This window comes from Coenobita brevimanus, chromosome 86, assembly GCF_032717465.1.
Source record: "Coenobita brevimanus isolate Jiangsu-jjx chromosome 86, ASM3271746v2, whole genome shotgun sequence".
Lineage (NCBI taxonomy): Eukaryota > Metazoa > Arthropoda > Malacostraca > Decapoda > Coenobitidae > Coenobita > Coenobita brevimanus.
In genome coordinates this window covers 31,843,960-31,916,048 of record NC_137039.1, presented here as the reverse complement: position 1 = coordinate 31,916,048, position 72,089 = coordinate 31,843,960, and the positions used below count along the sequence as shown (strand labels likewise).

Here is a 72,089-nt window from a genome sequence, read left to right as displayed (position 1 = left end):
AAATGAAATATGGGGGAGAGAGAAGAAAATGACGATTGATTAAACAAAAGACTTAACGATGACAAGGTAGTAAAAGAAAATCATATAAGACAAAGAATGAAAAGAGAAGAAAGAGAGATAATGAGAAGAAACTGCGGCCAGTTAGACAAAAGTAGAGGGAAAAGAAATGTGTAACTAATGTTTTAAATGTAGTAACCCTCAATACGGGGATGGTAGGAAGAAAAGAGCGATAAGATGAATGAATGGGAAAACTGGAAGGTAAAAGAGTGGGAGTATAAAGCTGACGGGAAAGCTGAAGTGAAGAGCAAGTAGGTTGTAAGTGATCTGAGAATACGGGGCAAGAGAAAGCTGAGAAAAGGCACCGTATAGAAAGGAAGAAGGAGAAATAAGAGCAAAGACTGAGAAACGAAAGCAGTGAGAGAAAAAAGAAATGAGAGGACAAGGAAGAGAGAATGGGAAGAATGAAGGAGGGGTCACAGGTGAGTGAAATCCCCCTCCTAATGCCGTGACGTCATTCCCCCTCGGGGCACGAGCCTCTCACACAAAGCTACGTACCTATCAATATTTACATTATTTGTTTACCTAATATACTATGTGTCACATTCTCTTCTCTACATATAATTATTTGTAATTATACTCTCATTTTGTAGTACCTATAGCAGATAGGAGAAGTGTAAAGGAACTGTAATAAATAGCTACTGTATGGGACGACCTGGCATCTTTGGAGATGAAGATGGCAACTTGGGGGAGATGGCGACAGGTTGATGCACAATAAGATTGTCGTTTTCCTCTTAATATTGATTGTAAGGTCTATTAACACCATATTTTGAAAACAAGTATCACTTGTTGCTGTCAGTGAGGTCGTGGTGACAGGAAGAAAAGTGTGGGACCAGAAATGGAAGCGTGGGAGGGGGAAGGGAAGGGAACAGCGAGACAGCAGCAGGTTCACTTCTTCCCTTTGTCAGTGTTGCCTACTCATGTTACAGCCTCTTAATTAATCCTTTACATATCATTTTCCCGCTCTAGATTACCCACTAACTCTTATTCTACGGGTCCGATGAGGCGAATGGATGTTGGGATGAGCTGAAGAGAGAGGAGAAAATCCCCCCGAGAAGAGCTGCTTTTGAAATGTGAACAGGTACGCCCGCTCACCTGAGGCAATGACGAGCCGAAGGTCCCCCACACAAACGCACACACACAGCCCGTCCCTCACACCCCTCGCGGCCCCTCAACCTGCCCTCGTAACCAAACTGAGGAAAGGTAGAGGCCGATGGGACATTATCTGCTAATTGGTGACCGGTACTTCCCGTGTAATTATTACGTGGCTGTGTTTAGTGTCGGGAAAGAAATTTGTGGATATTTTTATTAAGTCAAGTGAGGTACTTTTGTCTCAGGTGTAACGTAGAAGCAGTCTGAGGAAAAAGTTTTATTATCACCACACCTGTTAAGTATCCAAGTCAAGACAATTAAACCTGGCTCCTTTCACACCAGTTATCCCAGTTTCATCAAGTAACGGAAGCTTATTCATCGTTGCAGCGAGTTCACAAGACAGTCTCATACACAGAAGCTCTGTTCTAAGCTAGAAAGGTAATTAACAATGGATTGGCAGCAAAAAGAAGGTAAAGAAAACCTGAAGGGGAGGGGGCTGCCGTCAGGTGTCCGGACGCCCACCAATGAGCAATGGCTGTGCCACACTTCTCAGCTTGGAAGAAGATGGCTTGTGAGGATCACCAAATAATTATAAACCATGATCAGCTGAATCTTGCTGCGCTGAAAACTATCCCTATATGGATTATCGTTAATTAAGCTCCTGTGAAGAAGTATATTTTTCGGAAAATGCCGGAAGATAGAAGTGGACCTTTGAAAGTAAAAGTGAAATTTGTCATTAGATGTAGTAATTTTATCTTAAGATTTTTTCATATGTACAATAATGATACGATTATAAGCACGTGAACATCTTACCAGCTAATCTGAAACGTATTTAAAGAATGACTGAAGTTGTCTTCGAGATACTATGACGCAGCCCGACGCCTCTGATGTAAACAACCTTGAAGGTGAGTCTGGTTGGGGTCACTTTTGCAACGTTTGTGGTCTTTTCTAGTTTTAAATATGCAATACGATGCATCTTTTTACATAATATATACGCATGATATGATCTTAATGGTGTTTAATGTAGAGTCCTAGCTTGATAAGGCGTGAGAGTATGTTGATCAGGTGGGTGGTATTTAACTCGCTCAGCTGATGTTTAAAGGGCTCATCATTGTTATGTTTATAAAGTGAGTTACGAGTTTGAGAGCAGGTGACCTTCAGGTGTTTTTGTTTTCTTGTGGGATTGTGGCCTTGTATAGCGCCCCACTCATGATTGGAAGTGCATATGCTGTAATGGTTCACATTGCTTTCGATAGGTTAATAAAAATAGCCTATGTAATATTAACCAAACCAGACGATACAGAGTTAACACATCTTCCCAATGTAGATGCCGACAAAGAACTATGATAGACTCATCCAGTTTACCTTGTATGTTGGCATTGTTTTGACTGTTATGGCATATATGAATACCAAAATGAGTTTAGTCGACCAAAGTTCTGTACTCAGCAAAACCCCACACCATATAACAGTGCAGAAACAGCTGACAGGTGAAGCAGGGCAGATTCAGGTATATAGCACAATGGACATCAACCATCTCTGCTGTCATACAAAACAGACTAGTTACGGTAGCCTATGCTATAGATGGCACAGTTCTGTATCGTAATGCCCGCAAGATTATTTTGCGGTTTGACCATTTTGTGGGTGGGGGGGTTACCATCTTTGTGACTTCTTGTTAAAAAAATTCTTTGTGAAGTACTGAAACTTAGAAAATAGGGAGAGGAGGACTGCTTCTACAACTCCAAACTCCATCTGCAATCACGTGTCAAAATCAGGTTAGGTTAGGTTTGGATAATTTAGGTAAGATTATGATGCTGATTTAGCTCATTTTAACATACATGCAAAAGTTGATGGAGTTAGAAGCTGGAGAAGCAGACATCCCCTTTTCTTTTTCTGAAGCAGCTACTAAATAAAGCATTGGTGATGGAAGTCATGGAGAAATCACCCTAATTTGTTCTTACTATGTAAAGAGCATGAGAAAAATTGTGTGCTTGATGTTTCAGTTTTTAGCTTCACACAGCCTCTCAGTTTGGTATTCAGAGCACCCTGGCAGGATTGGTTTACTCTCACCATGCCTCAGGTTCTTTCAATTACCACAGATCCAAAAGTTGCCTGATAACAACAATATGCCGGCTATTTCAACCTAATAATGACTTGGAAAATAGTACAGTTTTTTAAAACCAAAGCACACCTACGGTATATAATTACTTCTTTACCATCAAAGTAGAGTTTTCATGATGATAGAGAGGGACCTGCTGGAGTACAGTATGAAAATGTGTATCCTGAGTGGTTCAGTATCAGTGCTACAGTAAAGCAAAGCCTTGTGCTGTCCTTATGGTTGTAAGTATTTGGTATGGCACCACAAAGCCTGTCATTTTGGTGACCATTGTTAATGTGGCCCGTGGCTCATCTGGATGTTAACCCAGTGGACTGTACACTGGTTGCCTCTCTGCAGTCCACCAACTTTCAGGAGATACCCGGTAGGGATGGAATTGAGGGACATATATATAACTGAATAGTGGAGCAGCCTAGTTATGGTGCCCCCACATGAAGGGAGTCCTTCTCTAGCACCATTATGATGCACATGGTTATAATAAATGAATTAATATAAGCCAGTATTGAATACTGTATAAAATGAGCATTCATAGGCTGTCATATTGCTGAACTGTATTGTACCTGGATATTTTGCAATAATGAAATTTTTGTATAATTTTGATTTTTAGAGTATGTTTGTTTTGGGATGTCTTCCTTATATTGTTTTGCTTTTTTCCAGAAAATCAGGGAACTCTTTACAAGCCTGGGCAAGCGTCACACAGAACAGTAAGAAGTAAGGCCAGTGTCTGGTATGTGTTACAGAGAGTGCTTGTTTGAAAAGTTTGCATTTTGCTTTGCATGACCCTTAATCAATGTCTCCCTCCACTTGATAATATTTTCCTTGACTGTACAGTGCCAGTAGCTATTACAGTATCAACCATCTGTGCCTATGCCTTCATCAATGAAGCCATCAATTATGGACAAAATCAGGATCCTTCGATCAAATCGGAGGAAGACGACATACACTGAGAAGAAGGTTGTTAAACCCACGCCTCCTGCTGATGCAGTAGCCACCCCAACTTCTCATGCCCAGCCAGTTATTGCTGAAGCCACACAGCAGTGGGTGCCAGTCTTGGTGCTGGATATTTCTCAAAGCCAGAATCCAGTAACCAAGACCATCCCAGTAACACTTGCCAGTTCCACAGGAAAAAATATTGGTATAAAAAAAAGCATCCTTGTTAAAAAGGCAGTATCAGTAGTTAATGTGGGACAGCACTTGCCACTTCCCACTGAAAATACAGGTAGTATGATAAGTAACAGCACAACTGAGAATACTCAGATCATATCAGTAAATTCTGAAAAGATTGTTGGTGGGGTAGATTCACAAGTGCCCACAGATCCTACTAATACTGTAGATTCCTCAGAAACTCAAGATGTTGCTAGTGATATCTCAGGGAAACCAGTGAAATGTGTATTCTGTGATAAAAGTTTTCCAACATTGAAGGACATGCAAGTTCACTATCTTAACTCCCATAAGTCTCGGAGAGGAAAGGATAGTCGCAAGAGGAAGACTAACCCAGACAGTGTTGGTACCAAGGCAGATACCAGCCCAGAAGCAGATATGATAGAAGGAGACCAAGAAAAGGGTGACTTGGACATACCTGTCTCTGAAAATGAAAAATCAGACCCCAAATGTCCTGTCTGTTACATAGAATTCAAGACAAGCAAAGAAGTTATGATCCATATGAAAGAAGTCCATGCGTATGTTTGTTCTGAGTGCAATGAAACTTTCTACAATCTTATGCAATTTACCAGTCACAAATGCACGAAGGGTACAAAGAAAGTCAAGCGAACCAGAAAGAAATCAAGTGGCAGTACGAAAACAGACAATAGCAAACCAAGAAGCAATGCAAAGACAAATAGGAAGCAGAATAATAAGAGAACTAAAGACCCACCAGAACCCATACTGAAGCCGGAAGTTGCAAAGATAATGAATCGCTTTGTGCAGATTCAACCAAAGACAAAAAAGGTAAGTAAGAAGGTTGAGGTCGAAAATACTTCACCACCACCTCCCGTACAGCGAGCCATGGGCCCTGGACTATCCATTGTAAGTGAGAACGGCTTCGACCAGAATCAGTCATCTGAGGCAGGGGCTGGGAAGGAAGATACAGTCAGTACAGTAATTGCAAATGATCCTACTGTTATTCCAGTTAATGATGTGCCTGCAGTTAGCAACCTGACTGGAAGCAGAGATGACAAGAAAACTGATGACACACATTTCCAGCCAGCCATTGAAACAGCATACACTTTGAAGTCACAACAAGAGATGACCTCCACCACCACCACTGTGTCATACAGTGAAGCTAAAGAGAAGAAAGAGAATCAACCTGTCAAAGTCATAGAAACGAACAACATTGACCAGGCCAAGAAATTGGTCCAGAGTATGGAATTGGGCAAGGAAGATAAATTCCTCGGTAAAGATCATATACGGGAGAAGATTGCTGAGTTACGGAGGAATCCCAATGTCAGTGTATCATGGCGTCCAACATTAAGGACTCGGAATTTCCAAGATGATGAAGAGTTCGTCTGTGGTCGCTGCAATGTTTTATGTGATGATATGGAGGACTATATGGACCATCTCCATGACTGCCTCACAATGTCCTCTGTGAGCCTGGAGCCTATTGTGGCACCCGCTCGTAGGCTTCTGAGACTTCATCATGAAATAGCCTCGTTTGGCTCTTGTGATGAGGGAGGCAGATGTGGGATAAACAAGAACCTTTTGAGCAAGCTAAAGGAGTACCTGCCCCAGACAGGAACTAACCACACACACCTACAAGGACAGTCTTCACAGGAAGGCAGGGTAACATCAAACCAGCAGCATTTTTCACCCACATCATCCTCTTCACACACCTTTAAAGAACTCCTTGATGATGACTTGAGCTGTGAATCACAAGAACTAGAAACACAAATCCTTGGTCCTTGCTCGCCCCATAGTTCTGTAGCTCAAGAAACTGAGGGGCAGGCAACAGACGTGTTGATGGATCATGTTCGAGGTGGCATGGTGCATTTACCCACGAAACAGAGATTAAACACTGGCAGTTCCACAGGTGCCCGGCCAATGGTGATGATTCCAGTTAGTCCCAGGGAGAAGGTGAAGATCACCGTCATCCCAGAGCAGGTGTTAAAGAAGCCACAGCATCACAGTTCAGCAGAGAACAGACAGGAAGTGACCAGTGATAGGGAAGCACTTTCAGCAAGTCCCTCGCCTGCCACCTCCCCACTTGATCTGTTGTTGGACCAAGATGAGATCAAGATGGAAGTGGAGGAGGAGTTGGTGGAGGATCATTATGAGGTAAGCTCAAACTCAGCTGTACCGTATCAAAAGTGCAGGTAGTTAGAGGTTATAAAATTGTTGAACTGGGTTATTGTGATGTTGATGAGAGAATTGTAGGGTACTGTATCGGTTATGGTGTACTTTTTTGCGGGGGTCATTCATGTTAGATTGTCACTGTCACATTTTCCAGTTTACCAGTACTGTAGCTATATTCACAGATTGAGTAATGTTTTTGTTGAATCTTCCCATTGATGTAACAAACTCAGAGTACAGTACAGTATATTAAATTTGTGGCATACAGATTTGTATCATGTCATGAATTACTTTCACATCAGATACAGTATATTGGTATCTTAATCTAGTACTAACATTTTATGGGATATGCCATATTAAATTTCTCACTGGTTATGCCATAACTGTATGTTGTACCACAGTAATGAATGGGCTTGGAAGATGCCTAAACTTTTCATTGTCATATGATTCATAACCCAGATAAGATCAGAGAAACATGCTATTTATACTGCCATCCAGTAAATAGCCTAGTAATTGCACTTTGGGACAAAGATAGAATGATGATGTAAAATTTTTTACTACATTAGCATGTTTTTTTGTGTATGGTAGCCAGTAAAACCAAAAACATTACACTTATGCCATCAAATGGAGCACAGTGCAGTGTGACCCCTTCATTGAGGTTCTCTTTTAGTTTTCATTATTTAAGCAGGTACTATTCCCAAATTATCTATGACATTGATGTGTGCTGTATTTAAGTATAATGTAAATATGGATATACAAGCACTGAGTCATACCTACCAAGAATCAGAGAAAGATATTCATTATCTTATCCGTTATTCCAAAATTTTTGTTTTTGTATTATAACTGTTCTGTAGCCCACTTAGGAATGAATGGGTTTTACTGTACCAGGTACCAGTACTGCATTGAACAAATTCAAAAGGAGATAGACTGTACCTTCTGATACATTGTGCTCAGATTTGCTTAAAAGATATCATATTCTTTCATCCTATGTGGTATTGGTTCTAGACATCTTTGGAGAGGTATGTCACTTTTGTAAACTTGCAGCTGTTAATTTGTGCCTCCTAAATGTGCTTTCCAGTTTTCTTTTTTGTGTGTAGCTTGCCTGAGTTTGTGAGAAACTGTTCTGCTTGCACCTGTTGTTTGTTCTATATATTTGTTTTACTTCTGTTCACAGCTTGTGTACAGTACATTCTGTGCCCTTTTTCTTTGGTATCTTCCATATTTTGTTTGTGTGTGTGAAGTTCTTATATATGGTAGCTGGTAACTTCTTTGGATTATCTTGCTTCCATTCTGCATTCTACTGCCATTTCATTATTAAATTTAATAGCTCATCATAAAACTGTAGTACTGTACTGGTAAAGATGTCTAGTTGTCTGTTCGAACTTTAGATTGCTCTATCCTAGAATGCTTTTAGTGTTGTAAACTTTTAAGTGTTTGTACTTATTCTGGCAGTTTCTGCTTATGACATAGTGTTTAAAATGTGAGACTGAACTGTTGGGTTTTCATCTCCACTATACAACTCTCCATTACTGAGATATTTAAAAAATTTTGCTGATTTCCTGTCTTTTGTTTTGATTCTTATTGTAATAATAAGGAGTCCAAGTTAGTGAGTTATAATTGAATGTCAGCAGCACCACTATTATCCATACCATTAACCCTAACAACCAATGAACATCATTAATTTTTTTATTCCTGTTGCTGCCACATTATTGTGTTTCAACCAGAGTATGAGAGTTGGCTGGTAGCAGTGGGTTTAACAAAGGTTGTTTAAACTCTTCATTTTAAGTAGTTTCCCCCAAGTTGAATGATGTTAGTAGTAGCAGGAATAAAATATGAAAATGTCCTTGGGTTTAAGGGGTGAAGAGCAGTCCTGTGCATTGCCAGTGCAGCTGTGTAAAATCTGATGGATTTTTTTTTTTTTTTTTTTTTTTTTTTTTTTTTCCCACATTGAGCATTTTAGTGCTAAATATTTCATGACCTCTTGATTGTCATAATTTGAGGCATTCTCGTTCATATTTCAGGATCAGGCCCACCTCATGTATTAAAAAGGTAGTGGGTAACTATTTTGAAGAAGTACATTAATAAAAAAAAGTAGCATATTTACATAATCTGTAAAGTTTTTCAAACAGTTACATATACACTAATGGTATTGAAGGTAACTGAATATCAAACGACAAGGGTTTTATTGGACGTAATTTTGATATTTTTAAGTTTGTTTGGTAAATGTCCACGACCCATTTCAATTTTATTTTTTCAGGAGTCATGACAGGAATGTGGGTGGAAAATGGAGGAGGCCTTCCTTAAAGATACCTTACCCATTAGTTGTAATCATCAGCACAAAGCAAGGTTGTGAATATATTGGTGCCAGTGTTTTCATAGTTATAGATGAGAAGACAGTTTGTATAACAGTTGTGTAGGTTAGACAGTGTGAAAAAAATACAGAAAAGACAGTTTAAGCAGAATTTGAGTACCTGTAAATAATTACATATGTTCAATGAAGTCATTAGATTATGATAATCTGTGTTTATTGTGGAATTTTTATATGATACTGAACTACCATCATGTTGTGTATGAAAGGAATGAAAAGATTAAGAGTGTTTGATTCGCCGGAGATGCAGCTGAAGATATAATACTCATGCCTTACTCTCAGTAACCCAGTACAGACCTAACTCAGAAAAGAGAAACATCAGGAAGACCCATCAGACAAGAAACATACAAAACTTGTTGTTATGGCAAGCCTCCATTTAGTAAGTTAGAGCACGTTACTGATTGAAAGGTCAAGTGTTTGGTAATAACCAAGGACCATAGGTTGACATCAGGAAGGGCATCCAGTTGCAAAGTGCTACACACTTTAATAAAAGTCTTCTAAATAAGGGCAATGCCTTAGCCTCTCACCAATAGCAAAGTAGTTGGTGTAAAAACTCGATAAAAGTTGTTGTTGTTATGTCCACTTTAATTACCAACATTGCTGTTGGTATCCAGCTCAGACCTCCACACTGTAAGCAAAACAAAAATCTTGAGAGAAATCATTAGTGCATTTTAAATTCCAGGTTCACTATATTGTACATACAAGCTAGCCAAAAAGTTTGTAGATTTCACTGAGGACAGTATTTTTTTGAATTTGAGTAACTGTTATATATCAAATGCTCAACTATCTAGCAGCTTAAAATTATTCTTAATAGTGATAGATGACAGAAGACTCTAAATTACTGTATGAAAGACTGAACCAGTTTACCAAATCCTTTCCACCGAGAATAGATTAAATATTTGTGTATGGTGCATTATTGAGGACTCAGGGATAGAAGATACAAGACCAAGATGAAAAGGAAACAGAAGATGTAGAAAATAATGACATCAAGAGGAAAAAAGGGAAACAGAAGAGGAAGAGAATGAAATAGGAAAGTGAAACAGCAGGATAACAAGATACAGAATAGAAGAGAAAGAAAGGGAACAAAAGAGAATGAAAAGTCATAGCTCATTCCAGAGAGAGAGGTGAAATATCGTAAAGCATCATCAGTATCATCACCAATAGCTTGCTCCCTTTTGGAAATGCCTCAGCAGATGGTCATGACTGAATTATCTCTGAGGTATTTTGGTCTGGCATGAAGCAGCAGGAAGAAAACAAGAGGAGAGAAATAAGTAATAGAAGAGAAGGGAGAGCGCAAGAATATGGAGGGTGAGACTTTGCCATCAGTTGAAGTGCACATCAAAGAAGAACCAGAAATTAAGTTGGAGGTATGTTTACTTGCTTTTTTTTTTTTTAGAAGCGTGGTAAGCTTGATTTTGGAAATCCTCTAGGTTTTAAATCAAATTAAACTCTTATCTGTTTGAGGAAAGCCAGTGAGTTCTTCCTACAGTAACTATGTTGCAAGGTCATTATGCATTGAGTCAGGATATCATATGTGCACCTGGACATCATAAAGACAACTCATGGTTACAGTACCCTTCTAACTTTTATTATTGGCAGTGGAATACAGTACATTGGGTCAGTGACTTGTGAATGAAATAAAGAGTTGCTTCTTTAACCTGTACCATGCCAGGGGGGGGGGGGAATGCACCTCTATGCCGGCCAATTTTGGATTTTTTTTTTTTCCTGGCTAAATGGGCTTAATACATCAATATAAGACCCCTGGCACTAATAAAAGCAATTACCAAAGCCAGAATATTGATTGAATCAAGTCAGGTTGGTGCCACTCGACCTCTGAAATCTTCAAGGTTGCCGAGAGAGCAGAGTGGCTGTGAGCCTGTGAAGACTGTCATTTGCCTCCTGCGCCCCTAAATCAGTGTTGTAAGCGTAGCAGAGAAATGTCTGAAGTTAGCGAGATACATTATCACCTTCCATTTTCCTTCGGTTGCTTGTAATGACCTTTCAGTGTTGCAGGACATAGAGCTACAACACTGGCGTATTAGAAGGGGATGTAGATCTATGTCACTGGCGTTTTAGAGGGGGACATGATCTACGTCCCTTGTGTTTTAGAGGAGGACCTAGAGTGACAAAATGTTCTGATTGTCAAAACCTGTCTTTTTTTTTTTTGTTACCTGGTATGGTATCCTATTCTAATACAATGCTGCCCATGGTAGTTTGTGTGCAGTTATCATTAATTTTTGTGAGGGAAAAAATGGGAACAAACTTCATTATGTAGCTGTCCATACCAGTGTCTAGAGCTTTTTATTGCTGATGTTACTTTTTAGCATAATTTTGAATACAATATTGATTCCTATTGTTATGATAGTATGATGTGTATAGTTATTACATACTTATGTAGCTGCCTTGTGAGTGAGACATATGGAAGTAACAAATATAAGCCAGTAAATGATAATACTTTCATGAACCTGTTGCCATAAATTGAACTGATGGCATGTTCTGCCTTGCCCTTCCACACAGATAAAGGAAGAGAGAGATGATGATGAAGTGGCAAGGAGGGAGAAAGAGAGTGCTGCTGCAGAGACGCAAGGGAATGAAGGTGCTGCCAGTGAGGAGAGAGAGGAGGAGGAAAATGGAAGACCTACAGGAGATGAAGATGGAATGCAGGTAATATATTGTTGTGTAAAGAAGAAAGCTTTTAGACCAGATAATGAAGGTAAATGAGAGAGTTCTAGTAGGTATGATTAGAAAAAAAGTGAATGTAGATGAGATGCAGTTTGGGTTTATGCCAAGCAAAGGGACCACTGATGCCATATTCATTGTTCAACAGCTTCAGGAAAAATATACACTATAGGAAAGGAAAGGGAATTGTACTTTGTTTTTGTTGACTTGGAGAAGGCCTCTGACAGAGTCTCTAGAGAGGTGGTGAAGTGGGCAATGAGAAAACTTGGGATCAAGGAGTGGCTGGTTAGGGTCGTCGTGGTCATGTATGTGGGTGCTCGCACCCAGGTAAAGGTGAATGGAGATTTGAGTGATGATTTTTCTGTGAATGTTGGTGTGCACCAGTGGTCAGTTTTGAGCCCCTTGTTGTTTATCATGGTACCCGAAGCCCTCTCATGTGACCTCAGAAATGGACTTAGTAGGAGATATTGTATGCCGATGATTTGGTGTTGATTGCATCGAATAAAAGGGAGGTGGAGGAAAGATTTAGGTAGTGGTATGGGGCACAAGGGCTTAAGTGTAAGTGCAGATAAAACAAGTGAGATAGCTAGGACTGGGGGCGGTACTGTCAACAAGGAGGGAGAGTGGCCATGTGCAATTTGCCACAAGGGTGTAGGAAGTAATTCCATCTTGTGCAGTGTGTGTGATAAGTGGTGCATAAGAGATGTAGTGGTATTAGAGGTAGACTGCGAGGTAATGCTTGTGTGTGCAGTGTGTCGGGGAGAGCAGGTGGAGATTGTCAGGCATGAAAGGAATGAACTTGCTGGTGAATCTCTTGAGTGTTTGGAAGAGTTTTGTTGTCTGGAAGACATGTTATGTGGTGGAGTTGGGTCTGAAGGTAGCTCTGTGGCTAGAGTGAGGAGTGCTTGGAAGAAGTTCAGGGAGCTGTTGCCTCTCCTGACATTGAGAGGGCTCTCCCCACGTGCAAAGGGATCTTTGTATGCAGCATGTGTTTGGAGTGTAATGCTGTATGGTAGTAAGACCTAGGAAGTAAAGCAAGAGGATATTCACAGGCTCAAATGTCCAGAAATGACAGTGATTGGGTGGATGTGCAGTGCATCCCTGAGTGTGAGACCTGGGGGTGCTAGATTTACAATGGAAGAGTTGAGGGGTAGGATGGGACTGGAGTGTATTGGTGTTGTGATGAGGAGAGGTAGATTGAGATGATTTGGGCATGTGGAGAGGATAGGGGGTGATAATTGGATGCAGAAAGTGAGAAGTGTTAATGTTAGGGGTAGGGTTGCGAGAGATATACTGTACTGAAAAAGACCTAGGACGAGGTTATTGAGTGTGACCTTGGGGATAAGGGACTGAATAGGGAAGCTGCCAGAGTTCGAGCAGCATGGAGAGCCACTATTAAATGACCAAGGCCAACGTATGTAAACATGTTGGAGCTTTCAAAAACGAATGAACAAACAAATGAAAGTGTACGATTATGACAATGGGAGGCTCATGTTTTGTTGCAGTACAGTATTTGGATAGTTTTCATGTTAGCCAGAACTTAGAATTGAAGAGACATACATACATACAGTACATAAATACATACATGCATTATCTAGTCCTGTGTTGTCCCATGAGGAGTGTAGGAGCCCAGGGTTAAGCAAGTCGGTCCTGACATTTAAGATGAGAGTGACCAGCCTCATTCTTCCCTTGGATATAAACCTACACAGGCTCAGTCTGGCTGGAGCTCCCTAATTACCCACGTAATAATGAGTAAAATGCTTGTGTGGCCCATCTCACTGGCCGCCCTTTTCATAGTTTTATTAGTTCGCTTCCCTTTTAATATATGATGATGATGATGATGAACCTTACTCTGCTTCATTTACAACACTTCATAATTTCATTTGACAGCTAGTATGTACAGTACATATAAGTTCTGCGTAACCCCATTGCTTCAGTTACCTTAATAGTGCTAGCTTATTCTGTAAGTTATGCTTGTGGTTTAGCTGTGACAGGAAGTATGAACTGCTGGAATGAAGAGAAGTTACTTAAACCCTTTGAGTGTGAATAAGGAACGGAATAGAGAGAATGTTAGCGTTCAAGCAGGATAGAGTGATGCCATTATTGCCCAAGGCCAGTGCATGCAGATATGTTAGAGCCTTTATAAACAAAATTAAAATCTTTTTATTATATTGTTTCCACTACCAAGTGGTTTTATTTGACTTGGGGAGAAACATTTGACTGTGAAATGGCTTTTGGAGACTGTTTCTAACCCCATCACCACAAAAGAGCTTCCAGATCTGAACAGAATTGTCTGGAGGTAGCTGGTAGAGAATGGAAAGAGACATCATCATAAGGTTTAATTGCAATGAAGACTGTAAGCTCTGCATGAGTAATATGTCTTTTCATTTTATTTGAGTTAACCTCAGATAGTTTTATTCAGCTCATGAGAGACTTATTGAGAACCCCTTTACAGCCAAGACATTCTGCCTAAGTTGAATAAAATTGTCAGGTGGTTGGTAGAAATAATATAAAACACTGTAAATTAACGGTATCTTCCTGCTAATGCCAGAATGGGTTGGAGTGTGGATTATGTGGGCGGCGATATAGTAGTCTAGCCTCCCTACGTGGACACCTGAGCCGACAGCACCGTGTGGGGTCGGGCTACACATGCGAGCTGTGTGGGGCTGTGGGGGGCACCAAGGCAGCCTTCAAGCGACACCTACTGAGGACACATGGACCCCACACTCTTGCACCTCACCACTTCCTCACCAAGGTTATCATTGATGTTGTGTGTGTGTGTGTGTGTGTGCGCACATGCATGTGCATGCACATACATTAACTTTGCATTTCCATACTACTGTACTTCATCTATCCATTTCAGTCATTCATAATTTCATTTGGTTTATCAACTTCTTATGATATCTCAAGCATCCATTCACATGCTTAACATACCTTCATCCTCTCATCTTGCCATGCCTTCTCCAACCCTGATGTCAGCAGATTATTTTGTTTCTTCATACCACCACTTATATATTTTATTAGCCCATTAACTACAAGGTCTCTCCTAAATTGACAGAAATTGTCTGTAGGCCCTGTAGCAAAAGTAGAATAAAAAAGTCAGTAGACGGAATCACTAACTAATAGGTGACCAGCGTACTCTGCTTAATGATACAGTATTATATGTTCAGAAAACCACCAGTCACCTCTTGGCTCAGATAATTTTCTTTACCTATCTCTATCTCCCCATGCAGTGCCGTCATTGTGGTGAGGGTGTGGCAACTCTACCACTGCTGTACCAACACATCAGACACTGCCACGAGGACGTCCTCAGCCAGTACCACTGCTGCAACCACTGCCCTGTCCTTTTCACTACACGGCAAGGGCTCTCCAGGCATTACAAGTGAGATCTCATATACTCTACATGATTGTTGTTTAATCATCCGCACGTTTTTCTCATCTTTTTAGTTACTTGTTTGTATTCCCTAAGTGCCTCTTTCATTTATCCTTCTTATATAAAAGCATTGAAGGAACCCCATTCTAAGATATGATAGAATGGTGCCAGCCACAGAAATCTTATGTAATTTTACTTGCAGCCTTCCAAAGCACAAATAGACCAATATATCTCCCAGGGAACACAGATTAAAAGAAAAAGGAGACCCCAGTTGCATTCACTTTCTTCCATTACTATGAGAAAGATGTTCACCAAAAAAACATCTAAACCCATATGTTTGATGAAATTTAGGCTTGAGCTGTATTTTGTCATTGTTTCAGTATGTTCATTTCCACCCACTTCAAGTGTTATGTGTGAATTTTTAAATTTTATCCTTGTTTTAATGTTATTCTTGCCATATGGCTGCAGTGACCCATGACATTACATTGCCAAGATTAGATAATATAATCAGTCAGTCCAGCATTCCTATCTTTCTAATGAAACATTCCCACCTTTTCCCAGACGTCGGCACAAAACTGAAACTCCCCCTCCTATCCCTCCCCTGCTGTGCCGTGACTGTGGTGCAGAGTTGCCATCCCCTGCAGCCCTGAGAGACCACCGCCGCAGTCTGCACCCCACCTCCCCATCTGACCTCTCTGGCAACCCTTCCTCGGTCTCCACTGGCTTTACATGTGACCAATGTCTGACTGTCTTCGCATGTAGATCCTACCTTGCTAAGCATATCAAAGTAAATGTTTTCTTTGTTTTCAAGTTTTTTTTATATATGATTTATTTTTCTGTCTGATGAACATGTATGTGAAAAAGAAAGGTGTGGAAGTACAGTACTACATCAAGTATGGAAAAAAGGACCTGGATTATATAATATTGAGAAAGAGGTATTTTGTGACAGCTGGCTCCTATAAAAAGTGCAGAACAAAAGTACTTTCTTATTTGTGTTTCTGTCCAACCAGAAGGTGCACCAGAGTTGTCCACGTCCCCAAAGCTACCGTTGCGGGGAGTGTGGACGTGAGTACCGGCACAAGGCACGGCTACAACGACACATCACCACTCACCACCCAGCGCCTGGTCACCGTGTTCACTACTCCTGCCCCACCTGTGCTAAGACCTTCACATCCTACGAGAAAAGGTCAGTTAACTGTAGGAAAGTTTAAAAGTATGATCAGATTTCTGGGGGCTTAAATGGTGATTGAATGAATATGTGACCCATTTAATTGGGCAGACTTTTGCTAGTTCTCCTTCTGTCATATTTCTTTCTCACTTAATCCTACCTCTCACTACATCCCTAAGTAGGAAAAGAAGTTTGGATTGATTATGTATGATAATAATTCAATGTATTTAGTTCAATCTGAGATCGGTAAGGTCATGTCAGGTTGCTCTCTTTGTTCCTACCACATTTTATGAATCCTCTTACTGCTTGCTCTCCGCTATGTTTTCCCAGCATCTAGTAATCCTCTATTCCCTGTCACATTTTTTGACTTACTGCCTTCCTACTCTCCACTCCACTACCTTATTTCAGTCTCTAGTAGCTGTTCTTTATCTAGTTTCTCTGACTCCCCTACTCTGTTATTTGGTTATTTGAATTTATTGATCTTTCACAGACATACAAACATGTTAATAAAAATACTCTCCCACTAATACCAATATGCCAGTCCTTAGTGAAACAGCCCTAGCTTGTATTCAGTAAAGGCAGTGTATTGTACTAAAGTGGGACATGTGAAGGTGTGATGATTGTAGAAGTGCTGTGCATCAGGGATTGGACAGCCAAGTCTATGCACACACACACACACACACACACACACACACACACACACACACACACACACACACACACACACACACACACACACACACACACACACACACACACACACACACACACACACACACACACACACACACACACACACACACACACACACACACACACACACACACACACACACACACACACACACACACACACACACACACACACACACACACACACACACACACACACACACACACACACACACACACACACACACACACACACACACACACACACACACACACACACACACACACACACACACACACACACACACACACACACACACACACACACACACACACACACACACACACACACACACACACACACACACACACACACACACACACACACACACACACACACACACACACACACACACACACACACACACACACACACACACACACACACACACACACACACACACACACACACACACACACACACACACACACACACACACACACACACACACACACACACACACACACACACACACACACACACACACACACACACACACACACACACACACACACACACACACACACACACACACACACACACACACACACACACACACACACACACACACACACACACACACACACACACACACACACACACACACACACACACACACACACACACACACACACACACACACACACACACACACACACACACACACACACACACACACGAGTTCCTTAATATCTCGTGTTATGTGCAGGAAGAGTCACCAGCGTCGAGCCCACAGAGACCGTTCTCTGTGGCAGTGTGGGGAGTGTCACCGTGGCTTCCTTTCATCTGCTGAGCTGGACCTGCACCGCCATGCCCGTCATAAGGGTTCCTGTCATGTGTGTGGCAAAGTATTCCTGGTGAGTGCATCTTCAAGGGGTGAAGTATTGTGAATAGCACTGTAAATATTTTGTGGTGGTTTGGCCTTATGGAAAGGATGGAGAGTGAGAGACTGATGAGGAGAGTGTATGTGAGTGAAGTGGAGGGGGGGGGAGAGAGAGGGGGAGGCCAAGGATGAGATGGAGGGATGGAGTGGAGAGGTAGAGTATATGAGGGAGGGGGGTGTGAGCTGGGAACAGGGCAGTGAAAAGGTGGGGGACAGGGTGACATGGAGGCAATTTGTTAGTGGCCACCCCTTATGGGATTAAGGCATCTGGCAATAGATAGATAGAATATTGTGTAAATATACTGGTACATACATTTGACTGTTGGATATTGAGTTAGATATGTATACTGGTAGGCTAAGATGGTTTAGCATCTGGAAAGAATGAGTGTGAGTAATTGGGTAAAATATTGTGTTTATCTGAACGAGGGTGTGAGATTTCCCTTCAGCTGACCAGGGAGAATATAAGGTGAGAATTTGAGATAGTAACTACCCAGCATGGTGAACTTGACAGGCAGTATTTGGGAGTCTGTTCAGTCGGAAAAATGGCCTTCAGGAGAACAAAGCCAACCCTTTCTAAATGTATTAATGTACAGTTTTCCTAAATGTTTATAGTATAGAATAAAGGTTCTTATTCAGATTTTTTTTTTTTTTCTGGTATTCTTAATCTCTATCCATGCAGCACAGTTTATCACAAGACTTATGTTCCTTTGTCATACATTCTATAATTTTTCCCACTTTAACTTTTCAGTTATTTCCATAATTTTGTATCATATTCCCTGTTGCTTAGTAACAAAATAAGACAGATATTTGGCTATACTGTACATCCTTTGCAACTTATGACTCTTATCATATTCTAGTGTTAATCTCTTGTTATAGCTTAGCATTCAAGATGGTGAGATGACATTTTTAGGCAAAGTTAAACCAGAGTATAGGGTGAAAGACTGACGAAGAGAGTGTATGTGAGTGAGGTGGAGGGGGGAAGAGGGAGGGGGAGGCCGAGAATGAGATGGAGGGATGGGGTGGAGAGGTATATGAGAGAGGGGGGTGTGAGTTGGGAGCAGGGCAGTGAAATGGCGGGGGACAGGGCGACTTGGAGGCGATTTGTTTGTGGCCACCCCAAACGGGATTGAGGCGTCTGGCGATAGATAGATAGGTCTTATGTATTCTTAATCTCATGTTACTGCACAGCATTCAAGATGGAGTGATGGTAGTTTTAGGCCAGGTGAAGGTGGGCATAGTATAATACCATATTGAAGTGTTATTGTAATTTCATGATATAATTCAGCATTCAGGAGGGGAAGATAGTAATTTTTGGCCAAGTTAAATGGTCAAAGTATTGTTCTGAAAGATGGCAGTTTTAGACCAAGTTAGAGTGGTCAGAGTATTGTCCTAAGAGATCGCAGTTTCAGGCCAACTTAAACTGGGCGTAGTATTGTCTCCATACTATCTCAAGTTCTTTCCTTTCCCAGCGGCGCGATTCACTGCGAGAGCACCTGCTGATCCACAACGGTCCTCGGCTACCGTGCTCATACTGTCCCAAGACCTTCACTCAGGCGTCCAACCTCAAACGACACATACGCATCCACACTGGTTTGTGCCTTCTCCCCACCTTTTATATTTAGTTGAATTCATGTTTTTACTGTATTAATTTTTCTGGTAGCTGATTGAATGGAGCTGGTGAGGGACACCTTTATGTGGTGGCACTGATATGGCCCACCAATGGAGATGCCTATTTATACAAACGTCCCCCTCCCCTCCCTGTCCATCAAAAAGAGAATAATGGACTGTGCAAGAAGACCAACTTTGGCCTGCAGTCTATTGTAGATTCACATTCAGATGAGCCTGGGGTTTTACCAATTATTACTGCTAGCCTGTTGATTCTGGGTAATGTGTTTTTAATTTAGTATTACAACATCCAGACTGTTTTATTTAACTTTGAAAAATACTTATATTGAAAAGGTTAATGAAGGCTGTCCAACCTCACCAGTTTGAAAAATTTATCCTAAAGCTGACTAAAATCATCTGGAGACAGCAAAAATAAGCTAAGAATTATGTCACCCAGATTCAAGGAATTAAAGGTTTAACCATCCACTCACTCGGTGTAGTGCTGCTCTCGGGTGTCTGGCCCTACCTCTCCTCTTCCGTCTTTCTTTACTTTATTCTTTCCTGGTCCTTCTGCCTGTGGGTGACTTTAGACTCCCTCTTTTATCTTTCTTTCCTTCATTCTTTCTTCTTCTTCTGGCTGTGGGTTACTCTGCACGGAGTGACAAGCCAAATGGTTTCCTGTACACCAGGAAACCATTTACTGTGCTGGGTGGTAACCATATAACCAAATTATGGCACCTGGTGGTTTAGTGGGTAATTGCAGCACTCCAGTCAGATTGAGCTGGTGAAGGTTTATATCCAAGGGGTGATTGGGGTTATTGCTCATGTAATGCCACTCAGGGATGAGTGAGGCTGGTCACTCTCTTAAATGTCAGGACCAACATGCCTAGCCCCGGGCTTCTATGCGTCTCATGGGGCAAGGTAGGATTGGATGATGGATGGATGGATGAAGTCGGACACATGGTTGGGGTATAGTGCTTATGTAATGCCACTCAGGGGATAAATAAGTAATCACTTTTGCTTTAAAAGTCTGGTCTTCAGTAGCCTAGCCCTAGACCCTTATTACCCTGTTATGCCAGCAGAGGGTAGCATGGTGGATGGATTGTGTGTATCTAGTTCTCTTATTCACCTTGGAGGAGGAAAGCCGTACCAGTGGCTATGTAGCACTACCTGGAGAATAATATTGTGGAAAAAATTTGATGCCTAATCTTCCTAACTTCCCAATAGTCATCCTGCTTAAGAGAAACCGTATCACTGTATGTATAATTCATTTCATTTCATTAATTCTGACTTTATCAGTCAAGCTACTCTTATTTACCCTGCAGGAGAAAAACCATACCTTAAGGTTAATTTCATTGGATTAATGTTGAATTCATAACCTTCTAGTTATCCTTACCTTCCCTGCAGGAGAGAAGCCTTACCAGTGTACATACTGTGGCAAACCGTTTGGTGACCGTTCAGCTTGTAAGAGTCACATGTTGGTTCACACGGGTGCTGGCCGCTGCTCATGTCCTACCTGTGGTGCCACATTCTCCAAGCGGCAGAAACTAAATTACCACATGCGGCTTCACACGGGTGATGGCTTGCTGCATTGTCCTCTCTGCTCACGCCCAGCCACCAATACATACGACCTGAAGAAGCACTTGGAGACCCATCAGGTGGCGCTGCTCACGGCATTGCGAGGATCTTTCTTGTATTCGGATGTTGATGATCTGCCTGACTTGGCCCTCAAAGCATTGCATAATCTGGTTTGGGTTGCCATCCAGAATAGCCAGAGGGGAAAGGCTGAAGTGGAGAAGAATGATCCAAGTGACCCCAAGGAAGGGGAGATAGAATCAACAAAATTAAGGAAGAAAGTGAGTAATGGGATGGAGAGGACAGATTGGTCATGTGTGGGTGTTGTAATGAAAAATGAAAGCCAAAATGGCAGCTGCAGTGACACAAGAGAATCAGTGATACTGGCTAATGGCTGGAATAAAAAGGAGAATGGAAAACGGAAGCAGAGTATGAAGCGTAAGAGTGATTCAGAGACACCAGGTAACTCACTGAATACTAAAGACCTAGTAGGTATGAAGCGAGAAGAAAATACACCAAACATGACTAAAATCAGTGAGATGGAGAATGAAAGCAGCAAAAAAATCATGGACGATTGTTATGAATTTGATTCAGACAAGGAACAAACCCAAGACTGTCTTGCGGAGAACCCAGAAAGCCAGTCGAAGAAAGTAAGACGGCCAAGAAAGATGCGCCACCCCAAGAAATCTGTAAAAAATTGTTTTTCATGGGAAAGAAAAGAAGATATTGGAGAGAGCTTGAGTAGTATGGGCTTGCAAAACTTAGAAGATTCTGAGAATGTAGTGCAGGAATTGACAGAATATAAATATATTAAACAAGGGAGTAAAGCAAAGAATGGAGGGAATTTGAGTAACTGTAGCTTGCAATACACAACAGAACATGAGAATGTAGAACAAGAATCAGCAGGGTTAAGCTGTATTAGTCAGGAAAATATATTCAAGAACAGTGAACATTTGAGTAACACTGGCATGCAATATGCAAATGACACCAAGAATCTGGTAAAAGACGTGGCAGATAAAAATGTAGGTAGGGTGAATAAAATGCACACCAAAAAATTAATGAAAGGCAAGGCAGATAACATAAAAAGGATAAGTCAAAAGCAAACCTTAGCACCCCTAGCTGTGTTAACTCAGGTGATCCAGTTTATCTTGGGGTCACTCTCAGCTCCACGCAACACCACCCCTACTACCCCCAGCACCACACCCACCTTTGGTGACCAGCTAGTGGAGCGGTGTTTGGAAGTAATTATGAAAGATGGCGATGATGATGGGAGTGAAAATCAGGAGGGAAGTAGTAATAATGAGGTGATTATGAGAGAAGAAAATGATGACGATGATGATGGCAGTGGAAATCAGGAACGAAGTAATAGCAGTGAGGTAATTATGAAAGAAGGTGCTGAAAATCATGAGGAAAGCACTACAAATGAAGTGATAATGAGAGATGGAGAATTTGATGGTGATGATGAAAGTCAGGAGGGAAGTAAAGAAATTGATGTAATTATGAGAAATGGTGATAGTCATAATAATCAAGAGGAGAGTACCATGAGTAAGGATACTGATAAAGTGATGAAGAGATACTGGGGGGATGATGATGATGATGAAAGTCAGAAGGGAAGTATCAAAAATAGGAGCAGAAATGAAGTTATTTTAAGAGATGATTATGATAATGAAAATGAGGAAGAAAGTAACAGATCTGGGAATAGGAGTGAAGTAATAATGAGAGACAGGGATGGTGTTGGCTGTGATCAGGAGGAAAGTAACAACATTAGAAATAGAAATAAAGCAATTTTGGGAGATGAGAAAAGCACTCTTCATGAACATCAGGAGGAACGTTACAGAAGTGGAAGTGATGTTGATAATGTTAGCTTAGAAGAAACTGTTAGCATAGTAGAGAAGGGAGAAATGAGAGCAGGAAATATGTTTAAAAATGACAGTGATGGGTATAAGGAACATGGTATTGAGACAGTGGATGGCTTGAAGGAATATGCTAGTGAGGTAGAGGAAGAAGATTGCACGGAAGGAATTATGAAAGATAATTGCAGAGACAGTGGGAGGAGCAGCAGCACTAAAGATAATGTAGTTGAAAACACCAATAAAATAGAGGATTTGGATGCTGAACTTAACCAGTCTTTAACAGAGCAGAACCAAGGACAATCACTAAAACATGGTATTTTGAAGGATACCAGTACTTTTGCACAGGGTCAGGACTTGGAGGAACATAACAATAGTGAGTCATTAGATGAAAACTATATACCGGTACATAATAAACAGAATAATGAAAGTGATATAGAGTTAACAGATACTCCCAGTAAGTTAGTCAAAGCAGAAGAATTACCGTACCTGCAGAATATTATTACAGTGGCAAATCATTAGCTGGAAATTGGGTTTTCAGTAGTTTGAATACTGTAGCATAGTGGTACAGAGTTGACAGTCTGCAAAAAAAAGAACATCTTTCTGGAAATCAGAATCTGAAGTCACAGAGAAAGATTTCAGTATAGAATGCTTCAGGATGATAATATAAAAGAGAAATGATTGTTGTATGATGCGTTGGTTGTAAGTGTCAGTGAGTTTATAGTCGACTGAAAGATTTTAATAGGAATCAAACCCAGTGTCAAGACTATACCACTTGAACAATGTGGATATTTGAAACTGGTAAGAGATGGTACTGTACTGTAATCTGACATGGAAGTGGTAGCTCTAAAAATTATTGCAAAAGTAAATCCAGTTACTGTTCAGTCAGTTACAGTGTATCTCTTGCATTTTAGCAAGTAGCTAGAGACATTATTAAATTATGCTGGAATAGCATGGTATTCTTGTCATAAATTCAGCCAATGTGTGTAAGGTTGGAGACTGTGTGAATGTAACACACGATGCTGCTGTTAGCATGTGATTTTTCTTTTTTTCTTTTTTCTGATGTATCCTGGGAACCAAATGTATGAAGGAGTATGAAATACTCTGTCATTTATAGTACAGATAATATTCTGTACTTTTAGGAGTTTGTACGTACAAATATTATGGTACAGTACTGTAGTATGATAGTAGCACAATTATAAGCTTATTGCAGTAAATACTGGCAGCTGAAACCTAAGCTACTTTGGAAATATTGGATTGATGGAAAGAGATCAATAGCTTTATGATGTGTCCTAAATTTTTCAAAGCACTAATTTTTATTCAAAAATTAACCATATTGATGAATTTTCATGTATCCTTATTAACAACTTGTAGAAGTAATTGTGAAGGTGAGGATTTGTTTTTGTATTTGTTATTTTGTAACAACCTGTCAGTTCAAAATAGTTGTCATTTGCCTTTTTTTTTTTTTTTTTTTTTTCCCCATAACTTGGAGGGGAGTTCTGTACTTTTGCATCTTATATCCCTTAGCTTGATGGCATAATAAGATAGTACTGTTGTTCTGTGTCCTGTACACAGAACTATTTTTTTTTCTTTTCATTTGTGTGTGTGTGTGTGTGTGTGTGTGTGTGTGTGTGTGTGTGTGTGTGTGTGTGTGTGTGTGTGTGTGTGTGTGTGTGGAGTCTGCTGTCATATCTATATGTTATTAGTAGAAAGGTTAAGCAGTACTGGGTAAATGTCAGGACATTCTGTATAGTTCAGGAAATTCTGAGAGTTGTTGCAGGGTACCATCACATGTGTATTGATTTCCCCACTATCAAAAGTCCATATTGTATGATGCCTTTGTGTGTGTGTGTGTGTGTGTGTGTGTGTGTGTGTGTGTGTGTGTGTGTGTGTGTGTGTTCATTTTTGCTATGGATCACAGTGCATTCATTAAACAGTGTCCATTAACCTCCATTGTTACTTATAGAGCTGATTAGGCAGTTTCCCCCAGTTTACAGTATCAGATGTAAGGAGAAAATGATGATATTCTGGAGAATTCACCTGACTTACAATAAGGAATTACTGTAGTACAATACATTTTCACTGTATTCTTGAAATGCTACAAAAGAGAGCAGATCGTTACAGCAGAATGCACATGGCATATGTTTGGTAACACTGTCTTTGGGTGGCCACATTTCCTTCAGCCAAACTAATAGGTAAAACTTTCCACTAGTTACTATGCAGTGAAAGATGCATATATTGTTTTTGCTGCTTTTCCCAAAGCCTCCAGCCCAAGCTGGCAGGAAAAAAGTGAGGAGAACCACAGTGCATATTGTAGAAAAACTGCCATGGATATTTCATGAAAAATTGAGAGGAGAAACTATATTCTGCACTTTCTATAAGGGAAAAGTGCTGTAGCATTAATCTCATGATATTGGGATGTTGCTGTATTATCCATGATCTGAAGGAGAGGATTCAAACAGTCAAGATTTCCTGTTATACAGCTGTCAGTGTGATTAGTTGGGGATTCAAAACTAGATACTTATGCAGCTGACTTTTAAATTTTGTTGCTGTACTTGATTTTATTCTTTTACAGGATATACTGGAACTATCTGCTCTCTTGCTACAATTTCTGGAGACATCTATGCATTGCATTTAATAGCAGGCAGTAAGGATGATGATGATGTGTTTGTTAGAAGAACTATCAGACAACATGGCAGTCATATACAGTAAAAGTCCTCCAATCCGGCCACCAATAATCTGAAAATCCCAATACTCCGAAATTGTCAAGGCAAAATTTTTTTAATTCTGGGCTTTTTTCTAATTTTTCTGGGCTTTAAGGATTTATCTGGTTTGGACATGCCTTGGACTTGGATGTACCTGCCTGTACCTGTTCATCTACACTTCTATACATTTCTGGCAAGTAAAACAATAACCCATATCACTTTATTTAATGATCATGTACATATTTCTAATGCTTTCAAAGGGCCCTCTCAATACCTGTAGTCCAAAAAAACCAATAGTCCGAAAGATCCTCAGCCCCCTACAGTTCGGATTACAAGACTTTTACTGTAATACATTTTAGAGAATAGACACCTGGTGGTCAAGTGGGTTAAGATGCTAATGTAGGCATAATATGTTATGACCTAATACTGTATGTAACTACGATATAGCTATAAGGTAACAATATGTGAAACAGGTAGTTACGTGTAGTATTGTGTCATAACTTATTATGCCGACATATACTACAATACTATACTAAAACTAGATGTGATCCATGACAGATTAAGGCCAAGGGTTGGATGGGGTTTATTGGTCACAGTGATGCCACTGAAGGGCAAGTAACTGGTCACTCGCTCCTTAAATGCCTGGTATATTACCCTAGTCCTAGTCCTGTATGCTTCTGCTGGGGCAAAGAAAGAACCAGATGTTTGATGAATGGATGAAAAGTATTGTTCACATATTGTCTTAAAATATATTGTAATATTACCAAGGAATGCTGATGCTGAAAGGTTCACATAGGAATAGTCTGCAAGCCCAGTGTGATTGAAGTATGAGCTTCAACCATTTTTTGTACCAGCCAGTATGCTAGAAATACTGAACTAGTACTAGTACAAGTACTGTACTGTTAGTGATTCATCTCATGGCAAATGCTGTAAGATTCTGCAACAGACAATCTTCCATAATCACAGCATGGCAATGGTTATGTTATTTTTTGCATTGCCATGTACTTAACCCTGTGAATCAGATGATGCACCCTATTTTATTGGACTATTTTTTGCTATCTACAGACAGTTTTATTCAAATCATAATTGGTGTTTTGGACCAGAAGATTGTATATAGTTTTCTTTATGCCCTGGAATGTGAGAGATTTTTCCTAAGCTGAATTAAATCATCCAGAGGTACCAAGAATACAGTGAAAAAGATGTCCATAAGCTGATGAGATTAATAGTTGTATAGCACTCCAAGTCAGAGCAGCTTATAGACAAATAGCCTATGTCTGTCTGTCTGTAATGTGATTTATTATTGCCTGGATGGGGTGGCCAAGAACAGATTGCCTCCATGTTACTCCACCCGTCACCATCAGGCTACCCTCCCTCCATCACACACCATCCTTGCACGTATTCCTCTGCACCCCTTCCCACCACCTCATCCACAGTATCCTTCTTCAGTATTATCAGTTATTTCAGTTGATTTGTTCATTACAGTATCATCAATAATTTGATTACCTTTAAAAAAATTGATTGAATCACACACCCTTTTATTATACTGTTAATTCATTCAGTCATTAGAAAAGCTGTCATTCTTTCTTGATACTGTTTAGATTAAATATAGGAAGTATTTTGCTTCAGTATTGTCGGAAAATACAGGCATTTGTGTGGGAATACCTGATTGTAGTATCATGATCTTGAATAATATGACAATCTCATCACTTAAAAGTCATATGGGCTTTTTTTTTTTTTTTTTTTTTTTTTTTTTTCCCGACCATAAATGTGCAATGTAGCCAAAGGGTTATGTCTGAAGAAAAGGTCAAGATGATAATGATAGTGATGATGATGATGATATGATGATGATGATCTAATAATTAGCAGGGATTTTATTGTTGTTGTCTTTGTTTTGTTACTGTTTTATTATTTAAAATAGAGTATTACATGTATCCATTTTATTTGTTATAAGTTGATGGTTGTTATTCATCGTTTTTCTTTCTCTGGAATCTGTTTTCCTTACTTTCCATTTTACCTGATATCTGTGTTGTTGTGTTTGGTGTAATTAATATTATGCAAGTTAGATGTTTCTGTTGTTTTGATGCATAGTAGTCTAGTGGATTAAGGCACTTCAGCCCTGACCCAGCAAGGTCTTAAGCCAGAGCAATGGTAGAGGTTCATTGCTCGCATAATGCCAGCGAGGGGACTGTGGCTGGTCTCTCACATTAAATATCTAGAATGAGTAGCTTATATTCATGCCCTTGTGCTCCTGATGGAGAAATGAAGAGTGACTGGGTGGATGGATATTGACAGTGAATTGGATGTTGATGGATGGATGGATGTCCAAATATCTATTGCCAGATGCCTCAATCCCATACAGGGTGGCCACAAACAAATCACCTCCACGTCACCCTGTCCCCTGCCATTTCACTGCCCTGCTCCCAACTCACACACCCCTCTCTCATATACCTCTCCACTCCATCCCTCCATCTCATCCTTGGCTTCCCCCTCCACCTCACTCACATGCACTCTCCTCATCAGTCTCTCACTCTCCATCCTCTCCACATGGCCAAACCACCTCATTGTGTTTCTCCTAACGCTTCATATCACATCCACACCACAATGCTCCTTCACATCTTCATTTGTCAGTCTCTCTCTCCATGTGATTTCACATGCTCCTCTCAAATAACTCATTTCCACAGCTCTCACTCATGACTTGTGTCCCTCCAACAACGCCCAAGCTTCACTCCATACGTTAGAGATGGTATCACAGTACTGGCATGCAGTAACTTTTTCACTTCCATGCTCACTTCCCTGTTTCTTATCACTGCTTTCAAGGAACCAGCCACCCTTCTTCCTTGCTGTACCCTTTCAAGCACTTCACCCTCCAAACATCCATCCTTACTCATCACACTACCCAAGTACTTAAACGTACTCACATTTTCCATTTCCTCATCATCCAACCTCACTGTACATTCACTGACTTCACTTCTCTCGAAGACCATAACTTTACTCTTCCTGACATTCACCTGTAGATTCTGTTTCTTACACACTTTCCCAAACCCATCCACCAAGCCTTGCAGCTCCCCTTCGTCTTCACTTAACAACACAGTATCATCTGCAAACAACAGTACAGGGAGTTTCCAATCACTGCCCTTCTCTCATTAGGGCCACTCCAACATCCACTGCTCTACCTTGTATCTCTTTTATAACTCCATCCATGTACAGATGGCTCTTATTAAAAGATCGCATGTTGATGGATGGATAGATATTATAAAAGGACTGGATGGTGATAGATGGATGGATATGAATGAAAGTTTGATAATGTTTAAGCTGAAGATGATTTTTTAGTTCACAGAGATTGTTAGCATAATGTTGATATGTACTGAATGTTTGCTAATGTTCAAAGCATTTCTTTATAATGTTTAAGGTATACAAAGATATCTAATAAAGTGTGTATGTGTGTCTATGCATATGTGTGTATAGAAGGTTGTTACTTTATTTGGACCAGAGTTGAAGAGGCAGCCCAGTAAAAGTGTGGAAGAGGAAGAATATTGAAATTACATTACACTGTACAGTGCAGAATATTATTAACCATAGGCAGCCAGTGTTGTATCTGCCAGATCATCTTGGTCTGAATCTTTGAATACTGGATATAATTTGAAGTAATATATTTTACTATTAAATTACAGTGAAGTGTCTTTACTAAACCAAAATTAAGAAGTAATCAATAGTGTTCAGTAGCATTCACCCAACTGATTATGAGAATAAGCTATAAAAGACTGTACTGAATGGGTCACTAGCATTCACATAAGAAGTTATGTGCAGAACACATCCATAGCATGATATGAGGCATTGCCTGCAAGAAGGGTGAGCACACCATTTCCTTGATTTCTTATTTTCTGTGTATTTAAGTAACGAGTATGTTGAATTTTTATGTTCAAGTGGGTGGAACTACGTCCAGAGTTGCATGAGAATGTTGGAGATCACTCAGGTGCTTCTTTTTCAAAACTATAAAAATGCATGGTTGCCGTAAATGCAGGCAATTGCCAAGGTTGAAATACTGAAAGGTTGGAGTGTTAAAAGGCCATAATTTAGTATGAGTGTGTAAATGGTTGATGCCTGATGGTCCAACAAGGTCATGTGCTCCAACTGGATGAGGTTCATATGAGTGTATATCTAAGGGTTGGTTGGGGTTCATTGCTCACATAATGCCGTTCAAGGACAGTCGAGGCTGGTCACCCTCATCTTAAAAGCTAGGACTGAGTAGCATAGCCCAGGGCTACTGCAGTTCAGATGGTGCAAAAAGAAGATTGATTGATTGATGATTATGATGATGCTTGAATAGGTTGTTACTCCTGTTTGTGTCTAGGTGCTAAAGAGTAGTGCAATACAGTACTGTAGAGAAGAGTGAAGTTAAAACTTTGTAACTCATGTGTTCTGAATACAAGAGCAAAGTTGAGTATGTTACTGATTAATCAATCTCATTACAATGACGTATACTGTATATAGATGCTGTATATTCATAGTTTCTGTAATGCTATATTCATGTCAAATGCCATTCTACATTCCAGTTGCAGCTTTAGATATGGACTTTTTTCTTTTTTCTTTCCATTCTACAGTTTGTGTGATAAACAATTTGTGTATCCTTATTTCAGTGATGCAGACAAGTTGTGTATCTTACTTTCAGTGATACTCAGCTCATTTTTTCTTCCATAATTATAAACCATCACAGTGAAATAGTTGCTCAGTCCTCCATCAGATATGTGGATTGAATCTGAGAGAGGTGCAAGAATAATATGGAATTTCTTCTCAGCTGTTATATGCGTAAGTGAAGTATGAGAAAGATGCTGTGTCCAGTAAGGTATTATCAGCATTTTGAATTCAGTGACTAAAAGTATGGTTTATTAATACATTACCGTATATTGAGACTTCTTAATGTTGATTTTGTGTTGTCCATTATACAGTATATACTTTACTGTGACTTTAATGGCTGTAATCTAAAGCAAATAGTTTATGCAAATATATTGATACATACAAAATTGCTTTTTTATGTATGTATTATTGTTCCCGCATAACACTCAGGTTGCTTTACTCACTCAGCTGAATGAAATTATCTGGCATTAGCTGGAATAGAAAAGAGTTTCCCCAGACATGAGAGGGTTAATAGGAAAAGAAATACCAGGTAACGCTTAGGCTCACCTGCTTGCTTACTGCTGAACAAGTATATTTTGGCACTGGCTGGAATAGTACTCTGAGAGGATTTTTGATAACGGTATGAAGAGATTTTACAAACTGGAGAAGTTAGATGATTATAGCCTTCATTAACACCTTCATTACTAAGGTGCCCTCTTAAACTGAGTTGTGGCTTAGCCTCAATCTATCTGGCTGAGTAGACCCTTCAAGCACAGGTATGCAACTGCTTCTGTGGAGCTGTCCTACAGATACAATATACTTTATACCAGGAGGAAACTGATACCCCATTGTGGTAAACCGTGCCCCACCAGGGTTGAGCCAAGATCCTATCCATGGTGAGGTGCAGGGATATATAAGGAGGTTTGGCTCTCGGCTGGATGCCTCAGTTACTCCACGTAGGGTACACAGAACCACCATGAATATGTTCCCTCTCAGTGCCAGCCGGGCAAAATAATACAATATACTCATGGCAGGAATAGGCCAAAAGAATGACGATAGTATACATCGACCTTCCCAGAGTAGCTTCCTCTCACGACTTCATGTTGAAAGCTAGTATACAAACTCTCTCTCTCTCTCTCTCTCTCTCTCTCTCTCTCTCTCTCTCATTGATCCCAAGGGTGACATTTGACGAGACGAGAGCTAGGAAGGAGGTTGAGATCACAGTTTTTTTTTTTTTTTTTTTAAGTCTTCGATTCCAATGGATGGAAGGAGGGGACGGTTTCTTTAATTCTGGAATTGGAGACACAAGTAGTTAAAGAAATTAGCTTTTACTTTACTTTTGTGTGAGTGGGCGTATTTTAGGTTTATCTACAGTGTTCCGTGATATTTCTGGTGTGGGGATACTTTTCCGATTAATATTTCACAACAGCCTTACTGCTAGATGTATGTTGAAAAAAATAGTAAGGTGATCCCATTTTCATAGACAGACAGATAGACAGATACACAGATAGATACATAGATTGATAGATAGGTGGACAGATAGCCAAGGGACACACCTAAGACGCCCTGTGGAAAGCTTGACCTAATTTGTGTTCTTGACCTGATATTATGTTCTTGACCTGGTGTTATGTTCTTGACCTGGTGTTATGTTCTTGGCCTGGTGTTATGTTCTTGATCTGATGTTATGTTCTTGACTTGGTGTTATGTTCTTGATCTGATGTTAAGTTCTTGACCTGATGTTATGTTCTTGACCTAATTTGTGTTCTTGACCTGATGTTATGTTCTTGACCTAATTTGTGTTCTTGACCTGATGTTATGTTCTTGACCTAATTTGTGTTCTTGACCTGATGTTATGTTCTTGACCTGATGTTATGTTCTCGACCTGGTGTTATGTTCTTGACCTGGTGTTATGTTCTTGATTGACCTGACGTTATGTTCTTGTAGTAAACCCAAGCATGACCCAGACTGTAACCAGTAGTCCCCATTGAAGTGAGAGGGTCATTATAGTAGTAGCAGTAATGGTAATAGTAATAGTAGTAGTAGTAGCAGTAGTAGTAGTAGTAGTAATCCAGCAAAAGCCACCCAATTTTATCCAGTTAAATGTGATAGATAGCCAGAGAAAAAAATAATTACATCGTTTCGCCAAGTTACATAACCTTCCGTGATCTTTACACTTTCTTTACGGCGAAGTTTGTGGGGAGAGAGACTTGAAAAGAGTAAAAATAGAGAGAGAGAGAGAGAGAGAGAGAGAGAGAGTGAAAGTGAGAGAGAGAGAGAGAGTAGATCTTCTTCCTTTCCTACTTACTTCCCTACCTACCAACTAATGTATGGTACCTGTCTCCCTACCTACCGACCTACTTACAACCCTACCTACCCACCGACCTACCTACAGTCCTACCTACCTACCAACCAACCAACAACCCTGCCTACCTACCAACCAACCAACAACCCTGCCTACCTACCAACCTACTTACGACCCTACCTACCTACTGGCCTCCCAACAACCCTACCTACCTACCTGCCGACCTACATTTCTTCCTGCCTGCCGACCTACTTACAGCCCTACCTACCAGAGAGAAGAAGAAAAGACGTGACATTTAGCTTATTCCTTCCGCCCTTCCCAGAACTCGCTCTCGTCACCAGCCTCTGAGAAGGAGAAGAAGGTCAGTGTGTGTGTGTGTGTGTGTGTGTGTGTGTGTGTGTGTGTGTGTGTGTGTGAGAGAGAGAGAGAGAGAGAGAGAGAGACGGGGGCGGGGGAGAATGAAGAATGAAGAGAGGGATGTTAAATGTGGAAAAGGGAGAATTATAAATACAGAGAGAGAGAGAGGGTGGGGGAGGAGGGTTAAAAATGAACACTGTGAAAAGGGAAGATAAATGCAGAAAAGGGAATTCTAAATGCAGACGAGAGAGAGAGAGAGTGAGTTACACAGTTACAGATAAACAGACCATACAGACCTTGCAGTCCCTACGAGGCTGTCAGGCCTTAATACTAATACAGTGCTAGGAGCAGGAGAAAAAGATAGTACAGCAAAAGGCTCTCTCCCCCACCCTCCAGATCCCCCGGCATTTACCGTACAGGAAACGAGAGAGGAAGTAATACCTTGCGGGAATGAAAAACCTGAAGAAGTTTTATAGGATCGGTAGAAAGTAGAATAATGTGGATATGGAAAATTTAGGCATACAGCCACGTACTTACTCTGTACATGCACTTTTTTTTTTTTTTTTACTGATTTCTATCGTATAAAATGATTAATAGATTGTTTACCTATTATATTTGCCCCAAAATATTGTCTGTTGATTATTAGTTTAAGTGTATTGTGTTTAACAGTTAGATGAATTATCCTAACTAAACGATACCAATCGCGTCGAGATACATGTTCAGTCTCATTTTAAATATATTTATGGTACCATTCTCAATCACATTCCCAGGGAGTTTATTCCAATCACTTACAACAGAGTAAGTGAAGGAGAGAGAGAGAGAGAGAGAGAGAGAGAGAGAGAGAGAGAGAATGGAGACTTGGCCCAATGACATTTCGCTGGAATTCCCGTCTAAAATGCACCCATCTCACTCGACCTTGAGTCTGTGTTCAAGCAAATATATATAGAATTGCTGAAAATGCAAGAAAATTTTGATGAGAGAGAGAGAGAGAGAGTGTTAAAACAACATTCATCCAGTTTTACATAGCCTTCCCTGCATATATATGTAGATATGGTACATGATGATAGATAAACTGATAGATAGATAGATAGATAGATGGATTAACATACATATAGATACTCTGAATATCTCCCCTTCCCCCCTTTCTAACTAAAACATACCTCCAGTTAGATCATGCTGTTTGTCCTGCGTAACTTCCATTCTAAATGCGTACACTAAGTTTGCATCAAAAGGGCATATCCTCATGACGTCACATATCACCTAACCAATAGAGGACCGAGTTTGTCTAGCTCCTCACCCAGCAACGTCACATTCTTTCGTTTATGTCAATCAGTGACCGCTCTACATTTTGATCTGCTCAGAATGACGTCATTTAATATCTAGCCAATAGGAGAGCGCCATGTCATATCAGTAGCTCCTCCTCCAGTTATGTCACACCCTCCAGCCAATGAGGGAGCGGTATTGCATTAAATCCCGTCGATAGTGACGTCACATACTACGTTTTAGCCAATCAGTGCCCGATGTGTACTTAACTCCGCCCAGTGACGTCACATATGGAGTCAGATTTGGACAGTGGCGACAGTGATACAAAAATTAGGCGTTATGTAAATGTACCGAGCAAAAACTACAAAACGCTTTATTTGTTACACATGACGCCAATGTTTCAGAATGTCAATGGAAGTATTTTGAACACGAAAGTTATTTTTATCTTACCGGTACTGTACGTTTTTTCCTTCAGATAAAGTTCGTCAATTACTTATTCACCGAGGGCATCAGGCAGATCTAGGACATGTCAAGCATTTTTTGTAGCCTCGAGGAACTAGCTGCCTCCGTGTGATTATTTTCTTCCCCTAATCGGATTCTATTGCATTTTTTTTTTTTTTTAGCTCATGGGCGGTTCCAGGAGTGTTGTCTATGCCCCTTGTTCATAGTTTTTTTTTTTTTTTATGTAAGGTAGAAGGAACCAAATGCCAGAAGCCCGCAAGATTGTTCCCTCAAAGAAAAAAAGAAAAAATAAATAAAACAGAGCATACAGTATTTGTTATTATATAAGTTACATCTACTATACTCCATTTACTCTTACTTGACCTAAACTTGCAGTCTCTCCATCTTAAATTCTGAGTTGTAGCAATAAATTAACGTCCGAATATGATACTAGTCACGAAGAAGTTCTTTGATAAGAATGCAGAGCCGTAGCATTTGTCTTCCGCCACTGAGCTACGTGAAATAGCCTGGAAAGGATGAAAATCTTGGCCGAGTAAAGTTAAAAAAAAAAAAACAAAAAACTATAACCGTATCTGCTAATTACCTCTCAGCCGTCAGTCGTAGGTGTGGGTGCCCATCGCTCATTCACTTGATGTAGTGCTGCGTGCTTCATCCTTCATGTCCAGCACTCTTTTTATGTGTCCACCTCACTCCTAATTTTTCCCAACCTTTCTGTCACTACTTATTACTCTTCTTCCCACTTTACGTGGCTATACACTGAGTAACAAGCCAAATGGTTTCATGTAACTCAGGAAACCATTTACACCCCTGGGTGGCAATCATATAGCCAGATAACGGGGTGATGTGGAGTCTACCATGATGTCCCTGTTAACTGGGTGGAGAGCCGCAATTGTGGCGTCCACCCAGGAACCAAACCTCCACACTAATTCCCGCATCTTCCTGTGGCGAGGCGCTGTCAGCCACATGAAAAACATCAGTTCACTGCACGGGACAGCCCTGCAGGGATGGTTGTTTGCTGGCAGTTTCTTCCGCCTTACACTGGCCCACCTGTAGTCCTTCGATCTTTTTCAAGCCCTGTACTGCACTGCCAACCTATAGCCAGTAGTTCTTCTTTTCTTCTTTACCTCCCCCCACAAAAAATGCATTGTCTGTCTTACACTGTCATCCGTTTCATTACACAACTACCAGCATGTATATATATCCACCTCATCCCAGATCCCCTCACTCCATGCCAGGCTACCACCGTCTTGCAGGAATTAACGTCTTCCATATTCTTCACCATTTACAGCTTTAACTTCGCAGCAACTAGCCTTCTGTTCACAAGAAAAACTATTAATAATTCCTTTTCCCATCAACTCAGAGGCGGCTATGAAAAAAAATCGGAGTCTTGAAAATGTTAAGACTGTCAGTAACAGAAATAGTAAAGACAAAACAGATATGGAAATGAGAAGGCCAGGCAGAGTGTATGTGAATAATAGATAAACCTGTGCTGTCCTCCCATCTATCTATCTGTCTATCTGGATTTGTTTTTGTCTTACTTTATTTAGAAATCTATCAGTGTGTCAAACTTGTATATCTGTCTAACTTTGACTGCATGTCTGTCCATCTGTTTAACTTCATGTGTATAAATACCTGCCTATCTAACTTTATCTGACTGGCTCTTGTCAAATCGGCTCCTTGCCATTTGTCTGACCTCCCTCCAACTCACACATCTCTCCCTCATACAGATCTCCCCTCTATCCCTCCATCGCATCCTCGGTCTCCCTCTGCACCTCACCCAAATACACACTTCAGGTCAGACTTTCATTCTCTATCCTCTCCAGGTGGCCAAATCATCTCAAAGCATTTCTCTTCACACTTCAACTCACCCACATCAACACCATAGCACTCCTACGCTTCCTCATTTGTCTCTCCAATTAAATTACACTATATCCCTTTTGAAGACCGTACCCTAAATTGATGAAAATCGTCTGTCAGCATCGCAAACATGCAAAAATCGTCTTGGTCGTGGGCTTAACCTTTCTCCCTCTGCAATGCACGTCCTATTTATATCCTCTTTATTGATCTATATTCCCTGAAGACGCATGATTGATAAAGATGACTATTTCGATTTCTTTTTCCATTTTTTTCTTTATTTTTGAGTTCCTTTTTTTTGGAGAATTCGTCAGCTCATTTGACCTATTCAGAAAGATGGCTTAATTTTTTTTTTATTATATTTTTTGGTGTTTTCTTCAGAGGTCGATATTAATTTTGGGTAATATTTTTCGTGTCCTTTTGCTAACACAGGTAATTTTGAGGTTTTAAAAAATCGTCTGGAGATAGCAAGAATATATGTACTAGATTGAAGGGGACAGGGACTCTCTCTCTCTCTCTCTCTCTCTCTCTCTCTCTCTCTCTCTCTCTCTCTCTCTCTCTCTCTCTCAGTAATGCAACCTACTCCAGTGCCCTGTTTGCCAAAATATCGAGCCACTTCATCCCGCGACCTAAAAATGTGTCCTTCACCTTTTCCTTGCAACCGCATTCCTAATTCTTAAAACCAGTGAGTAAGGGAGGCATTTTATTTACACGCAGTTGGTGATAGATAGATAGACAGAGGTAGATATATAGATAGATAGATTGAGGGGCTGATCAGAGTATAATGTCCAACCTAGATAGATAGACAGATACATACATGAATACATGCATAAATATGTATGAAGAAGAGATGAAATATTAGGCCAGGGAAACATACCATGCCTTTGTCAGCTTCGGAATATTAGTCAGCAGAGGAAAGTGAGAGGCAAAGGAGGTGGAATATTAGGGCAGGAAAATGTACCAAGCCTCTCCCAGCTTAGTAACATTAGCTAACAGAGAAATCGAGAAGAGATGAATTATTATGGTAGAGAGACATACCAAGCCTCTCCCAGCCTAGGAAAATTAGCCAGCAGAGGAAAGAGATGCAGAAGAGCGTGAATACTAGGGCAGAGAAATAAACCAAGCCTCTCTTAGCTTCGGAATATTAGCCAGCAGTGAAAGCATGAAGAAGAGGAGATGAAACATTAAGGAAGAGAAACACACCAAGCCTCTCTCAGCTCATGAATATCGTCCAGCAGAGGAAAGTGAGAAGGAGAAGAGTGAAGCGAAAATTCCTGTGCCCTCCTGTACGTCAACATGAATATGGGACAATCGACTGTGCTTTCGGGTGTGAGTAGCCTTATGGAAGCGATGGTCGAGGGTGGAGGTGATGTGGTGACGGTATATATTCACCACAGTGCATGGGGAAGGAGGGGGGTGATGGGGAGTAGGGGAGAGAAAGGGGAGGGAGGGACGATGAAATAGAGAGCAGGAGAGAGGGAGGGAGATGGTGAATAAGAGAGAGGAAAGGGGAGGGAGGAAAATGGGAAATAATGGATAGGAAAGGGGAGGAAGGGAGACGGGGAATAAGGGAAAGGAAAGGGGAGAGGGGGAAGATGAAATGGGGAGAAGATGAAGAATTAAAGGGACGGAGTAATAGAGAGAGGAAGATTTAGGTAGAGTTGAGATGCAAACGAAGGATAAGGAATGGGGAAGAAAACGAAGAGGGGGAGAGGGGAGGAGGAGAGAGGAAGCATGAGGTAAAGAAGAGAGGAGAAACGGCGATGGAAGGAGTGAAAGAAAGGATTTAAAAGTGAGAGAAATGAAGGAGGAATGGGAAGAGAAGTAAGGAAAAGGAGGGAGGGAGAAAGATGTGAAGAAGGGTGGAAGCGGAGGGAAAGGAATATGGAGGAGAAATGGGGAGGGGAGGAGTGATGAAGATTTTAAGAGATGGAAAAGGAGGAAGAGAGGAGAGGAGAAGGAAGGAAGAGAAGACCAGGAGAATCAGAGTCAGAAGAAAAAAGAAATTAATAGAGAGAGAGAGAGAGGAAGGGCTTACCACACTCTTCTCAATAGGGCCAAATCAAAGGAGTTCCGTCTTTTCAACTCCCTCATCAACTCTCTTCAGTCGCTCTCTCTCTCTCTCTCTCTCTCTCCCTCTCTCTCTCTCTCTCTCTCTCTCTCTCTCTCTCATACATCTAAATATCTTTATATGTACCGTATATGTATATATGTCTGGGGAGAGAGAGAGAGAGACAGAGACAGAGACAGAGACAGAGACAGACAGAGACAGACAGACAGACAGACAGACAGAGAGGATGTGGATTTGTGTGTGTGTGTGTGTGTGTGTGTGTGTGTGTGTGTGTGTGTGTGTGTGTGTGTGTGTGTGTGTAAGAGTATGTATAGGAAGACGTCAAGCATCAGAAGCCAAAAGACCATATCCCACACCTTCCTCCTCGCACCCACCGCCCTTCATGTATAAATCACACCAACATCGATTCATCCATCACTCCGTCCCATTCCGCGCTCCCACTCCACTCTCGGACGTCCCGGAGGCTGGTCGTATGCCCCCACGCCCCGCCCAAGCCCGCCCGAACCCGCCCAACGCCCGAAGAGAGGGAAAGGACCAGGGAACAGTACGGAAATCGAGTTTAGGAGTTCGTTTGTTTTGATTCGATCCTGGGCAGACGTCTACGGTCCTCAATATCTGTCTAATAACGTCTAACTACGGTCAAATTGTTCCTAACCGGCCGGATCACGCCTAGACCCGTCCAAATCACGGCCAGATACGTCCACACACGCCCAATTTACGCCCAAATAAGCCCGTAACACGCACGAAGAACTCCTACATCCCGCCCAGGCCCATCTTCGTTGCGGCCAAAAATCACGCCCAAAAGAGTGCCAAACCAACCGAGCCAATCCCAACACGACCAGGTTAGCCCCCAGAGCGTCCCATTTACGCCCAAGTCAAGACCAAATCCAGCCCCATTACCACGCGGACCCCAAAATAGATTTAGCCGGTCCGCAGGAGGAGTGGAGGAATATTTGAGTGAAGGAGAGTTTTTCGTAATCGACAGCAAGACAGAGGAGCGATCTTGACTGGGGAAGGGAGCCGAAAGAAGCACCAGCTGAAGTGGACAATACCCTTCGATAAGGTAATAAAGAAAAGAAAAAAAGTGGAATAAGGAACGCAGCAAGATCGAGGAAGTGTTTGATGCAGAGAAAGTCAACTGTAAAGTCTGAGGAAGGAACATAGGTCAGGAAGAGACGGATATAGAGATAAACTGAGAGAAACGTGTTAAGGGACAGTGGAGCATCTTGAGTGACAAACTAAGACATTTTATTATCATTTCATCCATATTGCTGTCAAGGAAGAGAAGAAACAGCATCCCAGAGCAGAAATTAGAAGGATTAACTAAAAGAGTGACCTGAGACAAAACGAAAGAGCGAGGGAAACGACGACTTTATCCATCTGTAATAGGCACACGAAACTCAACTCTGAAAAACGATATCCAGCGGTGCCTCTAAAAAAAACTCATTCCCCTTTTTTCCTTGCTCCACATCCTCTATTTCTATCCCTACTCATTAACGATCCCTCTTCCCACCACCCTCCCTTACGTACTCTCACGGCTAATCTCCTTCTCAGCTTCCCTATCCTTCTCCCTCCATCCACCTTTTCCCGAAGGACTCAGTTTTATCAAATCAGCCGCGTTTCCTCTCGAAAGGATATCTGGATCACTTTCTATCCTTCCTTCAAATCATAGGAATCTGCTGTCTGTCTTCTTACAATCAGACAGCCAGAAAAAAAAAAGATCTGAACATATCAAAAGGATATTGTGCATTAAAAAAAAAAAAAAAAAAAAACTATATGGTGCACTGAGAATCAAAACTTGCAGGAAGTCTGGCAATCGATTTTATTTAATTTTTAGACATGTAAAGGTTGCGAAAGAGGAAAGACTAAATTATCCCCAAAACAATCAAGAATCCATTGCATAAAAGCACAGGTGATTGAAAGAAAAACGAAATTCGAAGTTGCAGTTTTGGGACACTAGTAAAGAAGGCAGCTGAAAAAATATAAAAAATCTTCCAAAATCTACAGAAAATTTTCAAGTAAATCACAGTAAGGAAAAAAAAAATAACTGAAGTCAAAAGTCCGAAATTTATAGCTACTGGGCATCAGTAAAAATACCCCACTACAAAGCAACAAAGAGCCAATAGAAAAAAAAACACACACACACACACACATCGGGTAAATCTATTTTCTGAGCAGGGCAAATAACACATCACCCACTAAGAAGGAAAAACCTCGAAGTTTACATTTCGATCGCTAAGGTTCGAGACAATGAAGCCCCACCACGTGTGTATCCTGATGCTGGTGACGGCGACGCTGCAGGCGGGGATGCGGTCAGCAGAGGCGCAGACCTACAGGTACAGCAAGTTCTCCTGCCAGGACCTCAGGCCAAGAGGCCCAGAGGTGATCAGAATACTGGAGGGACAGCAAAACAAGGTGAACCATGTCCAGCCACCGACCACCGCTCCACAGACGAAGCAAGAAGAAAACTCGACTGTTTCTACCTCCACCACGACTACTACTACCACTACTACCACCACTACTTCGACCACTACCACCACCACCACCACCGCCGCCCCTAGGACCACCCTGCCCCCCATTCGCGAGTTTGAGGGCACCCTAGACCTGCAAGTGGTGACCAACGAGAAGAGTTACCGCCGCCTTAAGACGCTCCAAGGTAAGCCCGGGTGCATATTTCTGTTCTGTATTCGTACTTGTCTCACCACCGGGAACCCTCAGCCAGGAACGACTCTCGCCCCGTTGTTTCAAAATTAGCTAAAGGTTTTTCTCGAGAATATGGTCAATGTGTTTCCCAGGCAAAATTACCTATACATACCTAAACTAACCTAACCTAACCAAACCAAACCCATCCTACAAGGGCTGCTTGGCTGTGGTACTGAGACGAATACCTATACAGAACGGAAATATGCAGACCGGCTTTTTGACATTTGCACCAGCGCCATATTGGAATTTGTGACGTCATTGATCACGGGTGCTTTAATCGCTGTGTAGTTATTTATTCATTGTTTTCATGTGCGTTAAATGCCCTGACTTACTGACCTGATGTTCTTTGGATGGATTTAACACCTTCAGTATGGCAGTGTCTAATATATTTCATTCCTGCTACCACCAAACGTTTATATTCTGTTAAGGACGCATTTTTCGAATATATACAATAAATTTGGCCTTCATCATCCCCTCCACTAAAAGGGGTGGCCTATAAGCTGAAGGTAGACGTCTGGTTTTGGTCTGGTAAATGTAAATAGATGTTATGGCGCTGAAAGAATTTTGGTTGCAAGTATGAGCTGGGTTCTGAAAATGGGAGTTCTTCGCATGAGACACCTCGGGAAGAATGTAATCCAGACATTTCCGGCGGCAAATGTCAGTCTCCTCACCCGTGTACTGAGGTGGACGAAAAGAATTTAAAATATACTGTTTAACTGCGGCGTGTGGGTGGTGTCATTCACTGAGTTACTTTATTGTGATATGACAGTAACTGTGGTGTTTCGCTTGTGGCTAAATATGGAAAATACTGAGAAATTATCGTAATCGAGAGAAAGGTTTTGGTTCTTTCTGCACACACACACACACACACACACACACACACACACACACACACACACACACTGACCTAATGAATGCCCAGACTGAGCCAGCTAACCGCTTTGACTTACCCAGTTAACCACCTAAGCTGACCTACCTGCCTAGACTGATCTAACTACTAGACTAACCTAACTTACTACCTAAACTGACCTATCTAGACTAGACTAACCCAACTAAGTATCTGGACTGACCCAATTAACTAACTAGATTGGCCTAACTAACCACCTAGACTGAATCAACTACCTAGATTGACCTAACTAACCATGTAGACTGACCTATTTAACCTACCTAACTACAACCACCTGGCCTGACCTAACTAGTTGCCTAAATCGACCTAATCCACCTTCGACTCCGACAATAACGAAGAGAAACACTAGCGCTAAGCAGAGACGGAAATACGCTGCTAGGATGAAAATAATAAGAAAAGGATAGTACCATTCCAAGGGGACAAAAATGGTTCCGGATTTTACGAGCCACTTTAAACCGACTCCTTCTGGGAATAGGAGGCCTCTTAACACCTTTTCCTTGGCGATTGAGTCTGCGTACTACACTTTCCTTTTCTCTTGCATGTTGCTTTTATTTTCTTTATATTAACATGGGCTGAGAATCACAAATCAGGAGGTAATGGAGCGTTGTGGTATTGATGTGGATGTTACTGAAAGAATTAAAAGAAATATTTACTTTAGTCTGGCCATATGGAGAGGATGGAAAATGAGAGACTGACTCGAAGCGTGTTTGTGAGTGAGGTGGAGGAGGGGAAGGGTAGGTGGAGATCAAGGATGAGATGGATGGATGGAGGGATGTTTGAGAGGGATGCGTGTGAGTTGGGGGGAGGGTGGCTAAACGGCAGAGGGCAGGGTGACATGGAGGCTATTTGTTTGTGGCCACTCCTCATGGGATTTAGGCGTCTGGCTATAGATAGATAGATAGATAGATAGACAGACAGATAAAGATTCACAAACACTTTTTACAACCAATTCTGTCTCTCAAGGAAGTAGTAACAGTAACAGCCCCAAATTCATGTGAACGTGAACCCAGTGAACTGCAAGCTAGTTACCCCTCTCCCGCAGCCCACCATCCTCATTTCGGGAGATAGGGAGGGAGCTGAGGGACGTTGGTTTACTTGGGCAGCGGGGCCGACCGGAAGGAGGATATCAGTGTCACCACGGAAGTAAGATATGTATTTGGAGGAAGAACAGGAGATGTGATAAGAGTCCACACTTCTCTTTCCTTGTCCCTCCCACAAAAGCAGATCATAGCTACGTGTGTGTGTGTGTGTGTGTGTGTGTGTGTGTGTGTGTGTGTGTGTGTGTGTGTGTGTGTGTGTGTGTGTGTGTGTGTGTGTGTAAGATTTTATATGTAGAAAATGCCAATATACTTCTTTGTGAACTCTACGGCTCGTCCTCTCCTCTCTCGAAAAATACCTAGCATCTCACGTGTACCAGTCTTAATCCTGTATGAAAAGCACAAAATCATGAATATCTCGAAAACGGTGCATTTTAAAACATCAGTAACACGTAAGGGAGTCATTAAGGTGTAAAGTACAAAATAAGTCGCCTAAGTAGATGTGTTACGGAATCTGCAATGTCAGCAACAATATGGTGCGTAGAGTGAGTCAGCCAGGAGTCGATTTCGGATCATTTTCATGCTTCGGCTACTTTTCTGGCGGGTAAACACGTTCGTCTTCGGGTCGGTACTGCCTTTAGGAATATCTGAACGATTTATTGGGCTATATTTTGTCAAGATGTTATTGTGGATGGAAAGGTTGGTATTTGGGTCATTTTTAGACGAGTTTATGTTTTTTACCGTATCCCCTTATCCGTGTGGGTTTACATTCCCAGTTTTTATTTTTCCTTTTGCTTTTTCACTTTTTCTTTTTTTCTTCTCATTTTCGTCTTCCTCTGTGCTATGAGTATGGCTGGGTTATGAAGCAATAGCTAATAGTACATAAATTCTTACGGCTCTGTCTCTAGCATCTTGTATAATAATAATAATAATAATGATAATAATAATAATAATAATAATAACTGATATCCATGTCCACTGATATTATTTTCAGATAATTTTTTTTAAGAACCAGTAACTAATACAGAATTGGTGTGACTACTTTTTATAACTGTAATGAAAGTCACTTTTTTATTTACTAATCGAAGTGTCTGAGGTCTCAAATACTCATCCTTTTCCATCCACTTCCACATCTTTAGTTTATTTTTGCTACTGACAGACGATTTCACTCAGCTTCAGTTTTTTTTCCTACCATGAGAGTTTCATTTTGCTTGGGGTAGTTCTTTCTGTCATTAGTCAAATTCATTCACCTAAGCCTCCCCTTCCTGCCACCGCACAATTAAATTCAGCTCAAGGGGTGTTAATGTTTGAGGTTGCGTGCCTCTACGGCCTTGTTTACGACGAAAAAGGTGCGGGATCGATATCAGCCAATCAGCATGACGGTAACACCAGGCCCGCGCATCAGGGCTCGGCCAATGACATCCCGTGGCGTGTCTCAATGTCTGCATCGCGATCTGAGCCGCCAAGAGATCAACACATCGAATTTATAGGAAAAGGAAGCGAATTTTGGAATGGCGGAGGGAATTCGTGAACAGAGGAGAGAATTCGTTAAAATTTAAAGAATTATAGGTGTTTGGAAGGCAGTTAAATTACTGTAAATGATACTGGTGCTTTCTCAACTGCTTACGAAGAACACCATCTTGGCCACGAAGTCGTCAACACCATCGACTTTAATGGGCAAGGGGACGAATCTGGGATCAGGGGAGAGAAATCGTAAACAGATCAGGAGGAACTTGGAAGGCAGTTGGTCTCTTATTTTCGCTATCAGACTAACTGTTAAAGAGATACCTGAGACACCAAAATATTTAAGCAGCCACAGTTAACCTATTTGGCCAAGGAGAAAAGGATTCATGTTCTATTCCAGATTGTAATGGGCGATTTTATTCAGTGTGTAGAAGTTCTCAACGGCAAGACACTTAAAAGGAGAGAATGTAAGAGACTTCTCAACTAGTCATGAAGAATGCCGACTCGGTCACAAAGCCATCAACTAAATCAAATTTATTGGAACCGAAGGCGCATTGGAGATCAGAGGAGCGAATTTGTAAACAGGTCAAGAATTATCGGTCTTTAGAAGGTGATAAAAGGGAATACTATAAAGGGTTTTTCAAATGGTCACAAAGAATGCCTTATCTAGGTCACGAACTCGTCAACATCATCAATTTATAGGAACAGCTGACGAATTTAAGAACAAGAGAAAATTCGTAAACAAGTCAAGAATTATCGGTGTTTGGAAGGCAATAAAAGGGAATAATAATGGGGATATCTAAATTGGTCAAGAGTAATGCCCCATCTGGGTAGCTCATTCGTCACCATCAAGTTTATTGGAAACGAAGCCGAATCTGGGAAAAGGAAAAAGAAATCATAAAGGTAGAAGAGAATTCATAAAAAGGTCAAGAATTATGGGAGTCTGGAAGCAGGTTAATGGAATATATGAGGACTTTTTCATCTTATACTGTAGCGTTGTCGTGGCTGTAAATTTGTAAAAATGTTGAAATCTGTGGAACAAGATGCAGAATTGGGAGTGATGGCGGGAATTCGTAACTGGATCAAGAAATATTAGTGCATGGAAGGAGGTTAGACTTATAGTGATGTTGTGGCTGTGAATTCGTAACTCCGTCAGATTTGTTGAAACTGGAGGAGAATTTGGGAAAGGAGGTACCGGTAATTCGTAAACAGAGGAGGAAATTCGTAAGCTGAGGGGAAAATCAGTAAACATTGGAAGAAATTCGTAAAAGGGGGAGGAATTTCGTAAATGGAGGAGGAAATTCGTAAACAGCAGAGAATTGTAAATGGAGGAGAAAAATCGTAAACAGAGGATAAAATTCGTAAACAGGGGAGAACATTCGTAAATAGAGGAGAAACTTCGTAAACGTGACTGGAATATTGATCGCTTGGAAGGCAAATGAAGGCAATGACACTCGGACTTTCTCATCTAGTCACGAAGAACACGTCATCCAGGTCACGAATTCGTCAACATACGGTATCGAATGTATTGAAATCTAAGGCAATTTTGGGGACAGCGGAGAACATTCGTAAACAGATCTTGGAATTACTGAAGGTTACAAGGCGTTTAAGGGCGATTATATTAGGGATTTAAAGTAGGTTTTCGTTCTTTTGGGGGTGGATTTCATTTTGAAGTGTGGATTTCGAAGTGGATATGAAGTGTGGATTTTGAAGTGGCTTTGAAGTGTGGATTTTGAAGTAGATTTGATGTGTGGATTTTCGTGCATTTGAGGTATGGATTTCTTTTGTTTGTTTTGGGATGTGTGGTAATGTAGTGTTCATCATGTTGTGTGTTTATGAGGTGGCTTTTGGTGTTAGATGAGGTGGGTTAGTGAGTGTGGTTGTGTATGCTCTCTCTCTCTCTCTCTCTCTCTCTCTCTCTCTCTCTCTCTCTCTCTCTCTCTCTCTCTCTCTCTCTCTTCTTCTTCTTCTTCTTCTTCTTTTTTTTTTCTTTTCTTCCTCCTCCTCCTCCTCCTCCTCCTCCCCTTTTTTTCACTACCTTCAATCCCCTCAGCGGAAGAGAGATTAGGTAGTGAGATAAGGACTCCTCCTATCTCGCTCTTTCTCCCTCAGATCACACTGATAAAACATGCAAGCAAAGTCCTTGTTAGTATACACAGGGGAGGGGAGGGGGAGGGAAAGGGGAGGGGAGAGGAGGGAGAGGGAAAGCAGAGGGGAGAGGAGGGAGAGTGAAATGGGAGGGGAGAAGAGGGGGAGAGGAAAGAGGGATGTGTAAGCTAGAGAGGGGGTACTGTGTGTGTGTGTGTGTGTGTGTGTGTGTGTGTGTGTGTGTGTGTGTGTGTGTGTGTGTGTGTGTGTGTGTGGAGAGAGAGAGAGAAGGGGGAGAGAAACTGAGGTTAAGGGAGGGAAGAGGGAACATTATATGAGGGGGGAAGGGAGAAGGGGGTAATAACGGAGAGAGAGAGAGTGAGAGAGAGAGAGAGTGCTTGAAGATTGATTCCCTGTTGACCTGAAGTACTTGCCAATCGCGACGCATACGCAAAGTCTCTGGGTGCCTCTTGTTGTTGTTGTTGTTGTTGTCTTGCATCCTCTCCCACACTCCCTCCCCCTTCCCTCCCTCCCTTCTCCATCCCCCTCCTTCTCTTCTTCCTCCCTCCTCCATTCTCACATCCTTCCCCTTCCTCCCCCTCTCCATCTCTTCTCCTTCCCCTCCATTTCCTCTCTCTCTCTCTCTCTCTCTCTCTCTCTCTCTCTCTCTCTCTCTCTCTCTCTCTCTCTCAAATATAAACACAAACGCAAATGCTGCTTTAATTCTACCCAGTATTACTATAGTTGTGTGTGTGTGTGTGTGTGTGTGTGTGTGTGTGTGTGTGTGTGTGTGTGTGTGTGTGTGTGTGTGTGTGTGTGTGTGTGTGTGTGTGGGTGGGTGGGTGGGTGGGTGTGTGGGTGGGTGTACACGCAACCAAGCGCACGCACAAACACACACACACATAGATAGACAGATAGAAAGACAGATAGACAGTGCTAGCATAGTTCGATTTTATTAATGTTTTTATATTCTATGATGACAAAAAGAAAGCATGACACTCTCTCTCTCTCTCTCTCTCTCTCTCTCTCTCTCTCTCTCTCTCTCTCTCTCTCTCTCTCTCTCTCTCTCTCTCTCTCTCTCTCTCTCTCTCTCACTCCTGAGCACACTATGAGTAATATCAACAACCCTCAAGAGATTCGAAAATCGATATATCCGCGAGAGAGAGAGAGAGAGAGAGAGAGAGAGAGAGAGAGAGAGAGAGAATGCCTAGGCTCACGGTCTGTTCCATGAGGCCCAATGCACTCCACTTACGTACCAAACACCTCCACATGTCACCACTTCGGCACTAATCCCCACCGTCCATACTGAATACGTGGCAGGGCTGTATCATCAGGTTTTATCGGGGTTTTTATTTTATTTTATGATTTATTTATTAACATGTTGGTGGGTTTAGTGGAGATCAGTAAAGTGTGTCTTAACGAAATCCAGTTCCTTTTAATTTCTGTCTGGATCGAATGCACGTCAGTTCAGACAACAGGCCACTTCTCTCACTACTCAGCCACCACCTTAAATCACACTATCATATTTCAAGTGGTTTTGGAAATTCCGCGACACCTGTACTATAGCGATTTAGTCTGGAATATACACATCAATATAATCATGTCTTCGGCGCAAAGTTTATCGATTTGTACTGGAAATGAGATTAGGAGATTAGAAGATCGTCCAGTGTCAGGGGAGACGTGAGATCAAGACCCGGGTTCGTCCGAAATGTGAAGCCAGTGGACTACAGGCTTGAAAATCTCCCCTACTGCTTTCCACCATTTTTTTTTCTTTTTTTTCTGAGGGGATAGGGAGGTAGTTGAGAGCCATTTAACCAGGCAGTTGTGCCGCCTGGTTACATCGGTGCCACCACGTGAAGGCGCCCCTCTCCACCGCCTATCGCACAGAAAATATCAAGCAGTGGCATTTGACAGCAGGAAGTGAAGGGAGTGTGATTTTTTGATTCGGTGGTATTTGGCGCTCTCTCTCTCTCTCTCTCTCTCTCTCTCTCTCTCTCTCTCTCTCTCTCTCTCGTTTGAGTTTGTTTTCGTTGTATTATTTTTTTTCTTTCGCTCTAAATTTTATCATATTCTCTCTCTCTATCTCTCACTCTCTCTCTCTCTCTCTCTCTCTCTCTCTCTCTCTCTCTCTCTCTCTCTCTCTCTCTCTCTCTCATTTGAGTTATATTCGTCGCATTATTCTTTTCCTCACACTCTTATATTTTTTTGTCTCTCTCTCTCTCTCTCTCTCTCTCTCTCTCTCTCTCTCTCTCTCAGTTCCGGGAGCAGTACACCCACTCCCCCAGCGTTAGGGGAGCTGCCAGGCTGTGAAGGAATATTCTAGTGACCGTCAGAGAGAGAGAGAGAGAGAGAGAGAGAGAGAAAGAGAGAGAGAGAGAGAGTATCAGGGTACTGGGAAACTGAACATAAATGCCATCAGACTCTTTACCTGTAGGCCTACCTTTACAAATTAAACTCTCTCTCTCTCTCTCTCTCTCTCTCTCTCTCTCTCTCTCTCTCTCTCTCTCTCTCTCTCTCTCTCTCTCTCTCTCTCTCTCTCTCTCTCTCTCTCTCTCTCTCTCATCCTCTTTATTTGGTTTCTTGGAGTCTATTATGTTTCTGAATAATAATATGATGATGATTATGACGATGGTGATGATGATAATAGCTAACAGTAATAATAATAATAATAACAATAAACACAGGAATGCCCCTCAAAAACTCTACAATAATAAAATCGACGAACGACTGTACAAATGCAGACATAGGCCGTTTCACAACTGATGCGATGTCGAAGATGTGGCTTTTCATACCAGAAGCGACGTCGGCGAGTTACGTGGCCGATGTTGCGACTAGTTGTACCACTGGAGCCAAGGAAGACAGCACCGAGTGGCCCTGGGAGGAGGAGGAGGAAGAGGAGAAGGAGGAGGAGGAGGAGAAGAAGAAGGAGGAGGAGGAGAAGGAGGAGGAGGAGGAGGAGAAAAAGAAGAAGTTACTATTTATTGCACACTCTAGCCATTTCCGAGAAAATGATAAAAAAATAATGGGTACATGAGATAAATGTGAAATGACCAAAGTTGGGCGCATACCACCAACTTCTTCAGGAACTTTCAGGTGGCGAAGAAAAATTCAGGCAATATTCTAGACTGTCTCCCACTCCGTTCAATAAAGACATCAATGATTGAACGAGACATCCAGAAACAAGATTCGATACAAACTTGAGTGAGGAGGAAAGGTTGGGAGACCGTGGCAACTGCCCCCTCAAGCGCTCTAGTGCTCACGTGGTGGAAGCTATGTCGAGAAAAATCGTGGAGGCGGCGATCCGAAGAAATGGGCAAGCGACGTCGCACGCTGCCATTACATAGCACCGCATACGATCTGAACAGCCTCACTCAACACAACATAAGCAATTGAAATCCACAAATCTCTTCCCATCCGCGACGTAGCTAGCATCTCATCCGGTGTGAAACGGCTTTTCAAAATTACCAAATTAGCATGGAACCGCAAAAAGAAAAATTATCCCCTTAAAAATAAAGATCTAAAACTAATACCTCCCAGGAAACGATCTCCCGCACTGTATAATTCAAAAAGGAGTATTGAGAGCAAAATTATACATTATCTCAATCTGAAAGACAGGGTATATATGCATCTGGGGTGTGTTTATGCATCCGAAGCTCAATTTAGAATGCAAATAACTTCAAATTACAAGGAAGGATTGATGTAAAGGTGGGTTTTCATGTTTGTTTATGTTCAGGTGATGCTTGATCGTACGACAGCGCTGATAATAATTAGTAAATGGTGGTAATTTTTCTTTTTCTTTAGGACTTTCTTTCCTTTCTCTCTCTCTCTCTCTCTCTCTCTCTCTCTCTCTCTCTCTCTCTCTCTCTCTCTCTCTCTCTCTCACCTTTAAATCTCCTCTCCCCTCGTCTCTCCTCTCCTCCCTCTCATATCTAATTCTTCTCCCTTTCCCTCTCGCTCCTTCTCTCGTCCCTATGTTTCTCAGTATCTTGGTATATATGTTTGTCTGTATGTATTTTTCTGTATGTATGTATGTAAATAAACAGATAGATGGATGGACAGACAGACAGATAATGTGTGTATATAAGTTCCATTTTGCTGACTTTTTTTTCTTATTCCTCCCTCATACACCGCTAATCATTTTCTATTTAATTTTCATTTTTCCAACCTCTCTCCCTCTCTCTCTCTCTCTCTCTCTCTCTCTCTCTCTCTCTCTCTCTGACATTTGATATGTGTCACAGATTGAGCACTGATTTAAGCCCACTTGAATAGCAACGACTTTCTTTACCTGTCCTGAGGCTGCGGTGAGTCAGGCAGGAAGGTGTGAATAAGTGGGTGAGTCAGGGAGGTGAGGAAGGTAAAGGAATCTGGTGAAGGAGGAGATGTGAGTGAGTCAAGATAGAGAAAGTGAGTGAGGTGAGTGAGTGCGGGTGTGAGAGAAAGGAAAGTGAGTGAATGGGTGAGTGACTGAGGGAGAGAGGAGGAAGTGTGAGTGTGTGGGTAAGAAATAAGAGTGAGTGTAATGAAGGGAGAAAGGGAGGATACAAGTGTGTGGGAGAGAGAGAGAGAGAGAGAGAGAGAGAGAAGAGAGAGAGAGAGAGAGAGTCTGTAAGTGAAAATGTAGGTTAGTAATATTAATAGTGTTAAATACCAATGACTAATGATAGGAAGGAATTGAAATATAAATGATTTAATAGATAAAGTTATGGAGAAGTTGGCCCCCTATCTATCTATCTATCTATCTATCTACATCTATCCACTATTTACCTATCTATCTACTTAGCTATCTATTTTTTTCTACCAGCTGCTGCATGTCTACGGGTTATCTATCAGTCTATCTATTAACCTTCCTGTCATTGTCTGTCTATCTATTTATCTGTCTGTCTATCTCTCTAATAATATCTATCGATCCATTTATCTGCCTACCTACCTTCCTGCCTATATGTCTACCTGTTTATCTATCTTTCTATCTATCTATCTATCCATCTATCTATCTATCTACATACCTACCTATCTATCAATCCACCCATCCATCCGTCGCTCTCTCTCTCTCTCTCTCTCTCTCTCTCTCTCTCTCTCTCTCTCTCTATCTATCTATCTATCTTTCTATCTATCTATCTATCCTCGGCCTTCAGACACCCTTCCCTCATCTCAACATCTGCACTTCCTCGGCGCCTCCGTATTGATTGTTTTTCTCTTTCTTTTTTTTTCTTTTTTAAGCTCGATCCTTGTCTCAGCCTAGTCCCCCCGTAACCGCTTCACTACGAGGATTTAGATAGTGAGGATAGTTCATAGCTGTGGAGGAATGATGACGATGATGATGATGATGATGATGATGATGATGATGATGATGATGATAATAATAATAATAATAATAATAATAATAATAATAATAATAATGATAATAAATAATAACAGTAATAATAATAATAATAATAATAAAAAATAATAATAATGATAAATAATAATAATAATAATAATAATAATAATAAAAATAATAATCACGATAATAATAATAATAATAATAATAATAATAATAATAAAAATAATAATAATGAGGATTTTCTTTAATTCATCAGCCAGCCAGAGATTTTATTCAGCTTAGGAGAGACCCCTCGTACTGAAGAGGTTAATTATCTAGAGACAGATAGATAGATAGATAGACAGATAGACAGATAGATAGACAGATACAGATATTGCCATTCTTATTATTTTGAGTCACGATGCACGACCTTTACACATACAACTTCACTACGATGATGTGTGTGTGTGTGTGTGTGTGTGTGTGTGTGTGTGTGTGTGTGTGTGTGTGTGTGTGTGTGTGTGTGTGTGTGTGTGTGTGTGTGTGTGTGTGTGTGTGTAGCGAGTCTTTCCCACCTTTGCCAAAAATCAATTAGTGACAGGTAAGAAGAATCACCTTTAGGAAAATAGGTCATCGTGGGGAAAGGGTTATCTTTACATACATACAGACAGACAGACATTCATACATACATACATACATACATACATACATATCCTTTCTTATACATACATACATTCATTCTTACATACATACAAATATACATACACTGAGACTAACATACACACACACATACATACATACATATATATTCTTTCTTATACATACATACATTCATACTTACATACAAATATACATACACTGAGACTAACATACATACATACATACATACACAGGCTAATATACATACACATACATACATACACTGCGACAGAAGTAACACCTTAATGCCGTAAATATTAATACGCCATCAATACTGAGGAGGTCCGTGGCGCCCCTGAGGACACCGAAGGAGGGCAGGCTATTTTGAACTCCTTTGAACTCCTTCGAACACTTTTTTGAACTCCTTTGAACTCCCTTTTGAACTCCTTTTTTGAACTCTTGAACTCAATATTTTTTTTTTTTACTCTTTTTGAACTTTTTTGAACTTTTTTAACCCTCTTTACTTCTTTTAAACTCTTTAAACTTTCTTGAACTCTTTTTGGACTCCTTTGAACTCCTTTTCAACTCCCGGACTTTGCATGTATTGGGTGACATCTAAGTGAATTTTGTGTTACCCTAAATAAACACACACACACACACACACACACACACACACACACACACACTAAGGAATTCTCTACTACTCTTATTGTCTCATTATTATGCTTACTACACCTCACTAGTCTAATGTACGCTGTCTGTCACCTTAGTATCAACTTGGACTGCATTCATAACACAGAAGGGAATATAAGAGCCCCGTGGGTGGAATAAATCGGTAAGGATGTGGTGTTTGCGTGACACCTTGACCTACTAGAATACGTGACAGGACGCAGCACTCAGGCGGTCATATCTCCATCCCCCCAAAAAACTAGTTCCCATACATTTTGGTCTCTCTCTCTCTCTCTCTCTCTCTCTCTCTCTCTCTCTCTCTCTCTCTCTCTCTCTCTCTCATATTTCGGGTATTACTTTGCAAAATTATATCAACTAAGCACAAACGTTTAATAAGTAATGCCACGTATGCAATATTCGTACGAAAATATAAGCGAGAGGGAGGGGGAGGCCGAGGATGAGATGGAGGGGAAGGCAGAGGATGAGATGGAGGGATGGAGTGGAGCGGTACATGAGAGAGGGCGCGTGTGAGCTGGGGGAAGTGCAGCGATATGGAGGGGGACACGGGGACATGGAAGCGATCTGTTTGTGGCCACCTCTTACGGGATTAAGGCGACTGGCAATAGATTTAAAAAAAAATCCACTCATGAAAATACTACCACGTAAAATACCATGATTTCCCTAACAATCGAATTTTGACTACGAATCTGCCATTATTTAGCCAATGAGCAAAAAAATTAAATGAGAAAAAAAAAGTCATGTTTGTGCTACTCGTACGAAAATGTATGAAAAATAATTGACGGGGGAGGAGGCAAGCGAAGTGTGATCTCAGCGAATTATTATCATTATCATTATTATTATCATCTTTAGTTGTAAGTAGTAGTAGCAGTAGCAGTAAGTAGTAAGTAGCAGTCATTAGTAATAGTGGTAGTTGTAGCAGTAGTAGTAGTAGTAGTAGTAGAAGTAGTAGTAGTAGTAATAGAAGTGACAGTAGTATGTTGTCGACGAAAATATGGATTTAATAGGCTTTTTAACACCTATTCCTTAGCGATTTAGTTTTTATTTATGCATGTTAGCCCATTTATCTCGTTTAAATATCGATACAGGTTACGTAAATAACATCCATAATTCTAAAACAGGAATAAACTACCAAGGATCAAGTGCTTGGTATCCCCCACTGCCGACAAGATTACGCAAAGTCAAACACACGAATTTCTTAACTTATCTGTCACGATATCTCCAATTTCACGCTAATTCCTCTTCTCTTCCCCCTATATTCTTTTCACGGCACTATAAGCTCGCTGGATATGTATAGTTTTCACGGATCTAACGCAAATGTCTGAAGATATTGGTGAGACATACGAGAGGCGTAACACACAACCTTTGAACACTTTTTCCCTCCGACACTAACGCGGAGGAATACATGGTCACTCAGGCGGCCACGTCACAGTCTCCCAAAAAACTAGTTCCCATACAATTTCAGGGGCCATTCTTTTTTTCTTTTTTTTTACTTCTTTTATGGTATATTTCGAATATCAGTTTGCAATATTGTAAGCACTGATCACAGAGGTTTAATAAGTAATGCCACTGAGCAATATTTATGGAAAAATCACCTGAATTGGAAGGTAGGAGCTGCGTATATTACTAGGGATCGGCTTTTTGAAGGTACCAAGGAGTTTCGCTAATACTCTTAACTGTGATTTATTATACTTATCACACCTTACTAGTCTAATATACGCTGTTTACGTCTCTTTAAGTGGGGTAAGGAGGGGGGAAGAGCCTAAAGTTAAAGGGGAAGAAAAGTTGATTTTAGAAAAGGGAGAGGGAGAGAGACGAGAGGTGGGAGAGAGTGGGGGAGGAATTTCTCTCTCTCTCTCTCTCTCTCTCTCTCTCTCTCTCTCTCTCTCTCTCTCTCTCTCTCTATCCATCCATCCATCCATCTATCTATCTATCTATCTATCTATCTAACCCCACCTCTCTCTCCCCAGTCACTCTGCAGTCGCCTGAATACATCAATGGTTTTATGGTTCAAGCGCGGAAGGTCGGGGGTGAGGCGGAGATCGTGGGCCGCTTCATGAGGATTCCACATCGCGCCGAATACCTCACCTGTAACGCAAGCACACCTGACGACACCGTAATTAACGAGTGGGCACCGCTCAGGTTGGCTAATCAGACCTTCACCTGGATGGCCCCTGAGAGAGACCTGGGGATAATTGAGTTTGTGTGAGTATAGTTGCGTGTGTGTGTGTGTGTGTGTGTGTGTGTGTGTGAGAGAGAGAGAGAGAGAGTACTTTGAGGTTGTTTGTGTAAGTACTTGGGATTCTGTTGGTGTCAGTATTAAGTATGAGTTGTATTTGTGTCAGTATTAGTATGACGGATTTGGCTGTGTTGGTGTCAATATGAGTATGAGGGATTAGGCTGTACTGTGTGGATAGAAGGATTATTTAGAGGATTAGTGATGAGTGAAGGATTAGTGAGATTAGTGATGATTAGGAGGATTTCAGAGGATTAGTGATGAGTGAAGCAATAGAGAGAGGATTAGTGATGATTAGGAGGATTATACAGGGATTTCCTTCAGCTGAACGAAAGCATATGGAGTTAGTTTGAACAGTAAGATAGAAAATAAAAAAAATAATAGTCATCGCCTGAAAGAAAACAGAGAGGTAAAAGAAAACGAGACGAAGAAAATGAAAAAAATACTTGAAAATGACTTAAAAACAAGATTAAGGATAAAAGGACTGAGATTGAAAGCTGAATTGAAAGATAAAAATAAAATTGAGGTTAAACTGAGTGATTCTGAAGGCTAAACTATGCAACTGAAGGGCAAACGAGAGGTGAATAGTTGATTGGGGGTGGAAGTGGGGTGATTGGATTGGGCTGGTTGGGAGGATAGGCCTTTGAGTTTTTGATTGGAGTAAAGGGTGGTATTTTAGAGAGAGAGAGAGAGAGAGAGAGAGAGAGAGAGAGAGAGTGAAATCTAACTTAACCCTCTTTCCGCCGCAGAGCCAGCGTATTGATGAAAAAGGGGACGCAGTATAAGGTGTTCCGGTCAGAGCAATTGGATCTGAACCTTTATCGTGAGTACTAAAAGGGATTGGGTGTTGGATGGAGGGCTGGAAGGAGGATTTACGAGATTAATGATGATTGGAAGGAGTATTTAGAGGATTAGTGATGAGTGAAGGGGTGAAATAGAGGATTAGGGGTGACAGGAGGATTATATAGAGGATTAGTAATGATAGGAGGATTAGGGAGAGGATTAGGGATAAGTGGAGGATTATAAAGAGGATTAGTGGTGTCGGGAGGGAGAATATAAGGGATTAATGACGGATTTATTGACTATTCTTGTTATAACACTTTCTGACCCAACCACATACATATCACCTACCTACCTACCTACCTAACCACTCACCTACGTACCTACCTACTTACTCACATACTCACCTACCTAGCTACCCACATACTCACCTACCTACCTACCCACATACCCATCTACTTACCTACCTACCCACCCATCTACTTACCTACCTACCCACCCACATATCCACCTATCTACCTACCTACCCATCCACATACTCATCTACCTACCCATGCACCCACTCATATACCCACACAACCCACTCGCATCCACCCTTTTTCCTATCCACCCACCCACCTACCTTACCACCCTCTCTACCACCCACCCACCTACCTTCCCACCCTCTCTACCACCCATCCACCTACCTTCCCACCCTCTCTACCACCCACCCACCTACCTTCCCACCCTCTCTACCACCCACCCACCTACCTTCCCACTCTCTCTACCACCCACCCACCCACCTACCTTCCCACCCTCTCTACCACCCACCCACCCACTGACCCACCCGACCCACCTGCGCAGCGGTCTCCACCAAGGACTGCGCAGTGTCGAAGAGCTGTTTCCGGTACTGTATGAGAAACGGGGGCCCTTCCTGCGCAGCGCACACTTCACGCTTCATGGCTACTCTTCACCACCACAATGAACCCCAGCCGAAGGGGGTCACTATCACCGTGGGAGGACAACTGCCTGATCCCTCGGTAAGATGAGTGGATGGTTCGTTGGATGGATGGACTGAGAAATAGGATGGTTCGATGGATGGGTGGATGGATGGATGGTTGGATGGGTGGGTGGGTGGATGGATGGATTGGACTGATAAAGGGAGATAAGTTCACTGATTGGTTGGTTGGTTGGTTACCTGGTTGGTACTGTAGGTAGAGATAGATAAATATATAGATAGACAGGTAATTAGGTAGGTAGGTAGGTAGGTAAGCAGGTAGAGAGGTAGGTAGGTAGAAGAATCAGACAGACAGAAGGGTTGCGTTCCTCTCCTAATGTGCAACAGACAGAATGGCAGTAGGTTATAACACACACACACACACACACACACACACACACACACACACACACACACAGGAAGGACAAAAAAATAAGTGTACATGATCTGTCTGCCCCGTATAAGATAATTTTTTTTTTACATTACCGTTTACAGAATATAGCCATTTTTATTTATTTACTTGTACATTTTTTTACAATTTCTACCCCATTCCTATCTCTTTCATGCCTCTACTCCTTTCTTTCCTACATTCCTACGTCTTTCCTCCGATCCTCCACCCTCTCCTACGTTCCTCCATCCTCTCCTCCATGCCTTCCTCTTCCCTCACTTCCCCTCTTCTTCAGTGCATCATTTAATTCGACATTTTGCTTAGGGGTCCCTGGCCTAGAGGAGCTGCATTGGTAACACTGCGGGAGGCTGAGATGACGCTGGAATGAATTGGTAACACTGCCTTGACCTCGTTTTCTTTTATGGTTTTATGGGCAACGTGTCCATTTTTCCACGAGTAATATTTTTGTCTGTCTGCGTATGGTACTTGGTTTTCTGTCTTAAAACCTGAGTGATATAAAGTACATAGATAGATTGACTGATAGATAGACAGGCAGATAAATAGATAGATAGATATATACCGTATACACATAGACAGATAGACATAGATAGATAGATAGATAGATAGACAGAGACGGGTAAACAAATATTTTTAGATATATATGAGCTGAAGTTACGTTTCACTCTCTCTTTCTCTCTCTCTCTCTCTCCCTCTCTCTCTCTTTACACCTGGATCAATTACGCTAAAAAAAAGTCGCCTAGAATTATATAAGGATTTCTAAGACCTAGGAAGACGGGGCTAGATTTTTTTTTTTTTTTTTTTTTTGCAAGAGCTGTGAAATGCCAGGGGGGGGGGACGGAGGGGGAGGGGAGTGTGAGAGGGAAGCCTGTAAAAGTTCATGCTTGTTCATTGATGAGGAGTGACGGAAGAGAGAGAGAGAGAGAGAGAGAGAGAGAGAGAGAGAGAGGGGAGATGGAGGAGTGGGAGAGAGAAAATGGGGAGAGAGGAAAAAGAGGATGAGAAGAGGAGGTGGGGAAAATATAAGGAGAGGAAAATTGAGAGAGAGAGAGAGAGAGAGAGAGAGAGAGAGAGAGAGGAGGAGGTGGAGGAGGAAGAGGGATGAGTTCGAGTGGAGAAAGAAGAGGGGAAGGAGGAAGAGAATTGGGGCGGAGCGGTGGGAAAATTATCAGCTGGAGAGAGAGAGAGAGAGAGAGGGGGGGGGGAGTAGAGAAAGATGAGAGCCGGCTTTAATCAAACTCCCATTCATTCTACACTCTAATGCCGTCAATCTTCAGTCCTCTGTGTGTGTGTGTGTGTGTGTGTGTGTGTGTGTGTGTGTGTGTGTGTGTGTGGTTGCTACCTGTGTGTGTGTGTGGAGTGTTCCTGGAAAGTTATCAGCGTACCACCCTTCACCTACTGGCTCATAGTCGCGAGATTCATAGGTCTTAATCCTGATGTCTTCCCCTCCTTTATTAACCCTTCAAAATGTCCAGTTCCCCCCATCTTACTGGTCCTGGGTTCGCACTGGGATATGGCTCACTGCACCTTCACATTCACCACCTTAAACGTCTGTATCACACCTGTTACACCTTAATTACCTTCAGTTTACCGTTACCTGTTACCTTTAATTTTTACCCTTACCTGTTACCTTTATTTTTTTTTACCCTTACCTGTTACCTTTAATTTTTACCCTTACCTGTAGCCTTTATTTTTTCCTTACCTGTTACCTTTATTATTACCCTTACCTGTCACCTTATTTCCTACCTTTACCTGTATTCTTTATTATTTTCCCCTTACCTGCAGCCTTTATTTTTTACCCTTACCTGTTACCTTCATTTATTTGCCCTTACCTGTTTCCCTTTATATTTTTACCCTCTATAACATTTATTTCTCCACTTACCTGTCACCTCTATTTCCTACCCTTACCTTCCGCCTTTTTTTCCTAGGGTGATCACTTCCATTACCTCTACCTGTCCTTTCTATTCCCAGGGTTATCTAGCCGTTGCCTTCAGCCGCGACCCCCGCCACCTCAAGAACATGGACATCAGCGTCTGTTACCGCACCGAGGAGGACCAGGTGGGGGTCGAGCATTACCTCCTCGAGAGCATTGACTACCCGCCAGACCTCCACCTCGACGTAAGTTCGAGTATTAGCTTTTTTGGACCGGATTTTCTGCTTGTTTCTTGGTATTTGTCTTGGGCTTCTGCTTCTTCGTCTTCTTCTTTTTTCTGATGGAATGCAACCTAGGAGAATAATCTAACAGTATTTTTTTTTTTTAGATATGTATGAGGTGAAGTTGCGTCTCTCTCTCTCTCTCTCTCTCTCTCTCTCTCTCTCTATTATTCAGTCCCTCGGCATTCCTGTACGGTCACTGAGGTAGACAGACTGAACCCTCTCCCGGCCTCGATAGATAGAGGCGATAGATTGTTCTGGTTTGTTCCGGACGATTTTTTGTATTTAGAGGGTGATTTTATTTGAGTGGTGGTGATGATGATGATGATGGTAGTGGTGATGATGAAGGTGGTGATGACTGAGATGGTGATGATGATGATGGTAGTGGTGATGATGAAGGTGGTGATGACTGAGATGATGATGATGATGATGATGATGGTAGTGGTGATCATGAAGGTGGTGATGACTGAGATGATGATGATGATGATGATGGTAGTGGTGATGATGATGGTGATGATGATGATGATGATGATAATAGTAGTGGTGATGATGAAAGTGGTGATGACTGAGATGGTGATGATGATGATGATGATGGTAGTGGTGATGGTGAAGGTGGTGATGACAGATGGTGATAGTGATGATGATGATGACAGTAGTGGTGATGATGAAGGTGGTAATGACTGAGATGGTGATGATGATGATAATTATGATGATGATGATGATGATGGTGATGATAGCAGTATTGGTAAAGAAGATGATGATTATTATTATTATTATTTCTTTTTTACAGATGAGCACAGGAAGGAAAAACAAATTACTGCAAATAAAAAAAAAATAATCCATACACCAGATTACAGGTGTCCTTCATTCATAAAAAAAAAATCTGTAACAGTTGGACTTGAACATCTGTAGATTGAAATTTGAGGGAAAACCACTCTGGGGAAGCGAGTGCCAAAGAGATGCAGTTTGGGGGATAAAAGAATGCTGAATGGAAGTTGTTGTGCAATATGACAGTGTGACAGTCCAGTTGTGAGCGCTACCAGATGCCCGTGTAGCGCGGGGGAAGGCGTGGAGAGGTGGCACAGTGGATGCAACTCCGTCTGAGCATTTGCCATAAAAGTATCCGTAAAATAATGCAAGGGAGGCAACATTCCTTCTTACCTGTAGAGGAGGAAGTTCATTTGTGATTGTTGGCTTAGTCATTATTCTTGTTGTTTTTGTTTCGAATTTTGTCCAGTTGTTTTAGTGTAACCTTTCCACATCCACTCCGCAACGGTGAGCAATATTTGAGAGGAGAGTACAATTTCTCTCTCTCTCTCTCTCTCTCTCTCTCTCTCTCTCTCTCTCTCTCTCTCTCTCTCTCTCTCTCTCTCTCTCTCTCTCTCTCTCATGAATACCGAACGAGTCCTACTGCATAAAATAACAGGAAGAAAAGCAGACCGAGAGACAGGCAGAAAAATATAATACAACTAAATATAATACGACTGAAAGAGACTGGAAAAAAAATTATATATGATTTAATTTGGGATGGTTTATATGTGCGTATTTATGGAGACACAAATCTATACGTACACAGAGAGCTTTGTTAAAGTACACATACAGACATGAACACAGGTTTACACGTGTAGAGTTACAGGATGAGTACTTTGCCCTCACGTACACAGGAACTTTCTCGAACACAGACACACACACACACACAAACACACACACACACACACACACACACACACACACACACACACACACAGGGACGGATGCAGACCTAAAATATGACCAATTTAGGTATTCACGATAATCTCACTGCCGGAACTATTCTCACGGCCAGAACCACCGTGAGAATAGTTCCGGCGATGAGACTACTCGAACAGTTTTCATCCGATATCAGCCAAACTTGGTGAATGGGTTGAGGGTCATCCAGTGAGGACACCTATCATTTCTTTAACAACAGGGCAAAGGTCAAGGTCACAGGGAGGTCAAAGTTCAGTCCTTCCCGGGAGAATCGTTCCGGGCACGTGATATCTCAAATAGTTTCAATCCGATGTTAACCATACTTGGTGGAAGGGTTGAGAGATAGCCCATGATGAAACGTATTTTTTATTTATTTATTTTTTAGAACACTGAATTAAAGGTCAAGGTCAAGGAGAAGGTTAAAGTCGGGTAGAGATTTGCGTGTGGTCAACGTGTCTGGTGTGCACCTAAATTTTTCTTTTCTTCTTTTTCTTTAATGTTATAATTGCAAAAAAACATACACAGATTTAAGAGCGGAGAGTGGAAATGTAAAAACAAATCCAGGGAACACATCAGGCAAGCTCGTGTGTGATAATTAATGGGAAATTGTATCAGGGAAACTAAAAGATTGTCGAAGGAAGGAAGAGAGGCGGTGGAGAGAGCAATACCGCCCACATCAACGAGGAAGGAACTGTGTGGCTGGTTTGATGCACTTGTGAAGAATGATGATAATGCTACCACCCCCCCCTCTCTCTCTCTCTCTCTCTTGTTCAAATGAGAGCCGTTTCTGCACCTCGCTTCAATTTGCTCTATACCAACTATTGATGTGGCTACGCAAGAAACTCTACGGAAAGTCCTCGATTCATTCCGCGTTATGTAAAACCAATGGGAACGATTAAGGGTCAAAACACACACACACACACACACACACACACACACACACACACATGGCAGCTCCGGTAATGAACTTCAGGCTGGTGGTTCAACATTTATAAATCCTTAATGGCGCCCAGGAAGCTAAAATGTTAAACCTGAGAGAGAGAGAGAGAGAGAGAGAGAGAGAGAGAGAGAGAGGGGACACAGGGGCTGAATTATTGATCTACCTCGTTTATTTGCTCAGTAAAAATAAATATCTGCTTTTTTATCTCCCAATTCTACCGTCAAAATTAAGCGTAAATCTTATATGACATAAATTATACTCTTTTTCTATTATATATAAGCCTGGAATTGGAATCATTGCCATTTTATCAGAGTTTGCTGAAGGTGGAGTCATTTATTTAAGATATCCCTTAAAATACCCCGTTTTTTGTTGGATATTATTAAAGAAAACGATATTATTTTAGTTATTTTTTTTTAATATCGAAGGCATGTAACTAAATTCCAGATAAATCTAACTTTAAACGCAGTGAAGTGTGAGAAACTGACTTTACCTCTCTCTCTCTCTCTCTCTCTCTCTCTCTCTCTCTCTCTCAGTTACTGTTGAAATCTCTTCAATAACCCGTATCTTCCTTCACTTGCATCTTCCTTCATTCACCTACAGTACATATTCCTTCAGTCACCCACTTTTCATCTTTCATTTCCCTTCATCTCCGTCTGTTCTACTTCATCTATCTTCCTTCATTCACCTTCATCTTCCTTCATCATCTTCCTTCCCCTTCACCTTCCTTCACTTACCTTCACCTTCGCCTACAGGAACTCACCTGGGACACCTCTTCCTTCACCTACATCTTCCTTCATCATCTTCCTTCACCTACATCTTCCAGCATCACTTACCTTCACCTTCATCTTCCTTCACTTACCTTCCCCTTCACCTTCCTTCACTTACCTTCACCTTCGCCTACAGGAGCTCACCTTAGACACCTCTGACATCGACGAGGACTACACCTGGTGCACCTTTACGAGACCCACGGAGGGCCAGGGTAGTAATGCCATCCACCTCGACACTCCACACTACTATTACTACTTTTGGGGGACTAGGAATGGCTCTAGTAAGTTGTCTATTTATTTATCTATCTGCCTATCTGGTTGTCTGTCTATCTGTCTGTCTGTCTCTACCTTCATACTTCTCCCTGCTACTACTACTACTACTGCTACTACTGCCTTTGAGGGGTTACGAAAGGGTCCAGTTAGCCACCTGTTTATCTACCTTTCTATCTGTCTGTCTGTCTGGGGATACTACTATCTGTTTGTCTGTCTGCCTGTCTGTCTGTCTGTCTGTCTACTCACTACAACTACTGCTACTTCTTTGGGGCTTGGAATGGGTGTAAATAATCTCTCTCTCTCTCTCTCTCTCTCTCTCTCTCTCTCTCTCTCTCTCTCTCTCTAACACCGTTCCTGAAGTTCATATTCCTACTAATCTCCATTTCTCTTCTCACAGCCATCTTCCTGCCACACCCCACGAGCATGAAGCGTTCCAGCAAACTTATAAGCGCCAAAGACAAGCCCTTCAACCACATAATCTACAATTCCGGCCAACAAATCGAAAAGAGAAGCATTTTTACCGTAGTGGCCGCCTGTTTGTTGATGTTGGTCCTCCATTTTCTTTGCTGGTGAAGGTTTAAGCACATTCGGCGTCGCTCCTTTTTCGGCCGCTGTCTCATTTTCGCAGTATACATCAGTCTGGTTTCGTTTTCCCTATTCCTAGTTTTCATTTTCCTTACCAGCGAGACGAATGTGATCTTTGGAGAGGTTGTAATAGAGAGGGGGATTCAACTGTGAAGAGGGGGCGAGTTGTTGGCGGTTGTCGTTGTTTTGGCGCGAATATGTTTGTAGTAGGTTATGTTATTTTCGTATTTTGCCTTTTCTTTCAAGATTTTGGCAACTTTTAATTCGATATATATGAAGAAATCTAAGGTAAGAGTAAAGTATGAGTATAATATATTGCCAATGATATTAGTACATAATATATAATCGCATGTGCAAAATATATCTTGTTGTCAGAATGTTATTTTTAAAAAGGTAGGTTTGTCAGTTTATATATAAGGTTTTCGGAGTTGTTGCCGAATCCGTGTAGAAAAGCAAACACAAAGAGAAAAAACTAATTCAATAATACGGCACAGAATTTTATAGAATAGAAATCTAAATAATACCGCAGAAAATTTTATAGAAGGAAAAATAATATGCACGTTTTCTATTTCTCGAATCCTGCACATGCTATTCATATTTCTACATTTTAATCTCATGAATATAGACGTTTAATGTTGATTGTATGTTCATTTTTTTTTTTTTTTTACTGATTCAAGATGCTGTATGCTAGGATGATTTTTCGTACATGGGCCTATATGCCAAAAATTAGCCTATATTTGATCTGTCCTGGCGATTTTTTTTTCTTTTTTTTTTAAATCTCATTTGTAATACCAGGTACTGAATATAGCCATTTTTTATTCAGAAAGTCGGCCTTTATTATTATTATTATTATTATCATTATTATTATTATCATTATTATTATTATTATATAACGATTTTTATACCTTTAACCATTAATGTTGGTTTCTATCATACAGTGGATGTATGCCAATTTCATTTCTATTTTTCCTAATAAAATCTTTTGACTAATAATTAAAGATATTATGCACAAGGCCAAATTGAAATCACCACACGAATTATTAAAAAAAAAAAAAAAAAAAAAGTGCATCTTCAGACTAATTATTATTTTTATACTGAGGGCAAAGAAACTCACTCCGATTCTCTGTTTATGCCTTCCAGGGGATAATAATGTATTTTGGGATGGCGGAATAACAAAAGGAAAATTGCGCCGATTTTTATTCTGATTGTAGGGAAAAAAACAGATAAAAAACAGAAAAAAAACAATGCCAGGTTTTATATTTATGGGATAATAGGCAAAAAAAAAGTCTGGAGATTAAAAAAAAAGAAAAAAAAGAAAAATGTAAAGAGAAAGGGATTATATTGCTCCCTTGAAAGAAAACGGAGAATGGCATCGCGTTCTCTTTGCTTCAGGGGGTTCTTTCACATCTTTACCATTTACCCTTATCCAGCACGTTAATATTTTCTTTTGTATACCTGAAATTAAAAGCAGTATAGTAGAAAACATTAGGGCGTAAGATTCAAAACAAATCGCTAGGGAAAAGGAGCTACGAAGCCTCCTAATTTTTCTATAACACAAATTTTTTGCAGTAACAGGAGGAGTTATAATGAAGATGTTGTTTATTGTTGGGTGGTTGGTTAGCTGTTGCTCAAGTTAATAGGATTTAATTAGAGGTATAATCCAGAGATCTATATTAAATAATCTAAGAATTATGGCATAACAGCTTTTGTGTGTATGTATTGATGTTAGAATCTAGAGCACAGAGTTGGTTTCTAGTTAGGGCATTTTAAGAGGTTGAAGTCTGTTTGTAGGAACTTCGATTCTGCACGCACTGGAACTCGCATGAATGTATTTTGTATAACCTGAAGTGTAGCAGTGAATTTATATAAGACAAAGTACTTCAGAGGCCAAGATAAGAACTATTTTTGTGTCTCCCGTAACCAAACACGAGAACATGGCGTAACATTTTCATTTAGATTTTTTTTTTTTAATGTGACCCCAAGGCCAGAGAGACAGATTCAAAATTTTCTAAAGAGCTGCCTGGTAGATTTTTTTTTAATACCTAATCGCCGGAGTGATAGCTTCTAAATTCTATGAAGTTTCCGGATTCATTTTTTCATTTTTTTTTTTTTATATACCTCTCTTTTTCCCGCCACTCCCCTGACCTAAGTGGTAGCCATAAATCAAGGTTTGTTGGAAATTACTGAGGAAACCCACACTAAGCAACTCCTGTGTCATCCCAGTTCCAGACCACAAGTTACATTTCCACGGAATATTTAACAACCACCCCTTCAAATGGTAAAAAGCGACTGGAATATCTTTACGGCAAACAGTACGGAGTGGAGAAGGCCCTGGCGCATATACAGTACACGTGGTAACTAAGCTGACGATGATGGGGTTATAGATTGTGGAGGTGGTGATTATAATTTTTTTTAATATATCCCATTATTTTGACATCATTTTCCATTTCCTTACGACTCAAAAACGGAGTGAAAATGACGAAAATATTTGAAAACGAGCAAGTGTGTTTTTGTATGTACGGCTTTGCATAACCAAACTCAGTAAGAAAACAGCACAAATTATATGGCACGGTTTTGGCTTCACTGCATTATTTTCTTAGATACCTCTTCACTACGATGACGCCTTTTTGTATATACTCTTGCTATTGCCTGACGATTTTATTCAGCTGAAAGGAAAATGTTGACTCTGGAGGGGGTCTGATAAGAAGCACGGATTTAAAAGGGGGGGATGAGGGGGCTTACGACCCTCAATTTTCGGTACATCAATATCTTATAATAAAAGGATAACAGATTATTAGAACAGTAACTTATTGTACCAGAACAATAACTTAAGAACCATAACTTACGATAAAAGAACGATAACTTATAATCCCAAAAAAATAACATGATAGAAGAACAATAACAACCAAAGAACCATAACATTAATAGAACAAGAACATGATAAGACAACCATAACATATTTTTAAAGAAGAATGTTAATAAAAAAAGCAATGTTATGACACGCAGTTAACATCCAACCCAAACGTAAACAAAGAATCCTTTCACTGAAACGAGGGACTGGGTAATAAATTTAAAGGAATATAATAATAATAGATCCACATGAATTCAAACAACTATTAAAATCTCAAAAAATCACCCCCTTCCTTCATCAACCCTTTCACACTTTTCTCAGCTGAATAAAATCGTCTGGCAACAGGAAGAATAATATGAAAAAAAATGCTTCCTCGGGTTGAAAGGAATCATATATTTACGATTTGTTAGTTTCTGTATTATATATAAGCTTGCACATATAGGGTAGAGGATTCAAAGCCAGAGTTAGCTTCTTTGATAGACTGTTTTGAAGGAAAATTGATGTTTGTTCTCTACAGGGACGGATCCAGTGCTTGTCAAAAAAATAAAAAATAATAAAAAAAAGAGGGGAGGAGTCCAAAAAACTTTCCTCTTTACTTACTGACGATAATTTTGCTTTTCAGAACTTACGGTAAATAAAAAAAAAAAAAAACATATGCAATACCTCAGATTACTGTATTTATAAATCACAAAATTCATTGTTTCTCCAGTGGAGTTAATTCATATGATAAGGAATCTTCAAAAAATGGATTATTATTTATCATTTATTAAATCACTATCTGCATAAAAAATACCTTAGATGAAAAAGAATAAAAATAAACAATAAAAGCTAGGAGGGATGTGAAATATCTCCCCCCCCCTCTCCTCTGGATCCGCCCCCTCCTCTGTAATGGTCATGTACCAATTTATAACTTGTACTGATTTATTACATGTACAGCACAGACGTTATTACAATTGGCTAAATGTGTGATGAATAAAGAGCTGTTTTGCAGTTATTCACTTGTATAACCTCAATGAATTATCCTTTCCATTTATTTTACATTTTTTTTATACATTTAGTGGCGTAGGAGAAGAATGAGACAAGGAAAAAAATGTAATATCTTTTTTTACAGTATTTTTTTCTTCTCTTTCTTTTTTCTTTTCTTGTTTTTGTTTTTCGAATGAGTAGTTTTTTTTTTTTTCTTCTTTTTAGTGTTTTCTTTCTCTTTAATTTTTACTTTACTTTTTTGTTTTTGAATGAGAGTAGTTTTGTTTTGTTTTTTAATCCCAGTCTGTCTGTACCTAGAACCTCAAATACATTATCCCGTGCAGTGAGTCGATGTTCCCTTGTGGTGGACAGCACCTTACCACAGCGAGGCGCAGAGAAAAGTATGGAAGTTTGGTTCCTGGATGGACCTCGCAATTGCATCTCTCCATTCAGTTAGCAGGGACACCATAGCAGGCTCCACATCACCCTATTATTTGGTTATATGGTTACTACCCAGCGTTATAAATTATTTTTCATGAAACCATTAGGCATATCATTCAGTATAGAGTCATCTCCGGAAGAAGTAGGCAACACTACATCAGGTGAGTGGATGATGTTCACCACCACCTACCACCATCCTCCAGTAGTAAGAGAAATAAAGAAGCCTATATCTAACACATCCACCTGAACAAAACAAAAACACTAAAAATCGTCTAAATACATGAATAAACCCCCTCAACGGATAGATAAATAGAAAATAGAAAACAGAAAAATAGAAATTGAAAATGGAGAAATAGAAAAATAGAAAACAGAAAATAGAAAATAGAAAGATAGAAAAATAGAAAACAAAATAGAAAAAAGAAAAATAGATAGATAGAAAATAGAAAAATAGAAAATAGATAGCAGAAAACAAAAATAGAAAACAGAAAATAGAAAATAGAAAAATAGATAGATAGAAAATAGAAAAATTGAAAATAGAAAAATAAAGAAATAAAAAGAATATCAACAAAAGACGTCAGCGGATGAAAGAAATCGTCTGGAGGTAATATAAGTCAGATAAAAATGTCAACGAATGGGAAAAAAATGGTCTAGTAGCGGCAAGAATAAAGCTTCAAAAGGCATAAGCGGATGAGTAAAATCGTCCGTTAGAGACAACAATAAATCAATGCGGATGAATAAAATCGTCCGTTAAAAGTAATAAAAAACACTATGGATGAATAAAATCGCCCGTTAAAAGAAAAAATAAAACAATACGGATGAATAAAATCGTCTTACCAGCTGTTCTCCCATCCAAAGTTAGCCTCTTCTTTGCGATGACCTGTGCCTGTATTAATAAAAACTTCTAGAAGTACTCCTATAATTACTACTAAAAGTGGTTGTAGCTGAGAGTTGCTTCTAAAAGTTTCTCCTAGGAGGACTCGTAGTAGCAATTTCGTCCCTACCATGAAGTATTACCAACACAAAGAATCTCTGCTTAATATAATTTAAAAATTACCATTACAAAGCCTTAGAGTATCAGTAAGTAGTTTAAAAATGAAAAACTAGTTATTATATATAGAAACAACATCTATTTGATCATATATTATGATTCTTTACGAATGTCGATAAAATGGATAAAATGTAAACACATCGTGTGGTCAGCTGATCGTGCCTGCTACCATCGGGGCATCGTGTGTACATGGCACAGTGACCGTCAACAATGGCACAATTTCAAGATTCCACGGCTGCAGATAAATTCAGGAAAAAGAGAAACTGGACGGAGGGAGTGTACGAGGGATCTTCACAAACCTCTTAACAGTGTGTGGAGCAGTTAGAGCATAGAGTGTTTGCGTTATCACATTGCTCACTGATGGCTGCGATGGTCCAAAGTCATCACAATTACACTTCTGCATTTTTCCAGTTGCAAGGTACCTTAATAGTATCAACACTTTCATCTCGGATGGGAGAAGATGGTTTCGATGTGTGGGCCTTTCCAGTACATTTCTTACTAAATCAGTAATAAACAGAATGCCCTCACGATCGAAACGGTACCTTCTTACAAGTTCTTGATCATCGTACGAAGTATTCCATGAATGCGTCCTTCCGAGCTCGAAAATTTCTGCGTGGTGGATGGTGTCGGTCAGCCATGGTCTATGTTGTCTTGTCTCTTGACGTTTTAGGGACGCAGCTACTGTGTTTACTGTCACTAAAAGCCCTACTATCTCCTTATAAGTCCTTGTGGAGGACTTTTATTTTTTAGCGATTTTACGAGTAAACTTAGGAGTTGAAAGTAACTTTTAGGAGTACTTCTAGAAGTTAGGACCCAAATTTCACTTTGAGAGGAACTTTTTACTCCTAAGAGTTTTTATTAATACGGGCACTGGTTCTTGTTGATTGTTGTTATTTCTAGACGACTTTTATGAAAGTACAGAGTTTTTTAGGGATTTTGTATAGACTTCGTTAAGAGAGAGAGAGAGAGAGAGGAGAGGAGAGGCGAGGCGAGGAGGCGTTCTAGGGCTGTAGTTACTTCACTCCCAGCCACAAGTAAGACCCTCAGTTTCTCTTCTTAATGTTTACACCGAGGCTTGTTTGTGCTTGAACTGCATCTCCCCGTAGACAAACAGCTGCTCGTGGGTGATGGCAGAGTTCGTACGCTTGCTTGTGTGTCTGTGATTGCGTCAATCTCTGGAAAAAAACACTGGCGTAAATCCTAAAACCTACGACGAAAGAAGGTGTTAATTCTTTCCGTGTCTCTCAGTCCTCTTACAAAAATAAATAAAAATAAAAGTTACGAAAGAAAGACGACCGTAAGTTATTTGCTCATCTCGACCATTATAAAAGTGTTCGATACGCTGGGAGAAGACCGATTTATGCACGAAAGAAACAGCAATTAATACCTATATAAATGAAACTGAGCGAACGTTAATGTGATTGTTGATGAGGTGAGATAAGAAGTAATGAAGGAGTGAAATGGTTATTAGTGAGGTGATTATAGAGACTGAAGCCATAGACGGTAATTACAGAGAGAATAATAGGGATAAACGGTGAAGTGATTATTGAAGTATTAGTAATAGCAGTGACCTAATTGGAGACAGTGAAATCATGAACAGAGAAATGATTGTAAACAGTGAATTGATACACACTAATTATAGACAAAGTAAAAACGGTAAACAGTGAAATAATAGTGATAAACAGTGACCTAATTATAGACAGTGAAATGATGAACGGAGAAGTGATTACAGTGAAATGATAGAGGGTAATTATAGACAAATTAAGTGACAGAAGAATAATTATAGAGGAGTAGTGATAAACAGTGACCTAAGTATAGACAGTGAAATGATGGTTATAGAAGTAATGATACAGAGGCGGAACTGCTCTCGTCCTGAAGGGGTTGCCAGTTTTTCCAAAGTGACGGAAAGAAAGGTAGGATTTTTTCCTTTTTTCTTTCTTTCTTTTTTTCCATGTCTAATATTGATTTTTTTTAATGGGTCGTGAATTGCCAGATATGTGATCGGGATGGGTGATTACTTTTGTTGTTGTTCTTGGTGCTGTTGTTGTGCTTGGAGAAAGGTTTGACTGGAAAAAATGCCAGGCCCAGACTGGTCAGCTAACAGTCCATCCCATCCACTCCATGCCATCCACCCTACCCATCTTTATTTATTGATTGATTGATTGATTGATTTATTGTCATTTACGTGCTCATTGTCATTTATTTAAGGTTTTAGGGGTCTCTATCTATCTATCTATCTATCTATCTATCTATCTCCATATATATATACTGACCCATTACCTAAGACATGCACTTTACCGTCCTACCCACTACTCCCACCTTCACAGCGCATACTCCCCCACAGCATACCCCCCCACTACACACCCTCGCCCCAGCCCATCCCCCTCACTCCTCTCCACCCACCTTTTCCAGGCCTCCCAGTCGACACATCTCAAAAACCCTTGAATTTATATGCCTGACTTTTTTCTTTTTCTTCTTTAGACTTTTTTATTTTCCTGTCTTTTCCTGTCCTTTGTTTTCTTCCTATTTTCTTTTTTCTTTTTTACTTTTTCTTTCATTTTCTTTCTTTGTCTTCTTTTCGCACATCCATATGTTTGACCTGAGCCTGTCTTTGTGCATCTCAGTCGATCTTATAGACTTAAAGACGACGTTAAACGGAACTGAAGGACTTTAACTACTATATCTCAGTCTCCCCTTCCATCACGT

The 72,089-nt window shown here is 40.7% G+C and overlaps 1 protein-coding gene across 1 annotated transcript; it reads left to right on the top strand.

Annotated features, from left to right (window-relative positions):
• The first annotated feature begins 40,566 nt into the window (after positions 1–40,566).
• On the top strand, positions 40,567–64,540 carry LOC145410812 (uncharacterized). Its single transcript, XM_080280931.1, has 7 exons — positions 40,567–41,064; positions 55,203–55,437; positions 56,218–56,291; positions 57,092–57,267; positions 59,602–59,748; positions 63,356–63,500; positions 63,890–64,540. The coding sequence occupies exons 1-7, from the start codon at positions 40,659–40,661 to the stop codon at positions 64,063–64,065; spliced, it is 1,359 nt and encodes a 452-aa protein (XP_080137057.1). The 5' UTR covers positions 40,567–40,658; the 3' UTR covers positions 64,066–64,540.
• The last annotated feature ends 7,549 nt before the right edge of the window (positions 64,541–72,089 follow it).

Bases quoted from the DNA above. Each gene is read 5' to 3' on its own strand.
- LOC145410812 (XM_080280931.1), top strand. From the start codon at position 40,659: ATGAAGCCCCACCACGTGTGTATCCTGATGCTGGTGACGGCGACGCTG. The intron at 57,268-59,601 runs GTAAGATGAGTG...TTCTATTCCCAG, and splicing joins GACAACTGCCTGATCCCTCG to GGTTATCTAGCCGTTGCCTT. The intron at 63,501-63,889 runs GTAAGTTGTCTA...CTCTTCTCACAG, and splicing joins GGGGACTAGGAATGGCTCTA to CCATCTTCCTGCCACACCCC.